Source organism: Capricornis sumatraensis, chromosome 8, assembly GCF_032405125.1.
Source record: "Capricornis sumatraensis isolate serow.1 chromosome 8, serow.2, whole genome shotgun sequence".
Lineage (NCBI taxonomy): Eukaryota > Metazoa > Chordata > Mammalia > Artiodactyla > Bovidae > Capricornis > Capricornis sumatraensis.
The window spans coordinates 93872624-93933571 of NC_091076.1; the positions used below are offsets into that span (position 1 = coordinate 93872624).

At 49.2% G+C, this 60948-nt stretch overlaps 2 protein-coding genes across 4 annotated transcripts; one reads left to right on the plus strand and one right to left on the minus strand.

The window, feature by feature from the left end:
* The first annotated feature begins 2533 nt into the window (after nucleotides 1–2533).
* CD300LG (CD300 molecule like family member g) lies at nucleotides 2534–14253 on the plus strand. 2 transcript variants are annotated; one of them, XM_068977722.1, is made up of 7 exons: nucleotides 2534–2636; nucleotides 3529–3855; nucleotides 4657–4741; nucleotides 5027–5179; nucleotides 6018–6130; nucleotides 8145–8197; nucleotides 11976–14253. In XM_068977722.1, exons 1-7 carry the CDS (start codon nucleotides 2594–2596, stop codon nucleotides 12087–12089), a joined length of 888 nt encoding a protein of 295 aa, XP_068833823.1. In that variant the 5' UTR covers nucleotides 2534–2593; the 3' UTR covers nucleotides 12090–14253. The 2 variants fall into 2 exon arrangements, with proteins under 2 accessions (XP_068833823.1, XP_068833825.1); XM_068977724.1 differs by lacking the exon at nucleotides 4657–4741 and having other exon boundaries at nucleotides 5098–5179.
* A 19011-nt stretch (nucleotides 14254–33264) lies between these two features.
* On the minus strand, nucleotides 33265–60181 carry MPP2 (MAGUK p55 scaffold protein 2). 2 transcript variants are annotated; one of them, XM_068977216.1, is made up of 13 exons: nucleotides 60054–60181; nucleotides 57536–57586; nucleotides 52746–52864; nucleotides 38451–38603; nucleotides 38187–38336; nucleotides 37647–37874; nucleotides 36749–36880; nucleotides 36550–36655; nucleotides 36400–36468; nucleotides 36019–36180; nucleotides 35168–35370; nucleotides 34695–34823; nucleotides 33265–33441 (listed from the first exon to the last, which is right to left on the minus strand). In XM_068977216.1, exons 2-13 carry the CDS (start codon nucleotides 57564–57566, stop codon nucleotides 33265–33267), a joined length of 1659 nt encoding a protein of 552 aa, XP_068833317.1. In that variant the 5' UTR covers nucleotides 57567–57586; nucleotides 60054–60181. The 2 variants fall into 2 exon arrangements, with proteins under 2 accessions (XP_068833317.1, XP_068833316.1); XM_068977215.1 differs by lacking the exons at nucleotides 57536–57586; nucleotides 60054–60181 and adding an exon at nucleotides 54424–54505.
* Nucleotides 60182–60948: the final 767 nt, after the last annotated feature.

A 60948-nucleotide genomic window follows, 5' to 3' on the forward strand; every position in this document is an offset into this window, starting at 1 on the left:
TTCAGTGGTTGCACCAGGCAGGCTCAGTACTTGCACCCTGCAGGCTTTAGACCCCGGGCTCAGTAGTTGTGGTACTCGGGCTTAGTTGCCCCATGGCATGTGGATCTTCCCAGACCATGGATCGAACCCATGTGCCCTGCATTGGTAGGCAGATTCTTAACCACTGGACCACCAGAGAAGTCCTGCAGGATCTATTTCTAACAGAGCTGTCAGACCTCCCTCTTTCCTGGCTAAGTGTGGAGACGGTAGGGTGGAGGGGAAGGACATCATAATACATATGAAGGGAATAGGGGGGCGCACAGTAGATGCCACTCCTCCATAAAAAAAAAAATTTTGGCACACTGCCTTTACTCTCCCAAAATATCATAAATAACATGCTTTCTCACACACCTAATTTTAAAAAATGACAGTATAATGCCTGGGCTGTAATAGAAGGGGGAAAAAATCAAAGGAAAACAATTTGTAGCCAAGTAACACATATTTCAAAGTACTGAGTTCCCTGGTGGCTCAGATGGTAAAGCGTCTGTCTATAATGCAGGAGACTCGGGTTCAATCCCTGGGTCAGGAAGATCTCCTGGAGAAGGAAATGGCAACCTACTCCAGTATTCTTGCCTGGAAAACCCCATGGACAGAGGAGTTTGGTAGGCTACAGTCCATGGGGTTGCAAAGAGTTGGACACGAATGAGCGACTTCACTTCACTTTTTTCAAAGTGTTGATGCTGAGGCCCCATGACACTGGAATAACACAATCAAGTGTCAGATGCTTGTCCCTGCTTATAACAAATGAGTTAGGATTTAAGGAAAACAAGATCAGAAATTATTCTGTATAAGGACGACCCCCAAAAAAGAGCTGATACACTATTAAACACTAGAATTAAAATTATTTTGATCTGTGTTTTTAAAACTGTGATTATCTTTCGTAGTCTGAGACCATAACAGAATTCTTACCCTTTTGAACTCCTGTCCCTGCCCATTAAATGTCAGCAGCTCCCCCCACAATGTTGTGAAATTAAAACATATCTCCTAATTGACACAACACTGTAATTCAACTATTTTGTTGTTGCTTAGTCAGTAAGTTGTGGTCCAACTCTCTTGAGAGCCCACGGACTATAGCCCCCCAGGTTCCTCTGTCCACAGAATTTCCCAGGCAAGGGTACTACAGTGAGTTGCCATTTCCTTTTTCAGGGGATCTTCCCAAACCCAAGAACCCATTGGCAGGCAGATTCTTTACCACTGAGCCACCAGGGAAGACCCCCAAATCAACTATACTTCAGTGAAAAATAAAAGAAAAGAAAATGTAACTCCCACATCACCAGAATCACATACACATACAATCTCCCTTCCCAGAATCACTGAGTTAATTGATGCTTCAAGTATTAGCCCAGCAAGTGGGTAAAAGTTCCACCTGTACATATGGAAATACATATGCTAAAACATTAACAGTGGTTTTCTAAGAAAAGAGGGGAATAACAAACACTCCCATTCTTCTCTCTCTCTCTCTCTCTCTTTTTCTTTTTAACATTTCTGCATTATGTAAAATTTTGCTTAGAACGTGTATGACTTTGGAGTCAGAAGAAACAACCGACAGAGCTATTTGGGGAAAACGATATGCCAGGACACCCTCCAGCGTGTGTGTTTGTTTTGTTCCCTTTCAAGGATTCGGTTCCACCGTGGGAAACCTCTTGCTCACTTTTTAAAAGGCCAAGAGAACCCAGTGCTCCTGGGGAGCCCAGCCTTTCTGCGTGGCCTGCAGGTGGCTACAAGTACCCGGCTCCGCCCAGCCGGACAGCTTCCCTCACCTCCGTCTGCACCGCCGCCTAGTGGCCTAGGGCGATACTGCGCCCTTCGGGAAGTGACGGGGACAAGGGGCAGCTGGCTGAAGCTTATGCACCACGTCTGAGAATAATGGTCTTTTAAACGTATAAGACAAAATATACGTTTAAAAGAAAACCAATAATATTGAAGAGGTTATTAAAATATTTATAATTATGTAACGCTATAATAAATATGCTTTTTCATTAGCACTTTAAATAACTTACTGTAGTGGCAGATCTAATAACTAAGTGGGGAGGTGCACACACAGTATTTCACGCTATCGGTGACAAGTTGAAGTGCTAGTGTCACGATTTTTAATTGGCGACAGAATCCCCATGGACAGAGGAGCCTGGCGGGCTACAGTCCGTGGAGTCGCAAAGAGTTGGACACGACTGAGCGACTAAGCGCAGCACAGCACGGCAAACACGACTCCTGAGAAAAAGATAAATGTTACTTCAAGGTTAGTGGAAGTAAGGATGTACTATTTTCCCACCCAGATTCACGGACTCCCTGAATTCTACACACAGGCCCTCTGGAGTTGGGATCTCCTGCGGGAGTTTGGGAGAAGCGCTCCGTGGGTTTTCAGGGTGGGGTCTGCGCGTGCTGAGGGGCCGTAGAGGGAACAGCGGAGGCGCCTCCTCCGCCTCCAGGACCCGCACGGCCCCTCCCCTCCCTTCCTGGTCTCCATCTGCTTCTGGAGGAAGTTAAAGCCCCGTGTAGCCAAAAGAGGAGCTCCCAGTCGCCCAGCTGTGCGGTCCCGAGTGGCCCGGCGCTCACCATGCGGCCCCTCCTCATGCTATGGGGCTGCCTCGTGCTCCCAGGTGAGATGGGGGCGAGGGTGGAGGGATGTGGGGCTCATCCCCAAGCTCGCCCCCTGTGTCTGCTAGAGGGACCTCCTGAATCTACATTCGCTGGGGCTGTGACGCAGCCCCGCCGCCTGATCCATCCAGGCTTCGCCCCACCCTACTCCTCGTCCTCAACCCTCAGAGGGGCCACTTGCTGTTCGTGGAACCGAGAGCCAGGTCTCCCCCCAGACCTGAGGGTCCTGGACCCCTCATGGCTGAGTGGCTGTGAGCGAAGCTTTGCCTCTTTTGTCTTCATTTCCTGACTCGGTGCCAGCCAGGGAGCTGAGAAGACACCCCTTACACTAAACTCAGCAAATATTTCTTGAACTTCTGCTGTAGTGCTCACAACAACCCTGAGAGATGAAGAATTATTACATTTCATCAATTCACAAGCCTGCTTTTTTTTTTTAATTTTTAAACACAAAATTTAGGATGTATCTTATAACTGATGTCAGTTCCATTGACTTTTTTTTAATGTTATGTGAAATCATGGTAGCTCTTACATATGATAACATCTTAATTCAGTGACAGAGGACATATTATCTATAGGTAATAGAAAACCTAGAGGGAAACTTACAGAAACTTAGAGAGGTCAAGCAGTTTTCCCAGGATCACACCGCTACTAAGCAGCTGTGCTGGGATTCAAACTCCCGGCTGTCTAAATCTAGAGTTTCCCCATCACTAGCCTTCAATACACCAGGTTTAGGGAAACAGTAACAGCCCTGCCCCAAGGTCCCTCGGTGGCAGAGTGGAATACCAACTCTTACCAGGGTTGCCCCAAGAAGGGAGTGACTGAGGAAAACCTTCTGGTCTTGACCTTGGAACTTAAATCAGGGAATTCCAGTCTTCCCATGTGCTGTGGTTTCAGGTTACGGATCGGTGGTGGACCCGAAGGAGATCAGTGGCTTCGAAGGTGACACTGTGTCCCTGCAATGCACCTACGGGGAGGAGCTAAAGAAGCACCAGAAATACTGGTGCCGAGAGGCCGGGCTCTTCATCTCCCGCTGCACTGGGACTGTCTTCTCTGGAGAATACGGCCAGGAAGGAAGGGTGTCGGTCCACGACAACCCGCAGGAGAACAGGTTCACGGTCATCCTGAGGAACCTCACCCTGAAGGACATGGGGAAGTACTGGTGTGGGGTCAAAAAACTGGGCTTCGATAAGACTATGTCAGTCTCTCTGCTTGTCTTTCCAGGTAACACACATCCCTCCTTCCCTGGGAGGGATTCAGGGGCATGGAGTTGGGGGCAGGGGAATTGCACCTCTCCACAACAGAGGACTTCCCTGGTGGCTCAGAGGTTAAAGCGTCTGCCTGCAATGCGGGAGACCTGGGTTCAATCCCTGGGTCGGGAAGTTCCCCTGGAGAAGGAAATAGCAACCCACTCCAGTATTCTTGCCTGGAGAATCCCAAGGACCGAGGAGCCTGGTGGGCTACAATCACGGGGTCTCAAAGAGTCGGACACGACTGAACGACTTCACTTCACAATAGAGGACAGACTGCAACACAAGAGGGGTGTTCCTGAGGTGTGACCTGCTTGTTCAATACAGTTTCTTTCTTTCTTTTTTTTTTTTTTTTGGCTGTGCTGGGTCTTTAGCGCTTTCTCTAGTTGCAGTGAGCAAGGGCTACATTTTGTTGCAGTGCACGGGCTTCTGACTACACTTACTGCTGTGGCTTCCCTTGTTGTGGAGCACAGGCGTGTGGGCCCAGTAGTTGTGGCTCAAGGGCTTAGCTGCTCCGGGGCATGTGGGATCTTTCTGGACCAGGGATCAAACCCATGTCCCCTGCACTGACAGGCAGATTCTTAACCACTGGACCACCAGGGAAGTCCTCAAAACAATTTCATTGAGACCTCTGTTTGGGGTGCCCTGTAGCTGGGGAGGTTCTGAGAAATTAGTCCTAGGGAGACTAGGGCCCAGGGGTCAAGGGCCAGAGGTCTGAGGATGCTGGGAATCAAGGATCAGGGAAGGTGCTGAGGCATTGCTTTTGGACTTGTACCTTCTCCTGGTCTCCTCCTGACAGTCACCACAGCCAAGCTGGGGAAGACAGAGGCTGAGGCCTCTCCGTTCGCAGGGACCTCCCTGTCCAAGCACACAGCAGCTTCTCTGTACACAGGGACCTCTCCTCACCCGGCAACCTCTCCGTTTGCAAGGATCTCTCCTCACCCAGCAGCTTCTCCGTATGCAGGGACCTCTCTCCACCCAGCAGCTTCTCCATTTGCAAGGATCTCTCCTCACCCAGCAACCTCTTCGTATGCAGGGACCTCTCTCCACCCAGCAGCTTCTCCATTTGCAAGGATCTCTTCTCACCCAGCAACCTCTTCGTATGCAGGGACCTCTCTCCACCCAGCAGCTTCTCCATTTGCAAGGATCTCTTCTCACCCAGCAACCTCTCCGTATGCAGGGACCTCTCTTCACCCAGCAACCTCTCCTCCTGCAGGGATCTCCCAGCCAGCCACACAATTGGACTCTACCTCAACAGAGGACACCAGTTTTGTCCCCAGCAGCAGCTCCAAGTCCAGGTGAGCCCCAGGTGACCAAAGCCAACTTTCAGGTCAGCACTAAACTCTGAGCCAATAAGAACCCAGTACTCCTTTCTCTGGGTCGCAGCTGCTCACGAAGGGCAGATTCTGCACCATCCCACCCCCTACCCGGCACTGCAGGTGCCAGCAGCCTTGTTGCCTTGGACATGCAGGCCCCCATAGCCCCCAGTCCCCACCTCACTCCCTGCCCAGTTTTAGGGAAAGCCACCCTAGTCCAGCAGCTTTTGCCTGAGCACTTTGCACTGGGCCCTATGCCAAGCATGAAAACATGGAACCAAACAAAATGATTTTTTCTTACCCACCTGGATTCCCAGCTGGAAGGACTGGCTCTTGTGGGGTTGTATACAAACTACACTTCTCAGGTGGCGTTAGTGGTAAAGGACCTGCCTGCCAATGCAGGAGACATAAGAGATGTGGGTTCGATCCCTGGGTCGGGAAGTTCCCCTAGAGGAGGAGGGCATGGCAACCCACTCCAGTATTCTTGCCTGGAGAATCTCATGGACAGAGGGTCCTTGCAGGCTACAGTCCAGGGGGTCACAGAGAGTTGGACACAACTGAGTGACTGATCATGCATGCATACTCCATTACTGGTAGCCAGGCAACTGCTCACTGGTTCAGACCCTGCTGAAAGTGTCTCCTGGGGTTGGCGATCGGGTCTGAGGCCCCTTCCATTGGGACTAATGAGATGTTCTGGTCCCTGGTGCTCTCTGATCTCTTTGGGAGAGATGAGGGATGTGACCAGGACTCAGAATAAGAACGCCCAGTGTGTCACTGACATCTGGTGACAGCCACCAGGCTCCTTCCATCTCGCCCACAGGGTATCCATCCCTTTGATCAGAATCTTGGCCCCAGTCCTGGTACTGCTAGCCCTTCTGCTGGCCACAGGCCTGGCCGCCCTCGGCAGCTGCATGTTTCAATGGAGAGAAAAAGGTGAGCCATGTGGACGGGAGGGGTGAAGGGTTCTCAGCCAGGGGTCTCCCTGAGACCCACAATCCCCCCATGACCCCAGAGAGACCTAATGGGGCTCAGTGTGTGCATCTCAGACATAGGTGTCAGGAGCCCTGCTTCTCTTTTCTGAGGGACCCACAGGACAGTCCACAAGCAATTCAAGTGGGGTAGCAAGAGACTGGGGGGCTCTCATCTTGCTTTGATCTGTCCGGTCAAGCTCATCAGCCATGTCGCTCCGTGTTGATCCCATGAACCCATCCATATCCAGTCTCTGCAGGTTCTGACCTTGTGTGAGGACTGACTACAGGGTGGAGTGCTGGCCGGAGCACTTGAACAGGATGTTCCTTGAGGCCCTACACCTGCTGCTGCGTCTCTAGAGATGCTCAGCCCCTTTCAAGGCTTGGCTTCAAATTCCCAGCTCTGCCATTTTTTAGCTGTGTGGCCTTGGGCAAGTCACCTAACTTCCTTGAGCCTCAGCTTCCCCAGATATATGGCCTACAGAAATATAATACAAGCCACATGTGTGATTTAAAATTCCCTGACTGAGTAGCGTGGAAACATACACACTACCATATGTAAAATAGATAGCCAGTGGGAATTCGCTGTATGACTCAGGGAATTCAAACCAGGGCTCTGTGACAACCTAGAGGAGTGGGATGGAGTGGGAGGTGGGAGCAAGATTCAAGAGGGAGGGGACATATGTGTACCTGATTCATGTTGATGTATGGCAGTAACCAGCACAATATTGTATAGCAATTATCCTACAATTAGAAATAAATAAATTTTTAAAAGAGTTCCCTAATAGTCACACACAATAAAGAAGAAACTAGTGACATTAATTCTAATAATAAACTTTATTTAACATGATACATCCAAAACTATCATTTGAACATGGAATCAATATAAAATACTAATTATATATATTCTACATTCAGTTTTTCATATAGAGTCTTTGAAACCCAGTATAATTCAAAGTAGTCACATTTCCAGTGTGCAGTGGCCACGTGTAGCTCCTGAGGTGGATGGCACAGATAAAGAAGGTTTAACTAAAATAACAGTACTGGGAGATGCCTTGTGCCAGGCACCATGGTGTGGCTTATGTTGTTTTTATCTCCTTTAATCTCAATACTGTGGAGTTCGGAACTGCTTATTACAAGCAGCCTTCCCTGGTGGCTCAGCGGTAAAGAATCCGAAGATGAGAGTTTGATCCCTGGGTCGAGAATATCACCTGGAGGAGGGCTTGGCAACCCACTCCAATATTCTTGCCCGGAGAATCCCATGGACAGAGGAGCCTGGTAGACTACAGTCCATAGGGTCGCAAAGAGTCAAGATATGACTGAAGCAACTTAGCATGCATGCCTGCATGACAATACCTGCAAATACCCCATTTTATAGGGCAAGAAACTGAGGCACAGAGTGGTTAAGCAATTTGCCCTTGGTATAGCAGGGAAGCAGTACAGCCAGGAAGCCAAATTTGCCAACTGGGAAACGACGGGCCTGCCACCCACCTCCTCCTCGTGTGGCCCCCAGGAAGACATGTCAACTCTGCCCATGTCCCTAGATCCCCTCAGAGGAGTCGGGAGGATCCCACGGGGTGAAAACATTCCAGTCACAACCTCAGAGCCTCGTAGCCCCTTGCCTCTCAAATTGCAGTCCCCAGCTGGCAGCAGCGACATCCCCTGGTAGCCTGTTAGAAATTCAGACTTTAGGGCCCCAACCTCAACCTACTGAATTAGAATCTGCATTTTAATAAAATTTCCTATACACACACTGAAATTTAAGAAATAATGACCTGAGCACACAGAATCACTTCCCTAGCCAGTTGCTGGCCCCCACACAGGGATTGCTGTGTAATGATCTCAAAAGTCAGGGTCACTGCCAAGGGGTTGGGCTTCTCTGCCAAATCTTCTTGCCTGGGAAGCCCCAGGTGCAAGGGGCCATCCATCTCTGTGGGAGCAGCTCCCAGCTTCAAGGTGCTCCTTCCTGTCTCTTTCAGCTCAGCTGGCCTCGGAGACACAGAAGAAGGACAATGTCCATCTCTCCCACTTGGTAAGGAAGGAGGCAGGTCCAAGCTCAGATGCCCCTGAGGCCAGAATTTAAGACTCACCCTGACTTCCCATCAGGTGCCAGCAGGTCTCTGCTTCTGGCCTGGGGCCCCGTTCTCATTCCTCTCCTTGTAGCATCAGAGAACATTGGAGCTGGATCCACAGCGGGTCTTTGAGATCATCTAACCCAGCCTTTCTCTAAGTTTGGTACAAACTCCCTTTCAAAACACCTGGGGGTGGGGTTGGGGTTGGAGGCTCTTAGAAACATTCTTTTCTACACCAGTCCCAACCAAATCCTCTAGGGGTGGGGCTGCTGCTAAGTCGCTTCAGTCATGTCCGACTCTGTGTGACCCCATAGACGGCAGCCCACCAGGCTCCCCCGTCCCTGGGATTCTCCAGGCAGGAACACTGGAGTGGGTTGCCATTTCCTTCTCCAATGCATGAAAGTGAAAAGTGAAAGTGAAGTCGCTCAGTCGTGTCTGACTCTTCGCGACCCCATGGACTGCAGCCTACCAGGCTCCTCCATCCATGGGATTTTCCAGGCAAGGGTACTGGAGTGGGGTGCCATCGCCTTCTCTGAGGGATGGGGCTAGGAACCTGAATTTTAAACACAGCCTTGGGGGATTCCGACAGCACACTGGAATATGACTACCAATAGATGCTAGTCTGCTTTTGCAGAAGAGAGCACAGGCCCAGAGAGGGAAAACGTCTTGCCCAGGGTCACACGGCAGGCAGTGGGTGGCTTCAGAGCTCTCAACCCCCATTTCTCCTCTTTCCAGAGCACCCTTCTCTGAGCTTTCCTTGGTTCTGAGACCAAGGCGGAGTGCTACCCTGATGTTCAGACTGAGGGGCCAGGGGGCAGGAAGAATGGGGGAGGGTCCCTGTGCCCATTTTCCTGGAGAGAGGCTACCTGGTGCCAGGCCCCTCCCTTATCCCTGCAAGGAGAGACCCCTGCTTTCCATATCAGCACCCTACAGAGAAGGCCACCCCTTAGAAGATAGCAGCCCCACCTGCCTCACCCCCCACCCCACCTGATCTCTCCTTCCTCAGCTGTTTACTGAGATGCCTCCACTCTGATTCCCTTAAACACTAGAGCAGGAAAGGAGGACTGCCATTGCCTTCTTTCCTGGCGCCAGCAAGGACAAAAGACTCAGGCTGGATCCCCCCAGGGAGGGCCTGCGGTGGAATGGGGTACTTGGCCGTCCTTCGCTTAGGAAGCAGCTGTTGTTGTCTCAGGAAGCTCAATGGGAGTGAGGCAGAGGTCGTGGAGACAGATACAGGGGCAGACAAGGTCACCGCCAGGACTCTCCTCCTGGCTCTACATCCTGGGGCTCGCCCCTCCCCAACTCAGAAAGAGAGGCTGGGCTGGAGGGAGAATCTCCATGCTGCCTCACTACTTGTTCTTCTAGAATCTTCCCAGGTGGCGCTAGTGGTAAAGAATCTGCCTGCCAGTATAGGAGACACAAGAGATGTGAGTTCAATCCCTGGGTCAGGAAGATCCCCTGGAGGAGGACGCAGCAGCCCACTCCAGTATTCTTGCCTGGAGAATTCCATGAACAGAGGAGACTGACAGGCTATAGTCCATAGGGTTGCATAGAGTTGGACACAACTGAAGCGACTTAGCACACATGCAGAAACAGAGGCTCATATAGATCTTGTATAATGCAATCCAGAAAATGCCTCCACACTTGCTGGAACAGCCCAGAGTCCACCGCCTGGGCAGAGGGACCATTGAGAGATGAAGATGCTCCTGAGGCAGAGGGCAGTGGTCCTGGCCACAGGCTACATATGTGGTTTGGTCTCGGCCCCCCGAAGCTCTTTCCTCAAATTCGGTCACCCCTGAGTAGGTGACATTTCTGCAGCTGTTGATGGTCAGTGGTCAGCAATGGCTGGGTTTTGACCAAATCCCAAAACTGTCGGTATGGGATTCATGGGAAATGGAAGTGACCTCGGGAACTCTCTGGTCCAGCCCAGCTCTGCCATGTCCTCACCACAGGCAGGGCTGGGGTTGACAAGCGCCACGAGTGACAGCATTTGTGACATCTCTCTCCCCCTCCCATGCCTTCAGGCCCTCATTCTCCCACTCACATCTCACCTGAGAAACTCTGTTCTGACTCTTTCCTTGTCCCCAGCAGCCTGCAGGTGTCACCAGAGGTGGCTCACACGTCCACCTCTGCCCCCACCCCCCACAGCTAGGGTATTGCTCAAAGCTGGGGCCAGTTAGTAGACAAGAGACACTGTCACTAAGAGAAGTGTGCGTGAGGCCCTGCCAGGATGGCAGCATAGCATAGGAAAGAGCTTGGATCTGAGGTCAGATAGTCACAGGTTCAAGGCCCGGCTCAGCCCCGCCTGCTGTGTGACGCCTGGCGAGTGACATCACCTCTCTGAGCCTCGGTTTTCCCATCTCTCAGGACTGTGGTTAGAACAAGTGAGATAAGCCATCTCGTAGTTATCCAGGAAGTGGGAGCTTCTTTCCTTGGCTTCAGTGCCCATCAGACTGTGGGATCTGCTGGCTGGTCCCACTCAGGGCAGCTGTACCCTTAGGAGAAGTGGCTGGGGGCCTCGGCCAGCTCCAGCATCTGCTCCAGCTGGGCAAGAAAGTGAGAGGTGGAGGGGCCCAGCACTCAGACCTGAGTACCCATGGGAGCAGCTGAGTGTCAGGAGATGGGCTGCCTCACTCGTTCCAGACTACCCATCTTTCCTCCCTGGGCCTCGGTTTTCTCATCTGATCAAGGAGGGGTTGCTCAGATGACGATTCCTAAGGAATCTTTCCTGTGCTGTTTGTTATTCAGTGAGTCTTTGAAGTGTCCAACTTTGCTGTCTCCGGCCTATGACAAAAAGCCTGCAGCCTGCACAGTCTTCCTGCTTCAAAGAGAGAAATAACAATCATGGAAACAAATTAATCACTGCAGGAGTTCCAGTTGTTGAGTGTGATAAAACATTATCAGAAATGTTTATTATTTTCCTAAGGGGAATATTTCACTCCTCATTTTACAGCTTGGGAAATTGGGCTCCAGAGAAGTTAGGTGGCTCACCCAAGGTCACACTGAGACGGAGTAAATTGGCCGTTAAGGACTCTTGACTCCACAGCCCACCCGCTGCTTGTCCCTCCTGCTGCTCCGGCTTGCAGCCCATCCCTGTGGCCCCCGAGAACAGGCTGTTCTGACTGAATCTGTGTTTCAGGCGCTGGGGAACAGCTGTGTCCCGGAGTCCACTGTGATCAAGCTTGCAGAGCCCACTGGGCCTCCCGCCAGCCCCGAGCCCTCCGCCAGCTCCAACATGGAGATCTGGTGCCTGAGCCAGGTGTGGACAGAGGGCTCTGGGGGCCTGGAGCCGCCTAGCCTGGCTCCACTCTGACAATGCAGGGAAGTGGGGGAGGGCCCTGCTCTCAGCAACCACCCACCACCCCCACCATAACCAGAGTCTTGGCCATTTCACCCGGGAAGCCAGGGCTCCTGACTTCACATCCTCTTTTTTTCTGACCCAGAAAAATTCTTGAGTAGCATGGTAGGAGTGACAGCTTAAAGAGTTCTGGGCTGGCAGGTTCCCACATCTGCAGTCAGAACCGGGCCTGAGGCCATAAGGATGCTCCCCCAGGGAATGGGGAAATGGAGGGTGTGAAACAAAGCCTGGGGGATCCTGGGGAGAAGGAGTGGTTAGTCCTACGTCTCTTAGATGGACAGAGGCCCAGAGCTTGTGGGAAAGGCCAGAGGGGACCCAGTAGCTGCCTGGAGATCCCCCAGCTGGGCTCCGATTTTCACCCCATACTGTTGTCTTTACAGACTTCAAAGGATGACGAAGCCTCTTGGCGGGACCATAAGGGAGACGTGACCCCAGCCTCTACCCTCCCCATGTCTGGGGACGAGCCGGGCTTTTCAAAGTTCAGCTCAGTCTAGCCATCGAAAGCTCTCCTTGAATCTCTGGAAGGGCTGAACTTGCACTAACTTGGACAAGCTTTCTGCTATGACTTCAGAATCCTCCTGCCTGAGTCCAGGTCTCTCCCCTACCCTTCCCAAGCTTTCCTCTTGCCCATCTCAGCTGACCCTGAAGGCTTCGTCAGCCCTGAGGCCTGATGCGGTGGCCTCATATTTCCAGCTGGAAACTGGGACCTCTCCAAGATGGTCACATCCTTGGGCAAAGCATACAACCGCTGGACCTTCGAGGGGTCAGGCAGGGCTCAGAGGGTCTGGTCGAAGTTTGTGTCTGCTATGGGGGGTCCCCTGGGCCTCAGTGCCCAGTCACAGGTCCCTTCTAATTCCCCTTCCAGATGCCACCTTCTCCTCCCTTCCTTCCATCCTCAGACTCAGGGCTAAGTTCTCCCACATAAGCTGGTGAGGAGGAGGGAGCCTGTGGGGTTAGCCTGGATCCTGATTTCTCAGAGCCAATTGTGAACCACCTGCATCCCTTTTTAACCAGGAAGCTGGTTAAAAAGATGATTCTGGGGCCCCATCAAGAGCTGCCCAAACCAGGATTTGGCTGGTGGTCCAGTAATTAGGACTCCATGCTTCCACTGCAAGGGGCACTGGCATGGTACTGCCGAAAAAGAGAAGAAAATAAACTACCAAAACCATCTCTGAGGCTGGGCCTGGAACTATGTATTTCTTCCAAGTGCACCAGTGATTCTAACACTGGTGTTTGAGTACCAGTGGGCTGGTTGAGCTCTCAGGTCCCTCCAGCTTAGAGAGTCAACATTTGGTGTGTGGAGTCTCCCACTTCCCCCGATAGGGCCTGCTCTTCCCACCACACCATGGCCCAGCTGGAGGCTTTCCTGGACCTGCCTGAGTCCAGGCTCAGGTCAAGTGCACATCGGAAATGCCAAGCCCAAGACTGGCCAGGAGTGGTTGTCTATCCGATCTTGAGGTAGGAGGAAGATGGGCTCCAGGCTAGGCATTTACAACTGGCCTCCTCCTACTTAGATTTCTTGGGGACGAGAAAAAGATGGGCTTCAGGCCGGACACTTTCAACTAGCTTCCTGTTTGCATTTCCTGAGACAGGAGAGAAGTGGGCTCCAGGTTAGGCATTTATAATCAGACTCCTGTTTGTGCTCTGAAATGGAAGTAACAACAGAAACAGGGTAAATAGCCAGGATTTGTCTCATGTGGACACTTGCCAAGATAGCAGTCTTGGCAAGAACAAAGAGGGACTAAACCTTGTTGGAGCAAAAGATCAAGAGATCCCATATTCCCCCTCCTTTAACCTCAGATACGCAGATGACACCACCCTTATGACAGAAAGCTAAGAACTAAGGAGCCTCTTGATGAAAGAGGAGAGTGAAACAGTTGGCTTAAAACTCAACATTCAGAAAACTAAGATCATGGCATCCGGTCCCATCACTTCCTGGAAAATAGATGGGGAAACAGTAACAGACTTTATTTTGGGGGGCTCCAAAATCACTGCAGATGGTAACTGCAGCCATGAAATTAAAAGACGCTTGCTCCTTGGAATAAAAGCTATGACCAACCTAGACAGCATATTGCCAACAAAAGTCTGTCTAGTCAAAGCTATCGTTTTTCCAGTAGTCACGTATGGATGTGAGAGTTGGACTATAAAGAAAGCTGAGTGCCGAAGAATTGATGTTTTTGAACTGTGGTGTTGGAGAAGACTCTTGAGAGTCCCTTGAACTGCAAGGAAATCCAACCAGTCCATCCTAAAGGAAATCAGTCCTGAATATTCATTGGAAGGACTGATACTGAAGCTGAAACTCCAATGCTTTGGCCACCTGATGCAAAGAACTAACTCATTGGAAAAGACCCTGATGCTGGGCAAGATTGAAGGCAGGGGGAGAAGGGGACAGACAGAGGATGAGATGGTTGGATGGCGTCACCGACTTGATGGACATGAGTTTGAGCAAGCTCCAGGAGTTGGTGATGGACAGGGAAGCCTAGCGTGCTGTAGTCCATGGGGTCGCGAAGAGTCACTCACAACTGAGCAACTGAACTGAATCTGAATCTGAATGGGGCAAGGGAGGCAAAAGGAAGGGAGATCACCCCATAGGCCTCTGGGCTGGAATCCATCTTGGCTGAGGGGTGTGTGCTCACCTAGGGGAGAGTCCTGAGACAAATTAGCCAGGGGGACAAACAAGACAGTTGGCCAGAGGGAAGACAATGACCTGTATAACTGCCTCTTTATAAAGGATTTAAACTTCCCAAAGGCGTGGCTCTCAAGACTCTCGGAGTTCATCCATGCTTCTTTCTGCATGTACTCTGCTTTTCCAATAAATGTTTACTTTTCTCTTTACCTTCTGCCTCCTCTTCAGATTTCTTTCTTGTCAAGGACTGGGGATTTAGGCCCAGTGGTCTAGCAGTTAGGACTCCTGGTCAGGGAACTGAGCCAGCTGCTGCTGGCTGCTGCTTACTGCAAGCTACTGTTCACTGCTGCATGAGTCCAGAATCAGTCTTCGTACTCAGCGAACATTCCAGGCTCTGGAAGGAGGATGGGAAAAATCTCAACTCCTTCCTTGTCAAGAAAGGATTCATTGCCTGTGGGTTTTGGCAGCTGGGAGGTGGGTAGGAAGACACAGAGTGCAGATGGAGCTGGATATCTAACAGGGAGGAGGGGGACTTCCCTGGTGGTCCAGTGACTAAGGGTCTGTGCTCCTAATGCTGGGGGCCCAGGTTCAATCCCCAGTCAGGGAACTAGATACCAAATGTCCCAACTAAGATCCAGCGCAGCCTAATTAATTAATTAAAATATCTAAAATAAACAAGTAAATAAAGGCAAAGGAGGGGACAGGACAGGACCCTAAGGGGAACCTGAAAGTGACCCTGAATTTGGTCCCCTGGAATGAAGAGAGGGGAGGTAAAGTATCAGAACCACTACTTTTTTTCCTTTTTCTATTTTCTCTGAAAAATGAACCAGGAGCTGCTCAGTATACAAAACCTAGAAATATGGAGGGATAAAAAGGGAAAAACATATCACTCATTGTCTCACCGCTACCCAGAGACCATTGTTACTGCATTTTGTTGTTTCTGTCCAGTTTTTTTTCTCCACATCACTTGCCCGATGTGTTTTTAACAAATTATTTTGTCATACAATTTTATATCCTGTTTTTCATACTTAACTATTATATCATTAAGCATTCATGTTTTTGCATAAGGTTTTTACAAACATTTTCTAAATTAAAGTTTATTGGCTGCATAATATTTGATGTCAACTTATTTTAATTCCCTCTCATTAGATACTTGTTTCTCTTTTTGCTATTATAAATAACATTGTGGTGAATCTTCACACACTGCTCTGTCTGCATTTGGAGATTTCTTTCAGAAGGATTTGCTTATATGGACGTGCCAGGTCAGAGGGCATAAATATTTTTTAAATTACTGATATTCATCGCTGAACAGCTTTCAGAAATAGTAGAACCCATTTCAATCCCACCAGGGCCTGTCAGTCAGCATTTCTCAAAGTCCTCAATAGCTTCCACCCCTGCCCCTGTGGCTTTAGGAGGAGAAACCACTTATAATGCCCCAGAAGTGAGGGCCAAGGGGGCTGGGCAAGGTGGAGCTGATCTTATGATTCTAAGGAAACTCACCAGAAAGTGGCAGCCAGTGCAGAGTGGGAGTGGTGGGTGTCACATGGGGAGCACATCTTACCTTTTCCAAGTGGAAAGGGAGCCCCAGGTCTGAGCTCTGGGGACTCTGCCCAGGATCCTGGCACAGTGTGTGCCCAAATATTGGGGGAGATAGGAAGCAGTAAGTTACAGATGGTCTCAGAGAGACCTCAAAAGTTCCTCCAAAGCAGGCTCCCCCCATGATAAATCCCTCAGCTAGAGGCTGGTGAGAACGGGGGCTTCTCAGGAGGGAAAGAACCTTCCTGCCTTCTCAATCTGTCACCTACAGCAGCCAGAGCGTTGGTGGGGACTCAGCCAAGTCATCACAGGCCCACCCCTTGCCTACTTTCAGACAGTGTTTCCACTAAAGAGATTTTATGTTTTTTAAAAATTACTTATTTATTTGGCTGCACTGGGTTTTAGTTGTGGCATGCAAACTCTCAGTTGAGGCATGTGGGATCTAGTTGCCTGACCAAGAAACAAACCTGGGCTTCCTGCATTGGGAGCTCAGAGTCTTAGCCACTGGACTGCCAGGGAAGTCCCAGACTTTATGTCTTCCAGAGGTAAAACTCTCTCCAAGGTAGCCTAGGATTGACATCCTCAAGATTCCAAGTTTCTATGGATTTATTAGAAACCTGAGCATCCTTCACAGACGCTGCCACACTGACCTAGCTCCCAGCACTGTCACAGAGCCAGCCTGGGCAGGGGAGGAAGTCCAGCTCCTCACCAGCTGTCACTCTGCAGTCCCTCAGCTTGATATAGCTTGGTTCTATATTTGTACACCCAAATCTTCAGCTCTGTGAGCTACGAGAGGCCCTTGAACAAAAGAATTGCAACAAGCCACTGTTCACCTATCCTGAGGGGAAGAGTTTCCAGCCTGGGAACCTGCTGAGAGGTAAAAATTAGGGGAATGTCAACATGGCTCATGTTCTGTTTTGTCAAATTGGGACATTAACTATAATAATCAACTATCCTTTATCGTCTCATTTGTTTCTTTCAGAGAAATATTTTAACACCAAAAAGAGTATTGATGGTGAAAATAAATGATTTAAGATTTAGGTCCTTCCCTGAACTACCCCTCTACAAAGACTGAGATGCTGTGATCCTAATCCACTGAAGCTTACTGAAGAGATTTTCTATAATCTTTCTGTTACAAAAGGGGAAGGGTGAGGAGAGATAAATTAAGAATTTGGGATTAACAAATACACACTACTATATAGAAAAGAGATAACAAGGATTCACAGTATAACACGGGGAACTATGCAGCATTCAATATCTTGTAATAATCTAGAATGGAAAAGAATCTGAAAAGAACATATATAATATATACGAAATTGATGTTATACAGGGAATCCAAACACCTTCTTCCAACAACACAAGAGAAGACTCTACACACGGACATCACCAGATGGTTGACACCGAAATCAGATTGATTATATTCTTTAATACAGTCAGCAAAAACAAGACTGGGAGCTGACTGTGGCTCGGATCATGACCTCCTTATTGCCAAATTCAGACTGAAATTGAAGAAAGTGGAGAAAATCACTAGACCATTCAGGTATGACCTTAATCAAATCCCTTATGACTTCACAGTGGAAGTAAGAAATAGATTTAAGGGACTAGATCTGATAGACAGAGTGCCTGATGAACTATGGATGGAGGTTCGTGACACTGTACAGGAGACAGGAATCAAGACCATCCCCAAGAAAAAGAAATGCAAAACAGCAAAATGGCTGTCTGAGGAGGCCTTACAAATAGCTGTGAAAAGAAGAGACAAGAAAAGCAAAGGAGAAAAGGAAAGATATACTCATTTAAATGCAGAGTTCCAAAGAATAGCAAGGAGAGATAAAGTCTTCCTCAGCGATCAGTGCAAAGAAATAGAGGAAAACAATAGAATGAAAAAGACTAGAGATCTCTTCAAGAAAATTAGAGACACCGAGGGAACATTTCATGCAAAGATGGGCTCGATAAAGGACAGAAATGGTAGGGATCTAACAGAAGCAGATAGATATGAAGAGCCAGCCTGGGCAGGGGAAGAAGTCCAGCTCCTCACCAGCTGTCACTCTGTTAATAGATATTAACAGAAGATATTAAGAAGAGGTGGCAAGAATACACAGAAGAACTGTACAAAAAGGATCTTCACAACCCAGATAATCACAATGGTGTGATCACTCACCTAGAGCCAGACATCCTGGAATGTGAAGTCAAGTGGGCCTTAGGAAGCATCACTATCAATAAAGCTAGTGGAGGTGATGGAATTCCAGTTGAGCTATTTCAAATCCTGAAAGACGATGCTGTGAAAGTGCTGCACTCAATATGCCAGCAAATTTGGAAAACTCAGCAGTGGCCACAGGACTGGAAAAGGTCAGTTTTCATTCCAATCCCAAAGAAAGGCAATGCCAAAGAATGCTCAAACTACCACACAATTGTACTCATCTCACATGCTGGTAAAGTAATGCTTAAAATTCTCCAAGCCAGGCTTCAGCAATACGTGAACCATGAACTTCCTGATGTTCAAGCTGGTTTTAGAAAAGGCAGAGGAACCAGAGATCAAATTGCCAACATCTGATGGATCATGGAGAAAGCAAGAGAGTTCCAGAAAAACATCTATTTCTGCTTTATTGACTATGCCAAAGCCTTTAACTCTGTGGATCACAATAAACTGTGGAAAATTCTGAAAGAGATGAGAATACCAGACCGCCTGACCTGCCTCTTGAGAAACCTGTATGCAGGTCAGGAAGCAACAGTTAGAGCTGGACATGGAACAACAGACTGGTTCCAAATAGGAAAAGGAGTACGTCAAGGCTGTATATTGTCACCCTGCTTATTTAACTTATATGTAGTGTACATCATGAGAAACGCTGGGCTGGAAGAAGCACAAGCTGGAATCAAGATTGCCGGGAGAAATATCAGTAACCTCAGATATGCAGATGACACCACCCTTATGGCAGAAAGTGAAGAAGAACTAAAGAGCCTCTTGATGAAAATGAAAGAGGAGAGTAAACAAGTTGGCTTAAAGCTCAACATTCAGAAAACTAAGATCATGGCATCCGGTCCCATTACTTCATGGAAAATAGATGGGGAAACAGTGGCTGACTTGATTTTTCTGCGCTCCAAAATCACTGCAGATGGTGATTGCTGCCATGAAATTAAAAGACGCTTACTCCTTGGAAGGAAAGTTATGACCAACCTAGATAGTGTATTAAAAAGCAGAGACGTTACTTTGCCAACAAAGGTCTGTCTAGTCAAGGCTGTGGTTTTTCCAGTGGTCATGTTTGGATGTGAGAGTTGGACTATAAAGAAAGCTGAGCGCCGAAGAATTGATGCTTTTGAACTGTGGTGTTGGAGAAGACTCTTGAGAGTCCCTTGGACTGCAAAGAGATCCGACCAGTCCATCCTAAAGGAAATCAGTCCTGGGTGTTCATTAGAAGGACTGATGTTGAAGCTGAAACTCCAGTACTCTGGCCACCTGATGTGAAGAGCTGACTCATTTGAAAACACCCTCATGCTGGGAAAGATTGAGGGCAGGAAGAGAAGGGGACGACAGAGGATGAGATGGTTGGATAGCATCACTGACTTGATGGACATGGGTTTGGGTGGACATGGGTTTGAGTTGGTGATGGACAGGGAGGCCTGGCATGGTGCGGTTCACGGGGTCACAAAGAGTCAGACACAACTGAGTGACTGAACTGAACTAATGCTGAGAAGTGGTCCTTCATCTTCAATTTTCTGGAAGAGTTTATGTATAATTGGTACATGTTTTATATGTTTGGTAGAAATCATCAGTGAAGACATCTGGGCCTAGAATTTTCTTTGTGGAAAGGTACAAACTAGACATTATTGCTCATTGCTATTTTACATAAACAACATTAACTTGGATTCTTACATATTAGCTTTTCTTTTTAAAACAACATGTAAATGGTAAAGTCTGTCAGTTTTTATCTGAAAAACTCTATCAAAATTCTTGGAAGGATTTTGTTGGGTATACAATCCTAGGTTTACAGCCATTTTCTCTCGGCATTCTGGAAATACTATTTGGTTTTCTAGCTGTAAGTGTTGCTGGTGTCAGACTGAGTAATGTGCTCTTTTTTTTCTCAGACTGCTTTTCTATTTCTTTTGGTGTCCTGAAGTTTTACTCCTGGCTGCAAACTTCAAATTTTAAAAATATGTATATTTACTTATTTGTTTGGCTAAGCTGGGTCTTAGTTGCAGCACCAGGGATCTTTCCTGTGGTATGTGGGATCTTTTTAGTTGTGGCATGTGGGATCTAGTTCCCTGACCAGGGATTGAACCCAGGCCCCCTGGACTGGGAGCTCAGAGCCTAAGCCAGGGACCACCAGGGAAGTCCCCAAATTCTTCTTGTTTGGTACAAATCCTTATATCTGTGGGTTCATGCATTTCATCTGTTCTTGAAAAATATTTATCTTCAAATATTTTCTGTACTTCATTCTTTTTAAAAATGTCTCCATTGATCAGGATAAAAAATTTTTAGACCTTACCTTTATACCTGCTTTTACCTTCTCATATTTCCCTTCTTATCTCTCTGTTATTCATTCTATTTTTTCAGCTCTATCTTCTAGTTTAGTACTTCTTAAACTTGAAAATGCCTATTAATTGCCAAAGAATCTTGTTAAACTACAAAATCCTTAAAAATATATATTTGTTTGGCTACACTGGGTCTCAGCTGCAGCACTCAGGACCTTCGATCTTCATTGGGGCACACAGAATTTTAAGCTGCGGCATGTTAGCTCCTACCTGCGGCACGTGGAACCTAGTTCCCTGACCAGGGATCGAATCTGGGACCCTTGCATTGGGAGTGTGGAGTCTTAGCTACTGGACCACTAGGGAAGTGTCTAAAATTCAAATTTGATTCAGTAGTTTTGGATAGGGCCTGAGAGTCTGCATTTCTAACAAGTCCCCAGGGTGATGCTGCTGCTAATCCAAGGACCATACTTCAGGGAGCAGCTTTTTTATTCATTCATCTCTTTTCAGCTGTGTTTGATTTGCTGTTAGCTCCCTCCAATTAGTTTTTGTTTTAATCATTGTATTTTTTTTTATTTCTATAATTTCTGGATGGTTCTCTTTCAAAACTGACCATTCTAGTGTCTTGTTGCTTGTTAATTTTTATAATGCCATCTTTTATTTCATTAAACATTTACACACATGTGGTTAGTTTGCATTTTGTGGCTAATATCAGAAGTCCTTGGACCTATAAATATATTGTTTATGTTGACTGTTGCTCATGGTGGTCTGTTTCTCTGTGTTTTGTGATCTCACGTTGTGAGCTTGTGTTTGGATGAACCTATGGAAAATCTGGAGGCTGAAATTGAGGATACTTTCTTCCAGAAACAATTTGCATTTGCTTCTGTCCAGAGAGGTCCAGAATAGGATAGCAACTTGGGACCAGGTCCCTAACATACCAGAATCTTAGGTTGCCTTACCTTGACCCTGGGTTAATATCTAACTTACCAAATGTGATGCTAATATTGGCATTTGCCTTTAGCACAACTCCACCTTTCCTGTCCATTCCCCATGCCCAAGAGGATTGTTTTGTTTTGTGGCCTCTTTGAGATTTCCCTTCCCACAAGTCCCAGCAATGCAATGAAAATTGTTTCACGTTGGATCTCATTGTTTAAAAGCATAAGGCTCCCCTGAGTTTTGATGTCTTAGTGATTTAGTGCATAGAAGCTTAATTCATATTTTGAAGCAGATCCCTAAAACCTTGTCTGTATTTTCCAAACAACTGAGGATTTGTAGATATGAAGATACATGCAGAAGTGTACATGATCAGTCGTGTCTGACTCTTTGTGACCCCTTGGACTGTAGCTCTTCTGTCAATGGGATTTCCCAGGCAAGAATAGTGGAATGAGTTGCCATTTCCTCCTCCAGGGGATCTTGCGAACCCAGAAATCAAACCTGCCTCTCCTGCATTGCCGGCAGGTTCTTGACCACTGAGCCACTCGGAAACCCATGAAGATAGGTAGGGACCGGTCTGTAGCAGCAAGTACAAAGGGAAGGAAGAGCAGCTGGAGAGTGAGAGAAGGTTGTTTTTTGTTTGCTGTGCTGGGTCTTCATTGTAGCATGTGGGCTTTGTTGCCCCGAGGCATGTGGGATCTTAGTTCTCAGTTCCCGTACCAGGGATTGAACCCATGTCCAGTGCATTAGAAGGGGGCTTATTTACCACTGGACCACCAGGGAAGTCCCAAGAGAATTTGTTTTGCACATAACTTCTAACAAATGCTTGTGAACGTGCCTTAGCCATGCCCTGTAAGTGTCAAAATAAAGAGCATTCTAAAATTTAAAAATTAAATAAATAAATAAAAGCACTAGGTACCTTGTTCACTCCACCTGAACTAAAACCCTGACTCTCATTTTCCAGGCACCACATAAGGTCCTTTAATTTTTGCGCAACTCTAGGAAAGTGAAGAAACTCTCCAAAATAGGGTTGAGATCTCATTTCTTTCCACTCCGATGAGCAGGGATTCAGGGAAAGATTTTATTCAGGTTAGAAAAATAATGCGGTGTTTCTTAACATCAGTGTGTGATGAAATAAAATTCATAATCACCACATCACAGTAAAGGATAATCCTTAAAAGTAGATATATTCAGCTTAATGATAAACTTTCCTTTTGTTCTTAATTTTCTCATCTTGTTGCCAGTGAAATGGTCCACAAACCAACACTTGAGTACTAATACTACACAGCATGAGGGTAGGTTTATGGGAAACAGCAGAGAGAAAGGAAGATCTCTTTCTGGAAGGGAAACCAAGCCCCGATAAAAATAAAAATGGGTGGGAGCAGGCTGAAACACTCAGATTATTTGTGAAATTGTCAGGCACTGTGCCAAGACTTGCACACATGAAATAAGAGAGGAGACAAATATGAACACCCAGATACTGCCTACTCCTTGGTTGGGGACGGCGGTCAGAGGTGTACACTCATGCCTCACACCTGGCATATTTGGTTCCCACAGTGCACTGCGGCTCCAGGATGGCATTTTTCAAGGACATTCTGCTGCTCCCACGAGCTAGACTCCTGCCAACTGAAAGATGTCCTTGGTTAAGTGGGTTCAATGAACCCTCTTAATCGTCAGCTCCATCTTCAGGCAACTGTCCATACACCTCCTCCCAGGGCTCACTTCCTGATGGCTTTTCTGCTTGATTCCTTAGCCTAGAATAATTTTGCTAATTCACTCATGGCTGAAGTGCTGAAAATGGCTATTGTTATTCATAACTATTACAGTCATTATTGAAATGAACAAGTAGATTGAAACATCTCTCTAGTTGACTGGACCTCTCGCAGGTGTGGGGATGTAGCTGGGAGTGTTTGTATGTGCCTTTAAAGTTTACCTAACTTGGGCCAAATGTAACTTTATCCTTTTGTGTTGTCCCAGAAAGGTCATACTTCAAGGTGTTTCTAAGTCCTTCTTCATGAATTTATGCTGAAGTTTTATTAAGTTATATGGTAATAAAAATAATGAAGTCTCTGTTCCTAACCAGTTTCAGAATTCAGAACTTACACACCCCGGGTCTACTTCCTCCCTGTAAACGAGAGACATCACACTGCATGTTATAAAACCCTTTCCTGTTCAAAAGGACAGAGATCATTGCCCAACTCATAAATATTTAAGGGAAGAAAATGTCTACAGATGTCAGCCGATTGTTTTTATTTGTTCAAAGAAATGGTTTTCGCTTGATTATAATTGTATATATTAAGGCTTTGTGCCAAAGGACAAGAAAGCCTGGCCTCTGCCCTCTAGGAACTCTTAGTTATGGGGAAGCCAGGAACCATATAAACAATGACCACAGAGTCCAGATGGAGTTGATGGGGTTCTTGGAGGGTCACAGAGAAAGTGAACAGTAGGCACTTGAAACTGTGGCTTTGGGTCTTGGAAATTTTCTAAGGGACTTAGAAATTCTAAAGTTCTTCCAGGGACTTTCCTGGAGGTCCGGTGGTCAAGACTCCACACTCTCAATGAAGGGGGCATGAGTACAATCCCTGGTCGGGGAAGTAAGATTTCACATGCCACGCGGCACAGCCAACAACAACAAAAAAGAAGTTCATGTACGTGGAGATATGTCTCATGAGCAGCTGCAGATAGGGTTTGGGAGTCTTACAGCATAACTGAAGCACGCAAGGTAACTGCGGCTGTGGAACCACTGGCCCAGCAGCCCATGTAGCAGAGAGGAAACGAGAGCTGAAGGCAGTATAACATGTCGGGGGCTGGTTTATGGGTAGTCTCATTTCTTCCCACTGTCTCTCTTAGAAGAACACAGCTTCATCTTCTGCATTAGGTAAGTATATGGAGACACATCTTAACCCCGACAGGCAATAAGAGGGGCTGTATCTTAATCCAGGAAGTCTGGGTGTCTTAAGTCTGGCCCCAAACCAGGGTGGGCTGACAAACGGGGAGGGACACTCCCTAACTGGGACGTTTGTGACTGGAAGGTAGAGGGGAATCAGTTCAGTGACCTGTGCCTTAAGCAAAAACTCCACGACCACCACCCTCCCCTCACATATGTGCATACACACTCGGAGCCAGGATTCTGGAGTAGAAGAAATTCATTACCAAAAATACCAAAATACTTATCCTTTTCCAGGGTACAACAAGCATTCATTCATTCACTTAGTAAACATCCCCGTATGTTTAAGAGTTCACTCCAGCATCAGCACCTCTTGGAAATGCCTTTTGATGCCCCCATGGGTTGATTGAGTAGCCATTTCTTGGTGCTCCCATAACAGCTATTACAGAGTGCTAATCAGGACCTTCTTCCTATCCACTGCCTTAGACTCTGGGCCTCTGGATGTAGGGACCCTGCCTTGATCAATGGTGCTCATTAGATGGTTGTTGAATGAATACATCCACCCCAACCTTATCCATGGTTTTGATTACCTGTGGTCAACCATGGTCCAAAAATATTAAACGGGAAGCTCCAGAAATAAACAATCTTCAAGTTTTCAATTGCATGCCATTTTGAGAAGAGTGATGATGCCTGTCCCAGAGTATCTTAGCTGATAGTCACTAAGTAGCCTTCTAAATTAGATCGACTGTCTTGCTACCACGTTGCTTGTGTTTATTTTTCTCAAAATCACCCCAAAGCATCAGAGAAGTGATGCTGGTTATTCAGGTTTGCCACAGAGAAGCTGTAAAACATTAATACTTCCTTTAAGTGAAAAGGTGAATGTGCTCAACTTTAAAAGGAAAGAAAAAAAGTCAAACGCTGTGGTTGCTAAGATGAACCTTCTATCCCAGAGGCTGTGAAGAAGGAAAAAGAAATATATTCCAGCTTTGCTTTTGCACCTCAAAGTTCAAAAGTTATGGCTACACTGCGTGATAAGTGCTCAGTTAAGATGGAAAAGGCATTAAATTAATACAATAAGATATTTTATGTATATGAGAGATCACATTCACATAACTTTTATTACAGTTGTTGTTTAGTCACTAAGTTGTATCTGACTCTTTCGCAACTCCATGGACTATAGCCCTCTGTCCATGGGATTTCCCAGGCAAGAATACTGGAGTGGGCTGCCATTTCCTTCTCTGGGGGATCTTCCCAAACCAGGAATCAAATCTGTGTCTCCTGCATTGCCAGGCAGGTTCTTTACCACTGAGCCACTTGGGAGGCCCATTAGGATGAGTATAACTTCCCAGAGTGGTTTTTAACATGCTGAGTTTGAGACCCTCTGCTTTGAACACTTGCTAATTCACATGTGTTCCATGAAGAGTAGCACACGGGCGTGACCAGGAACTGTTTAGATATGCAAAATCTCTGGTCCCACGCAAGATCTACAGAATCAGAATGGACATTTATTACAGTACACTGATAAAATCATTTTATTATTATTGTTGTGGATCTCTTACTGTGCCTAATTTATAACTTAAACTTTACCATAGGTAAGTATATATAGGAAAAAATAGTATATATAGGGTTCAATACTATCACAGTTGCAGGCATCCACTGGGGGTCTTGGAATGTATCCCCCACAGATAATGGGTGACCACTGGACTTAAAGTTCATGCTATAATTTTTAAAGGAACTGGATAATTTATTAGAAGGTATAATAGGGGGGAAAGTCTTGCACGATAGCAACCCCAGTGCAAAATACTCAGCAAAACGCAGGACACCTATATAACTAAACCTAGCAAGGAATCTAATTCAAACTTTGAGATTTCACAGATCAGCAAAACTTCCAAAATATACATTATCAACTTAAGCATTCAGAAATAAGAAAATAATTCTAGGGACTTTCCTGGTGGAGGAACTTCTAAAAAAAATTCTAATGTCAGAGCCCTTTTATAAAAGGAAGACCATTTTAACCCCAAAGAGTAGGGAGAGGAGAGAGAATCTTGAGACAAAGGGCAGTTTGTGGTGTTGTTGTTTCTCTGGACACACAGTGAGGCTGGTGGGACCTTAATTCTTCCACCAGCAGTTGAGCCCAGACCCGTGGCAGTGAGGCCACCGAGTCCTAATCACTGGACAACCAGTGAAGTGTTCGTCGCTAAGTCATGCTCAACTCTTTGCGACCCCATGGACTGCAGCCCACCAGGCTCCTCTGTCCATGGGGTTTTCCAGGCAAGGATACTAGGATGGGTTGCCATTTCCTTCTCCAAGGGATCTTCACGACCCAGTGATTGAACTTGGGTCTCCTGCACTGCAGGCAGATTCTCTGGACAACCAGAGAATTCCCAAAATGGCAGTTCTTTGAGAGGAATGAATTTTCTTTAATAAGAAAGTCACCATGTTGTCCTTTTTATCACATTGTCACTGCCTGGAAACACGCCAATCTAAACAGCATTGCCTAGCAGACAGGCCGCTGGGGACCCTGGGCTGGAGGGAGGCCTGAATATGTGGAGAGGCAGAACACAGTCCTGGATGGCAAGATTAAAGAGCCCTAATTCCTCCTAGATTGTTGTTCAGTCACTAAGTTATGTCTGGCTCTTTGAGACCCCGTCGGCTGCAGCATGCCAGGTCCCTCTGTCCTCCACCATCTCCCGGAGTTTGCTCAAATTCATGTCCTTTGAGTCAGTGATGCTATCTAACCATCTCTTCCTCTGCCACCCCCTTCTCCTTTTGCCTTCAGTCTTTCCCAGCACCAAGGTCTTTTCCAATCGATCAGCTCTTCACATCAGGTGGCCAAAGTATTGAAGCTTCAGCTTCAGCACCAGTCCTTCCAATGAGTATTCAGAGTTGATTTATTTAGGATTGACTGGTTTGATCTCCTTGTTGTTCAAGGGACCCTCAAGAGTCTTCTCCAGCACCACAATTTGAAAGCATCAATTCTTTGGCTCTCAGCCTTCTTTATGGTCCACCTCTCACATCCGTACATGACTATTGGAAAAACCATAGCTTTGACTACAAGGGCGTTTGTCAGTAAAGTCACATCTCTGCTTTTTAATACACTGTCTAGGTTTGTCATTGTGGATTATTTTAATGCAATTCCAGTTAAGATCGGAGAAGGCAATGGCACCCCACTCCAGTATTCTTGCCTGAAAAATCCATGGATGGAGGAGCCTGGTAGGCTGCAGTCCACGGGGTCATGAAGTCGGACACGACTGAGCAACTTCACTTTCACTTTTCACTTTCATGCATTGGAGAAGGAAATGGCAACCCACTCCAGTGTTCTTGCCTGGAGAATCCCAGGGATGGGGAAGCCTGGTGGGCTGCTGTCTATGGGGTCGCACAGAGTCGGACATGACTGAAGCGACTTAGCAGCAGCAGCAGTTAAGATCCCACGTGGAAGAAGGAATATTCTGACCAAATGAACCTGGAGCTCCCCCTTCTAGAATAAACAAGCAAGACTAAGAAAAAAAAAATAAGAGACTAACTTGAAACTTTCCTTACGATTAGGTTGGTGCAAAAATAATTGTGGATTTGCATTGCTGAACTTTGCTGTTTGACATTGAAATGCATTCTTGAATAAATGTGGTTATGTTACACATCATTTTAATGTGCATTTCCCATTTTGTGGGTTTTTTTTTTTCTAATGACATTACTTGCTGTTTATTTTACATTTGTTTTAGGCTAGGGGAATGATGTGAGACAAAAAACAAATTCAGGAAATCTTATCTGAGTTCAAACTGGGTCACAGAGCCTCAGAGACAACAAGCAACATCAACAAAGCACTTGAGCCAGGAACTGCTAATGAATGTACAATGCAGTGATGGCTCAAGAAGTTTAGCAAAGGAGGCAAGAGCCTTGAAGATGAAGATCGCAGTGCCCAGTCATCAGAAGTTGACAACGGCCAATTGAGAAGATCATCGAAGCTGATCCTCTTACAACTACACGAGAAGTTGTCAAAGAATTCAGCGTCGACTGTTCTTTGGTCGTTTGGCATTTGAAGAAAATTGAAAAGGTGGGAAAGCTCCATAAGTGGATGCCTCATGAGGTGACTAAAAATCAAAAAAATGGTCATTTTGAAGTGTCGTCTTCTCTTATTCTTTGCAACAAACCATTTCTCAATTGGGTTGTGATGTGCAATGAAAAGTGGATTTTATATGATAACTACTGATGACCAGCTCACTGGCTGGACTGAGAAGAAGCTCCAAAGCACTTCCCAAAGCCAAACTTGCATCAAAAAAGTCATAGTCACTGTTTCGTGGTCTGCTGCCTATCTGATCCACTACAGCTTCTGAATCTCGGTGAAACCACTACATCTGAGAAGTATGCTCAGCAAATCAATGAGATGCGCTGAAAACTTCAATGCCTGCAGCTGGCCTTGGTCAACAGAATGGGCCCAATTCTCCACAACAACACCTGACCACACATTGCATAATGAACACGTCAAAAGTTGAACTAATTGGCCTATGAAATTTTGCCTCATTCACCATACTCACCTGACTTCTCGCCAACCGACTACCACTTCTTCAAGCATTTTGACAACTTTTTGCAGGGAAAACATTTCCACAACCAGCAGGAGGCAGGAAATACTTTCCAAGAGTTCACTGAATCCTGAAGTAGGGAGTTTTATGCAACAGGAATAAATAAACTTATTTCTCATTGGCAAAAATGTGTTGGATGTAATGGTTCCTTTTCTGATTAATGAAGATGTGTTTGAGCCTAGTTATAATGATTATGAATTTCCCAGGTGGTGCTGGTGGTAAGGAATCCACCTGCAAATGCAGGAGACACAAGAGATACCAGTTCGATCCCTAGGTCAGGAAGATCCCCTGTAGTAGGAAATGGCAATCCGCTCCAGTATTTTCCCCTAGAAAATCCCATGGAGAGAGGAGCCTGGAAGGTTACAGTCTGTGGGGTTGCAAAGAGTTGAACACAACTGAACAACTGAGCATAGCACATGATATGATAAGAATCCTTTCTTCCCTTCGAAGCACAGGCTACTGTGCCAAGAGGGGAAAAGGATTAAAAAAAAAAAACTGGCAGCAGAATTCCTTTTAGAAATTCAACTGTCAGGCTTCCCTTGTGGTTCAGCTGGTAAAGAATCTGGCTGCAATGTGGAAGACCTGGGTTCGATCTCTGGGTTGGGAAGTTCCCCTGGAGAAGGAAAAGGCTACCCACTCCAGTATTCTGGCCTAGAGAATTCCATGGACTATACAGTCCATGCGGTCACAAACAGTTGACATGACTGAGCGACTTAAAAAAAAAAAGAAAGAAATTCAACTGTCTTTATTAGGAAAATACTTTGGTGCCAATTTGGAGCTAAAAGGAAATTCCCTCCACCTGAAGGGTATGGGCAAAATAGACGGGCAGCAGCTGGCAGATTTGGCTACACATTAGAATCACTAAATGGCAACCCACTCTAGTATTCTTGGCTGGAAAATCCCATGGACAGAGAGGAGCCTGATGGACTACAGTCCACGGGGTTGCAAAGAGTTGGATACATCTGGGCAGCTAACACTTTCACTTAGAATCACTTGGGGCACTTTAAAACATACTGCATCCCAGGTTCCACTCTCAGCCTCAGAGAAGCTGGTTAGACCCTGTTTCCTCTTCTGGAGCACTGAGAAAGACTACATTTCCCAGCTTCCCTTGTAATAACCCAGGAGACTAGATCCCTGAATCATTGTTAGGAGTGCCACCCCATTTCCATCAGATGTGATGTGGACAAGAAAGGAATAATAAAGTTGTTAAACTATTAAGCTGTGATGTTCTGATTGTTAGTTACAGCTGATAGCCTTTCTTGAATTTCTGATTTAATTGCTCTGGACTGGCATCCAAACAATTGTGTTTTTTTTGTTGTTTTTTTTAACTCTCCAGGCAATTTTTATGGGTAGCCAGTGCTGAGAACCACTGAGGTGGACAGAAATACAAGTGCAGAGTTGCTGGTATAGTAACGAAGGACTGAGTTTCCAGGGTGCCCCAGGAGATGGCAAGAAGTTTGTCCACAGTGAGAGAAAGAAGCAGGAGAGGGACCAGCGACATGAAGGGAGGACCCAAGGAGGAAAAGCTGGCTAAGAAAACATTCCCTGAGCTGGGAATGGTCAAGGGACATTTTGGAATTGGCGTGTTTACTATTCGGGTCTCAGTTCTCATCAGAGCTGTCAGGTGGGTGACGTGAGGCCCCATGGCTGCCTCCAAATCACCAGTCAAGCTGTCCCCACACTAGTCCCTGTGTGAGTGGATGCTTTGGAGATATCAAGGGAAGGGAGCCAGTTCAACATTTGGTTGTCATAGAAGGGAACAGCCAAAGCCCTTCTTGAAAATGTTCAGTGAGCATCCTGGGATCCCCTGAGGAACTCAGGTGGGAAGGAAGCTGACCCCTCAACCACACACCCATGGAGACACTGGGATGATATTTCAACCAGTCTCTATGGCCCCTGCTGCTGAGCACCTAGAACCAATCCTAGCATTACCCCAGGAGAAGCCATGACACCTTACAGAGGATGAACCTGAGGTCCAGAGAAGGAGAAGAACCTGCCTAAGACCACACAGCTAGTCCTGGGTAAAGCTGAGTGGATTAGCTATGGGTTCCCTGAGTTCCCCAGCCCTCATGGATGCTCACAGACTCCTGGATACAAGCTTTTAACACGAGCATCTTCTGGAGCTGGGGAGTGTGGAACAGTGGGACATCACAGAACACAAGACATGTCACTCCAGCTTCCATTTCAGAATCATCTATGCTGTGCTCCCCCAACTCTAAACCTTTCCCGAAGCCATCCACTCGATCCCAACAAAAGACAGACAGAGCCTCGAACCTTTGCTTTCACATTTAATCAAAGGAAAGAAAACCAGTCAGAGAGAAAGCTCGGGAATTAGACGGCTGAGGGATGGGACGGGGAAGGATAGCTGGGCTGGGACTGGGTATGGACAGGCGGACGGGGTCCTCATTATCCTGAGGTTGCTCAGTACAAGCGTCCACAGTGCGGGGGGGAGGAGGAGCACACACACCTGTTCCAACCCAGCCCTGGTCCCTCAAGCGGGGCTGAGGCAGGGGAGGAAGGAGGCTGTTCAGAGAGGGATGGAGACAGGAAAGGAGGGGCCCAGCCCTGACCCTCGGGCATCACCAGAGGTGAAGATGGAGATTCACCCTGAAGAACCAGGTACCAGCTCCTGAGCATGATGTCCAGTGCCCATTCCCATCCAAGAGGATGGTCTTCTAATCAGGGCGCTCTGGAGCGTTACCAAAGGGAGGGGGGTGGCTGCCTCTATTCCCAAGTCTTCTGGGTGAGGTGGGGAGGGATGGACAAAGGGCACCATGGCCCCGGGCCAGCAGGAGGACACCCATTTTCCTCCCACTCCCAGTCTCCTTGGGCTAAGGGTGAGGGGGAAGCAAGGGAGAGCTAATAGAGGAGAAATTAAAAGAACCGCTGACTAAAGGGAAAAGAGGAAAGTAGAGGTGCATAGTGGGTGCAGAGCTATGCAAATGAGATGGGAGCAGGCTTGACCGGCACATCTCACTTGTATACCTAGGCAAATGCAAATGAGATCCCTAATATAATAAATATATTTCTAACTTTGTAATAAATATTCTGTTTCTTCTCCCTCCCCTTCCCTAAGAAATGGGCACACAGTGGTTCAGGGGCCAGCTTGGGCTGACACTGCAGCGAAGACGGACTAGACACTCAGAAGAACTGGGGAGCACAAAGGCTGGGGGTAGGGACAGTGGGGGAGGTCCCCTACAAGGACAGGTTCACCCCAGGAAAGGTCACAGAGAAGGATGAGGGATGAGATGCCGGGGGAAGTCGAGGACAGCATTCTTTTCTTAAAAGGGATTCTCCTATTTTACACAATCGCCCTCCCAAGGACTGGAGGGCAGGCATTTAGGATCAGGAGACAAAGCAGAGTTGGAGGAAGATATCCCCGGAGGGCCAAGCCTCTGGAATCCGGGATAAGCGTCTCATAAGAAATGCGGGCTGATGGTGAGCCCCAAAAAGGGGGGCCCCCAAAGAGTAACCTCCAAAGCAAAACTACCTTTTGCTTCTCCCTTTCCCAAAACGAAGCATGAAACACACACACACACACACACACACACACACACCAGTGGCAGAAACAGACTAGACACCGCCGCAAGGCGAAACAGAAACTGCAGACTACAGGGGTAATGGCGCCCCCTGGAGTCACAGAGGGAGCCTGCTGGGGCACAAATGTCCTCCGAGCCCACACCGCATGGCCCGGCCCTCACCCTGCCTCAGCCCTCAGGCAGCCCTCATGCCACCTGGACCCGGCCAGAGAGACCAAAATGGACAGCAACGACGGACAGGGGGCCCAGACATACCCCCGCCACGGGCCACGGAGGGCTGCGAGTTCTCCCGTCACAAGTTGCAGGCTCCTCTCCTCACGGGGCTTGGCTTCCAACCCACCCCAGGGGCCCATGGCCCCTGCCAGCCTTGCCCTGCAGGGAGCAAGAGCTGCCCTGTCAGGGTCACCTTGGAGAAGTCCGTGGAGAGACTTCGGCAGTGAAAAGCTGTGGATGAGGGAAGGACAGGGACCCAGCCCCGTTCTGAGGGGGCTGAGAGCTGCACGGGTCCCTGGCTGTGGCAACTAGCTGGTGCTTTGGCTCCTTCAACCTTTGGGATGGCACCAGGATGGCATCCCCACCCGGGCCTGCCTGGTTGCCAGGGAGTCATGTACTCCCCTTGGTCACAGGGAACCAGCCTAAGACCGGCTCCTAGGCTGCAGGGGTGAGAAGTAGGAGGAGCCTAGGAATGGGGAGGGGTGGGGCCAGTCCGGAGGAGGAAAAGTGATTGGAGAGGGGACTGGTGGGAGGGGGGCGGGCAGTGTACCTACGACCACGTGTGGTCCCAAAGTAGCTTTTCTCTCCTCTGGACTGAGCATTACGGAGGTGACTCTGACACCCTCCTGGGCACGGTCTGGCCCCCAGAGAGGGACATCTGGTGGCCAATGGATGAAGGGAGTGGGCAGCACCTGGGCACAGGGGTACCCCATGAACACCCACCTCCCTGGCAGTACACGCCTCTGCGCTGAAGCCAGATGAAGGGCCGAGACCCAGGAAGAGCCAGAGAGCCAGGGACGGGAGCTGAGGATGGGGGCTGGGGGTCACAGGTGGGAAGGGGACGGATTCAGGGTTTGGTTATGACCCAGAGAGCCGAGGTCCAGGTGAACAGGCTCAGTACACCCAGCTGACAGGCACCCACTGGGGCTCCGTGCGCAGCTTCTCCATGGCGGCCTGGAGCTCACGGAAGGTCCTCTCCAGGTTGCTGTTGACCAGGCAGAGGTCGAAGTAGTGCCCGTAGCCCCTCTGGATGCGGCTGCTCTCCTCCACTGTCCGCCTCAGGTCCGCCTCCTGCCAGCACAAGCGGGCCTACCACCCGTCAGTGTCTCCCAGACACCCCCCCCACGTAGGGGACCCACAGCCTGTATCATCTAGGCCCTTCCCCAGAGCCCAAAGTACCAACCACTGCGGCTCAGAGCCCCTGGCTTGGGAGGCAGCAGCCCCTCCCTGCATGCCCCATGGCAGCTCTCCTGTAACCATGGACAGACAGGTAGGTAGAAGGAAGGAAGGAAATAACCTTCAGGAAGTGACAAGCGCAACACTGAATACTTGTAACCTGCATAATCTTCACTACAGCTCTGCAAGTAGAACTAATTATTCCCATTTAAACAGAGAAAACTCAGACACACAGAGGCCACACAGACAGCCAGTGGCCGCACAGGGTCTGCCTGACTCCAAAACCAGTCCTCCCTTCAGTCTGACTAGGCCCCCTTACCTAGGCAGCCTGAAGGGCACATCCCTGTGTGGCCCAGGACAAACCTGGTCCCAGACCCAATCCAAGTTGGTGGGGCAGAGGTGGGAGGAGAACTTGAATACTGACTTAAATAACCCCAGGCAGGAGCTCAAGGACTGGCCCAGCTTTGTCTGAGGGGCTCCAGTAGGCCTTGCTTGTGTCAGGCGGTGGAGGGGGGGCGGGGGCTTGGTGCTGCAGGCCTGGGGAGCCCAGCCCAGACCTTGCTGCTGGGCCTGCATAGTGCTCCAAACTGAGTCTGGGAGCTGCAGTACCAGATATGGCCAGCAGAGGGACCCCTGGGTTCAACTCTGCAAACCCTGCACCTGAAGAGGAAGACTATTCCCAGGGGTCCCTGGGAGCTGAGGGGTGCCCCGGAGTCGTGCAACGCCTGACTTGAAGCCTCTCCTCCATGCACAGCCTCCTCCCTGATGCTACCTGGTCCCTCCAGCCAGCCTTCCAGTCTCTAGCTTCCTCCCTCCCTTCAGCCTTTTCCCCAGCTGTCAACAGCCCACCTCTGCCCTCCGGCCCTCTGGGCTCCCTAGAGTCAGCCTTCTGTTCCCACAGAGTGGACTGGGCAGGGCCTGGCAGAAGCTCCCGTGCCCCGGACTAGCTGCGTCCCTTCATTTCCTTGCTCAGACCTCCATGTCCACACCTATAAAGTAAGAATTGTTAGTCCTACCTCACTGGGTGGGTGCCTTGGGTGGGCGCCTCTCCCCTTGCGGACACCATCTCCTTCTCTTCCTCAGCTCTGGCTGGCCCCTACTCCCAGGCAGCCACTAGGCCCCTCCCACCATACCTCAGAGGCCCTCACCGTGAGCTGCTTGGTGGACACCCCACTCTCCAGCGCCGCCCGGTTCATGGCCCGCAGGGTCTCAAAGTCAGGGGCCTCGATGAACACCACATAAGGGACAAACTCAGCTGTTCTCAGCACCTTTACTGCCTGTAGAAGAGGAGGGCCAGGAGTATATCCCCATGTACATCTGGGGTGATGGGGTGAGGACAGGTACCTAGGAACAGAGGAGAATGAGGTACCTGGGCTTCTAGAACATGAAACCTGGGAGTGAATGGAAGAACAGCTGGCTGGTGGCTGGGATGGGGTGAACTGGAGGAAACTAGAAGAGTGGGGGTGCAGGAGGCTGAGAAAGGGGTTCTGGGTGGGCTGTGGCCCTAGCAGTAATTGAGGGGTTATACTAGGATGTGTGGAAATATATGGGGAAATACTGGGGGCAAGCAGAGTACCCAGAGAGGTACTGAGCAGGCTGGGAAGGAGCGGGCCAGCAGTACCTGGGGGTTGACATCCAGCACGCACACCCGGCCAGCAGCCACCACACCCCGGATGGAGTCGATACGTGTGCCGTACAGGTTGCCCTCGTATTCACCATGTTCCAGGTATCGCCCAGCACGGATGTCGGCCTCCATCTCCGCACGGGACACAAAGCTGTAACCCTGGCCTTCCCGTTCTGAGTCCTTGGGCCTCCGGGACGTGTCTAGGGGGAAGGAGGGGCCGATGGGCACAGGCAGGACGCATCATCTCAGACATAAGGGCTCGTGTTCCCTGAGAGCCAAGAACCCCTGTGCCCTCCTGCACACCTGCCCCTCGCCCTCAGCACTGGCACCTACAGACTCAAGATGTCCATATTGATAGGACCTGCAGAGATCACTGCTCTAACCCACTGTTCATAGATGCAGAGCTGAAGCCCAGAGAGGGCAATATGCAGCCCAAAGCCACACAGCAAGGCCAAGCACACCTGGGGTCAGCACTCAGGTTCCTGCCTCTAGGAACCAGGAGCTTTCATACCCCAGCTGCCTCTGTCACCAAGAAGCCCTGTCTTATACAAGCCCATGCACAGCTCATAGCTCTGTTTCACTATGGGCTTTCAGCAAGTGAAACGTGAGGGAAGAAGAGGCAAGGCTAGCAACGCCCACCTGGCCAATGGGTCCTGAGACAGCTCTCTGCGCCCTCAAAGCATGCAGTTCCCATACTCACCCATAGAGGGCGCACACCCTACACCTCGCCCAAAGGTATCACTTCACCTGGGGCAGATGCCCATTTAGAGGACCAGCCCTGGCCCCCAGGGCAGCCCCTGCTCCCTCGCCCCCAACCCCCCACCAAGCAGGACCCGGTTCCCACTCACAGGGCACTGTGGTGCCGTAGCGATCTGGATCCCACATGATGAGTTTGTTCTTCAGGCTGCGGCGGCCCACGCCCTGAGCCCCAATCAGCACCAGGGTTTTCCGGCGGAAGGGGGGCATGCGGGCCACCTCCTCATAAATGAGCAGCTCATGACGGTCAAACTCTGGACACAGGGAGATGGCACTGCTCATCAGATGGAGGGGGTGCGGTTGGGCTCTCAGGGAGGCTGAGAGTAAGAGGGCTGGGGCCAACGCAGCAGGGAGAAACCAGGCAGAGCTTAGGGACAGGACTGGCAGTCTCAGAACCAAGAGATGCACCAGTTATTGGTGGGGAAAAGAGGGCATTAGAAGCGGACAGGGAGAAAGGGGCGCCCAACACCCACCTGCATTCTTGGTGGTCAAATACATCATTCGCTTCTTTTTCTTTCCTGAAAGGCTGCCACATAGGGTCCCTGGCCATAAGGAGACGGACCAGTGAGGCCAGGCAGGGCCACGTCAGATCTCAGATTTGCGGTCTTGGGGAAAGACTGTACCTGAGGTGGGTGTCAGTTCCAGGTCTCGCTTGACAAAGGCTTTCCGCTTCTCCTCCAGCAGCTGGCTGGGAATGAGCCCTGCACTGCCCCCTTCCACATGGCATGCCTAAAATGACCACAGACAGAGATCTGCCTAAGTGAACCCTCACCTCCCTGACACGCTATGCCTGGGGAGACTACATGGGCGACCAGCACTCACCTGCCACCAGTTGGCATCGTCCTGGTTTACAATCTGAAGCAGGTCCCCAGCACTGAAGCGCAGGCCTGCCTCCTTGCAGGGGATCAGGCTGTCTCGGGTCGGGTCATAGTCAAAATGGCATTTCACAAATACCTGGCCAGGGATTTGCCGAGAAGAGTTAAGGGCAGAAGCAGGGGAAAGCTGGAGGGGTCGGAGCCCTGTCCCGTTGCCATCCCCTATGCCCAGAGTGGGAGCTGGGAGTGTCACACAGTCGTCCTCTTTTCACAAAGATGAGAGCCTGGCACTGCCCATCTAAAGGCATGATGCCTGAAGGCCTGCCCAGCCCACCCCCCTAGTACCTCCCTTTGCATCCAGAACAAAAGGACTCAGAAGCACAGGGGATCTGCTCGAGCCTGGGGTATGCATGACCCTAATGCAGGATCCCTCTGTCCCCCCTACACCCTCCCCTCCCCCAGAGGAGAGGGCTTTGACAAAAAGCCAGACAACCAATAGAAGAGATGGGCAGAGCAGCGAGACCTCCACAATCCACCAGCCAGGAGGCAGCTGTATGGGACACGGGACCACCCGACGCTGAGCACCCTCGCATACACATAGGCACATAGTGGGCTGCGGGTGGTGCAGGAATTCACTTGTACACTTGGGTACCCCAGGCTTTAGATGTGCGCATGACCCTTGCACACGCGCATGAGTGCTCAAGACCAGGGCAAGTATGCAAGCGTGTTCACAAGGTGCACAGGCCTGTACGTGGCTGGATCTGCCAGGTCCCGCCCCCTCTTGCTCTGAGCACACTGATTGGAGACGAGCCGCTCCCACCCCAAGGCCGGTGACCCTTGCGGGTGGGAGGCTCAGCCACCCGCTGGGCCTTGTGCTGGGGGTAGAGCTTGGTGCAGGGGCCCACCTGGCGGGGCAGATGGGGCTCCTGGTAGCTGGGCAAGATCTTGAGGATGACGCTGCCGCTGGCGCTGCGCAGGAGCTCCTGCAGCGCGCGAGGGTCGCTGCCTACCGGCTGCCCGTTCACCTCCTTGATGATGTCGCCCACGTGTAGGAGTCCTTGCTGGGCCACCATGCCCCCATGCAGAATGCGGGCGATCACCAACTCGCCACCCTCCACGCGGAATGTCACGCCCTGGGAGACGGAGGGCAGGTATGTGAAGCCCCAACTGCTCCAGGTCAGAATCTTCAAATGCGTGTCCTAAGAGCCCCTCCATTCTACCCTTCCACCTCCACCCTCATGGCCACTTTCTCTGCCATACTCTCCCCAAACTCTTCACCTCCAGGAGCACTAAAGGGCCAAAAGTGGGCAGAACAGAGATGTGTGCGCCCTACCCTGGACAAAGCTGACCTTGTCTTCAGACCTCCCCTGACCCGACTTGATCCCGCTGCTTACTAGTAACACCCTCCCCCCGAAGATTCCCCCTCTGGCACCGGGCATCCTCACCAGATGCTCTCCAGCTGTCTTGCGGATGCCCACCATGCGCACGGCGTCGGGAGGCACAGGCTGGTTGCTGAATGTGGGGTCCAGGCCAGGGCTAGGGGGTGGTGTCTCATAGGTCTTTGAGGCCACAGAGTCGTGCGTCTCCAGGAGGGACTGGAGGGGTGGGAGGAAGGGGAGGAACCATGGGGAAGCGCCCTGAGGTCCCTTCCCATCCCAGTCCTAACTTCCCGCTGACCCCAGCCCGGGAACCTTGGGGGAGGGCCAAACCTGGAAGTGGGGCTCCTGGAGGATGCGGGCCAGCTCGGCTGCAGTGCTGCTCTGCTCTGCCAGCTGCGCCAGGTCCCGCAGGATTTCCTGCACCAGCTCCAGGTTGTTGTCCCGCACTGCCTCCAGCTTCGTCTCCTCCAGCCGCTCATGGGCCTGGGGGTGGGGGTGGAGCAGGTGAGGTCTGATGCCTCCCCAGGGGCCCCAGGGTACCAAACCGTGCCCCATCCTCCATTCCCAGGCATCTTCCCACCCCCAGATCTGGACTTTAGACCCTACCCACAGCGCTGCTCGTGGTATTAGCCTCAGAGCCTCACTCATTGAGATATAAGCACACTCACCAATACGCACATGTGCCCTGCTATCTCCTTTCTCCCCCAAAAGCGATTGGGACCCAGTTTAGGGAAGAGAGAATCCAAAAGATAAAATCTCATTTCCATCTCTTGCCACAGAGAGCCATTAAAGTCATCAAACTGTCCCCAGCCACCAGAACTCCATAAGCATCTGAGTTCAAGGACACCTTCTCCCACCCAACATCATGGTAGGGTGGGGTGTTGGACACCCCATGGCCCAGGATAAGGAAGCCAGGGAAGTGGAGTAGCTTGTCCAGGATCACAGGGACTCATACCTGGGTCTCCAAGCCTTGAGCTCAGTGTTCCCAGTGAGGAAAGGGACAAGATGTCAGGACACGGCACCAGGAGAGGGCTCTGAACCTACTTGTTGCTCTACTGACTCTGGGCTCCATGAGAAAAGGGAAAAGGAAGTCTCTGCCAGTGACCAGCCCAGCAGGGAGAATTATGTCAAGTGTGAAGAAAAGAGTCCCCTTTCAAGGATATATATGGAGACTTTCTTTGCCCTCTGAATTATTTGGAAGATAGTTGCAGAGACAAAGTACTTCACTCCAAAGTACTTCAACATGCATCTCCTAAGAACAAACAGGAGATCTGGTATATAAACTATAATAACATTATCACAGGCAAGAAGCTCAACATTTGCACACCAATATAATATTATCTAATAGATAGTCCATGTTCATGTCACTATTGCCTTAAACATATTCTATAGGGCTTTATTTTTCTGATCCACAGTCTAATCAATATCAGATGTTAACTTAGGTTGTCACATCCTCTTAATTTCCTTTAACCTAGAACAGACCCTTTAGTCTTTCATAACATTTTTAGAGTCCAGGTCAGTAGTTTGTGGAGTGCCCCACAGCTGGATTTATCTGTTGTTTCTACATGTTTAGACTCAAGTTAATCTTTGTGGCAAGAGTTCTACATAAGTGATCTTAAGGTTTCCCCACACTTTGAGACCATGTGACTATTCGGTTCCCCAATAATCATTCACTAATGGATTTAGTCTCCATTTATGGCTTTTGCCTGAATCAATTGCTATTATGTCGGGGTTGCAAAATAGTCATTATCTAACCCCATTATTCCTTCCACATGCATTAGCTGGCACTCTATTAGAAGAAAGAGCTTTTCCTTTCCCCTCCCACTCCTCCTCCTTCTCTCTCGTTCTGCATCACTATGAACTTTTTTATTCAGTGTGTTCTAATCCATCATCATTGGTATCTTCATTGTCTCAGTCTGCCCCAAATTTGTTCAGGGGAGTCCGCAGTGCGCCTTTTCACTTGTTCCCATTATGAGCGCCTTCTTCCTTCCATCACCAGCTCACCTTGTACTTTCCCTACTCCAGATGTGGAATCAGCAATTTCCCCAAGGAAACCTGATTCCTTTTGCTGGGGAATGGTATTCAGAAGCCAAGATCTGGGCACTCAGTGCTCGCTGATTCTGGGTGTCATTACTTCAGTAGACATTAGCTAATACTGACTGTTCTAATTAAAATCTAACTCTACCTGATTTTCCTTGCCTTCTCCTATTTCATATTTGTATCTCCCTTCTCCTTTGGTGAGAATTTTCTCCCAAGAACTTTAATATATTTACTTATTTATTCAGTCCTTCAATGTTCAGAAAGTTTCAGAACTGCTAAACTATTACTACCTATCACCTTAGGTATCACCTTCTGTATATTTTACCCAAGTAAAAATCAAGATTTATCTGCATTCTTTTTGTCCCCAGAATAGTTTTTAAAAACTTACAGTGTTAATGTAAATATTCTATATCTGAGCTGTCTACTGTGGTAGCAACTAGCCACATGTGGCTGTTGAGAAATATGACTAGTACAACTAAGAAACTGAATTTTTAATTTTATATCAGCATTTTAGCTTAAGTATTTTAATTTAAGTAAAGTATTTAAATAAGTACCCACATGGGGCTGGCTAGTGACTACTAATATTAAATAGTACAGGCTTAGTAAATATCCCACTTAAGGCATATAGTCAGAAATTTGTGAAGTTACTTAATTCCTTTTTCTGTTCTGCTAACAATTTGATGGGAAATAGATGGGGAAACAGTGGAAACAGTGTCAGACTTTATTTTCTTGGGCTCCAAAATCACTGCAGATGGTGACTGCAGCTATGAAATTAAAAGACGCTTACTCCTTGGAAGAAAAGTTATGACCAACCTAGATAGCATATCGAAAAGCAGAGACATTACTTTGCCAACAAAGTGTGAGAGTGTAGTCGCTCAGTCGTGTCCGACTCTTTGCGACCCCATGGACTGTAGCCTACGAGGCTCCTCCCTCCATGGGATTGTCCAGGCAAGAGTACTGGCGTGGGTTGCCATTTCTTTCTCCAGGGGATCTTCCCAACCAAGGGATCCAGCCCAGGTCTCCTGCATTCCAGGCAGACACTTTAACCTCTGAGCCACCAGCGAAGTCCAACAAAGGTCCGTCTAGTCAAGGCTATGGTTTTTCCTGTGGTCATGTATGGATGTGAGAGTTGGACTGTGAAGAAGTCTGAGCACCAAAGAATTGATGCTTTTGAACTGTGATGTTGGAGAAGACTCTTGAGAGTCCCTTGGACTGTAAGGAGATCTAACCAGTCCATTCTGAAGGAGATCAGCCCTGGGATTTCTTTGGAGGGAATGATGCTGAAGCTGAAACTCCAGTACTTTGGCCACCTCATGTGAAGAGTTGACTCATTGGAAAAGACTCTGATGCTGGGAGGGATTGGGGGCAGGAGGAGAAGGGGATGACAGAGGATGAGATGGCTGGATGGCATCACTGACTCGATGGATGCGAGTCTGAGTAAACTCTGGGAGTTGGTGATGGACAGGGAGGCCTGGCGTGCTGTGATTCATGGGGTCGCAAAGAGTCGGACACGACTGAGTGACTGAACTGAACTGAACAATTTGATATATGAATGGATTCACTTATCTGCACTTAATTTCAGGGTTAGATTTTTTCACTTTTTAAATATAATCTTATTTTTAATATGTACAACATTCACATGGCTGCAATCTTAAATCTATATAAAAAGTAAACTCGAAAAGTCTTATTTCCATCTTCATCCCTTCTACTACATTCATACCAACACTCTAAAAGGCATCATTTTCATTAGTTTCTGGTTTATTCAGTCTGCGTTTTTCCTAAAAAAAAAAAATAAATATTTCCCTTTCTCTCTTATATAAAAACTATGTATACTCTTTGATACTTTGGGGTTTTTGTTTAAGAAGTGGTTTGGTTTGCTGTTTGGGTTTCTTTTTGTTGTTTGTTCTTGGTTTTTGGCTGCACCACACAGCATGCAGGATTTTAGTTCCTCAACCAGGGATCAAACCCATGCAATGGAAACAAGGTTTCTTAACCACTAGACCACCAGGGAAGTCCCTGTTTTTTTGTTTAACAATATGTTCTGGAATCACTCTGTGCTGCTCCATGGAGATCTTCCTTTATTACTATCTTTTCATCACTGCATTTGCCTGATTTCATGACTGGAGTACCATAAGTTATTCAACGACTCTCCATAAATATGGAGGTTGTTTCTAATATCTTACTATTGCAAATAAAACTGCAGTGAATAGCCTTGGCATAGCCATTCCATATTCGTGGAGTAGATCTTTCATGTAAATTCCTAGAAGTCTTGCTGGGTCAAGCAGTAAATAAATATGTGGTTTTGTTAGATATTGACAAACTCCCCTCCATGGGGCTTGTGCCACTTTGTCTTCCCACCAGCATTAGAAGAGAAACTTTCCTGAAGCCTTGCCACCAGAGTGTGTGATCAAACCCTTGAATGTCTGCCAATCACATAGATGAGAAGCCATCTCTCAGTGGGGCTTAATTTGCATTTTGCTTATTATGAGCAAAGCTGAGCATCTCTTCATATGTTTAAAGGCCATCTGTATATCTTTTTCTGTGATCTGTCTGTTCACATCTCCTGCCAATTTTTCCATCAGATCTTGTTTTTTCTTTTTCTCACTTCTTAAAACATTCTCTATATTAAGAAGATATGCCCTTTATCTGTAATACCTCTTGCAAATATTTTCCCCCAGTTTGTCATTTATCTTTTGACTCAGCTTATGTTTTTTTGTCACTGCAAAAACTATGTATTTAATTTAGTTAAATTTATTAATATTTTATGCATCCAAATTTCAAGGCATAGTTTTAAAAAAAAGGCTTTCCTTTACACAGAGATCCATGTTTTCATCTAGGATGTATATAGTTTGTTTTTTCGATCTCTGACCTGCTTGGAAGTTTATTCTGATGAATGGTGTGAAGTATGGATCTGCTTTGATATCTTTCCAAATGACTGTCCAGGTATTATAACACCATTTAATAAAAATCTGTACGAAAATTATTGCTTAACTTTCTACGTGTAATAATGGTAGTGCAAATATTTTTTAAGAACTTTTAACTACAAATATTGAAATACAGATAAAATTATATCTGAAACTTGCTTCAAAATAATTCAAGAGAGAGAGAAGGAGGTGGAGGTATGGATGAAACAAGATTGTTCTTGAGTTGTTCAGTGTTGAAGTAGGGCAATGGATGATAGGGGTTCTGGAAACATTTTTGAAAATTTTCATAACAGAAAGTTTTTCAAGTGCATAAGATGAGGAAATTTTAACAACATCTCATAAGGATACTCCGAGGATTTGATGAGATGGACACAGTGCCTGGCGCACAGCAGTTGCTCAATTAGGTTGCCTTCTCTACCCTAAACAGCTTCCCATTTAGGGGGGCCCCCTAAATCATCCTCCCCAGGAGGGCAGCCTTTCAGACTGACTTCCACAGCCCGGCTGGACAGAGCGTTCCTGCTGGGGAAACAGACAACTGAAGGGGCAAAGAAGTAGTACTCGGAGACCTGTTATGCCTTGATGATCCTCAGAAGCCAGAGGGCAGAGAAATGCCCCAGCAGTTTCTACCAAACGCTGTGTGATCTTTAGTCGTTAACTCAGCACAGCCCACGGAGGACCTGGCTCTGTTACCAGTGTCTAGACAATGCTAAGAGCCCAGGACCCCAGGAACCATGTTTCAGGAATAAACGAAGGCACTCAGACCTGCAGCCCCCTCACCATGGCAACTCTGGCCAGACTCCTTCCAGTTAATGGGGGCTAGCTCAGGCCCAGGTGACATGAGCAGCCTAGAGATAGTCCATTTTAGCTTGAGCATCTTCTGCTCTATGGATGAGGGCATCAAGTTACCCAAGGAGCCCTGACCTAACCAAGCAGGAAACCAGTGTGTCTTCCAAGTCATTACCTCCCATCTTTTACTTAATGACCCCACCTTCTAGGCTGATCCATTCCTACCCCTGTGGCTGCCCCTGGAGATCTTCCCCACAGACAGAAGAACACAACTCTCCAAGCTCAACCTTCATGGGCCAGAGGAAACTTGAAACATTTAATCATTCCTATACAAAAGAAACACTACCAGCAGGCTGATTGACCAATACTGAGGACACCCAACATATATCACAATTTGCAACACTCTTTCTGGGACTTTGAGAACTCAGAATTGGATTAATCATATCCTTCGTTCATGATATGTTCTCATCCTTGGTTCCTGCATGACTTCTTTTTAGTCAGCTGCTATTAAACTGGGTTCCAGAAAAACATCTATTTCTGCTTTATTGACTATGCCAAAGCCTTTGACTCTGTGGATCACAATAAACTGTGGAAAATTCTGAAAGAGATGAGAATACCAGACCGCCTGACCTGCCTCTTGAGAAACCTGTATGCAGGTCAGGAAGCAACAGTTAGAACTGGACATGAAACAACAGACTGGTTCCAAATAGGAAAAGGAGTACGTCAAGGCTGTATATAGTCACCCTGCTTATTTAACTTCTATGCAGAGTACATCATGAGAAACGCTGGGCTGGAAGAAGCACAAGCTGGAATCAAGATTGCCAGGAGAAATATCAATAACCTCAGATATGCAGATGACACCACCCTAATGACAGAAAGTGAAGAGGAACTCAAAAGCCTCTTGATGAAAGTGAAAGAGGAGAGTGAAAAAGTTGGCTTAAAGCTCAACATTCAGAAAACGAAGATCATGGCATCTGGTCCCATCACTTCATGGGAAATAGATGGGGAAACAGTGGAAACAGTGTCAGACTTTATTTTTGGGGGCTCCAAAATCACTGCAGATGGTGACTGCAGCCATGAAATTAAAAGACGCTTACTCCTTGGAAGGAAAGTTATGACCAACCTAGATAGCATATTCAAAAGCAGAGACATTACTTTGCCAACAAAGGTCCATCTAGTCAAGGCTATGGTTTTTCCTGTGGTCATGTATGGATGTGAGAGTTGGACTGTGAAGAAAGCTGAGCGCCAAAGAACTGATGCTTTTGAACTGTGGTGTTGGAGAAGACTCTTGAGAGTCCCTTGGACTGCAAGGAGATCCAACCAGTCCATTCTAAAGGAGATCAGTCCTGGGTGTTTTTTGGAAGGAATGATGCTAAAGCTGAAACTCCAGTACTTTGGCCACCTCATGCGACGAGTTGACTCACTGGAAAAGACTCTGATGTTGGGAGGGATTGGGGACAAGAGGAGAAGAGGGCGACAGAGGATAAGATGGCTGGATAGCATCACTAACTCGATGGACGTGAGTTTGAGTGAACTCCGGGAGTTGGTGATGGACAAGGAGGCCTGGCGTGCTGCAGTTCATGGGGTCACAAAGAGTCGGACACAACTGAGCGAATGAACTGAACTGAACTGAACTGAAACTGCGTACTTTTGTAATAATATAACAAGGATCCAAGAATCCACCACTTAAACCATAAATAAGGATCTTGACACTATCCTACATCTAAGCACATGCCCCCCACACCCATCCACCCACCTCCCCCACTCAGAAACCACATCTTGATTCCCTGTGTTCATCATGCCCTGGCTTCTCATTTTATATAGTTTTATTGTATCTATAGATATTAAATATATTCCTAAAATAAGTACTGTTTTTAGTTATTTTTACCTTTTAAAAAAAGGGAATTGTGTATATATAATTCCCAAAGGCCTGATTTTTTTAACTTATTATTAAGTAAAAAACTATTTCACTTACTGTTTTTTTGCAAAAATTTGTTATTTTTCATATTAAGTGAAAACATATTCACTTAATATTATTTTCCATTTAATGTTATTTTGCTATGATCCATTCTTTTTTCCCATATCCCATTAGTTTGTTCATTTTAATGGCTATATTATATTCCGTCATGTGACTATGCCATATTTGATTCATCTCCTCTCTCTCTGAGAGGCCTCCGGGTCATTTCAGGTTTTTACCATTCCAAATGGCAATGAACAAAACTACTATGAATACTCTGGTCTGTGTCTCCTGTTGCACACGTGAGAGTTTCTCGCAGAAGCAGAATTGCTGGGCCATAGGAGGTACTGACTGAAGCAACTTAGCAGAAGCAGCAGGAAGTACCGAGGGCTCAGTCATGTCCGACTCTTTGCAACCCCATGGACTGTAGCCCGCCCAGCTCCTCTGTCCATGGAATTCTCCAGGCAAGAATACGGAGTGGGTAGCCCATTCCCTTCTCCAATGTATGAAAGTGAAAGTGAAGTCGCTCAGTCGTGTCTGACTCTTCGAGACCCCATGGACTGCACCCCACCAGGCTCCTCCATCTATGGGAGTTTCCAGGCAAGAGTACTGGAGTGGGTTGCCATTGCCTTCTCCGCACATGGAATAGTCCCCAAAACAGACAATGTTTGGGATCATAAAACAAATCTCAAATGATTCCATTTCTTAAACATTTAGTCATATCTAATATGTTCTCTGACACATGGAGTTAAATTAGTAACCAATGTTTACAATAGCCAAGACATGGAAGCAACTTAAGTGTCCATTAATAGATGAATGGATAAACATGTGGTACATATAAACAACAGAATATTACTCAGCCATAAAAAAAAAATCCCATTTGCAGCAACATGGATGAATCTAGAGATTATCACACTAAGTGAAGTTAAGTTAAACAAAGACAAATATTAGATGATGTCACTTATATGTGGAATCTTAAAAAATCCTACAAATGAACTGATTTACAAAACAGAAACAGACTCATAGACACAGAAAACAACCTTATGGTTACTGGAGGGGAAGGGGAGCAGACAGAAATTGGGAACTATGGGATTAATAGACACACACTACCATGCAAAAAACAGATAAAGAACAAGGATTTACTGCATAGCAAAGGGAACTATGTTCAATATCTTGTAATGAATAACTATAATGAAAAAGAATAAAAAAGAATTAGAGATATATATAGTGAGATAGATAAAACTGAATCACTTTGCTGTACACCTAGAACTATCACAATATTGCAAATCAATTATACTTCAATAGACATCTCATTTAAATGTCAAAATGATGGTAAGATTAACAGTATAAAGGCCATTTTCCCAATAAAGAATCTGAGGCTTTAGCAGGTAAAATGAATTCCTTTTCACAACTCCTGGGTGTAGAGCAGAGATGCAAGTCAAAGTTTCCTGAGCACCCCCACAGCTGTGGTGTCACTATCTGGGCGCCGGTTTTTAGAAAGTGTTCTCTCACACAGCACACACTATAATATTAGGAGCACGAGGGCCCACAACCAGGAAAGCAGTTTTGAATTTCTGTGGTAACCATTTGCTTAATTCTGCTCTGAAAAATCACCCTCAGCACAGCACACCCTCAAGCTCCTTACAGACCAGAAACTTGGGCCAGGTTCATACCCGGCTGACGGAAGAGCTGGTTCTTAATCCAAATCTGCCAGCTCCCCATGCAGAGCCAGATGTAAACTGCAAATGCAGAAACACGCCACAGCCTTTCCTTGGAAAACTTTTCCCTCCACCTTTCCACTCCAACTTCTCTGATCAGGAGACAGAATTGCCACTTGAAGCCCAGGCTCATAATTAAGTAATTCAAAATCTGAAAGTAATTCAAAATCTGAAAGCATGGTAAGCCAGAAGGTAAAGGGACTCTTCCACCTGAATTTGGCCACATGATTTGCTTTGGCCAATGAGATGTAAAAGCAGAGGCTTGAAAAGTGCCTAGGACTGGGGGCTGGTCTTTCATTACTGCTGAGACCACCATGTGAAGCAACCTGGGCCACCCTCCTAGAGGATGAGAGACCACACTGTCCCAGACAGTGCAGCCTTCCCGGCTGCGTCACCAGTCACATGACTGAGGCTGTCCTACCCCATCCCAACTGAGCAAGCCCAGACCAGAAAACCACCCAGTCAATCCACAAAATCACGAGACACAAGTCACGCCACTATGCTGTGGGGTCGTTTGTTACACAGCAAAAGCTAACTGATGCACTAGGCTCCCCACCATGTCTCCTGGTCAGAGTCTCCATCTTGGTGACCCTCCTGGCCCCCCATTCTTTTAAGACCCTGCCTTTCTTTGCCATCTATCTCACCTTCCAACCACCACCACAGGACTGGCTCTTCCCTCTGAATTCCAGTCCAATAGCCAAACACTTCCACATCCATGACCTCCCCTTCTCCTGACCACAACTCTGAGAGGTAAGTCTTGTCATCCCCATTTCTCAGAAGTAATGGCTGAAGCTCAGAGAGGTTGTCAGCCCTACTAAGGTCACACAGCTGGTCAATGAATCGGACTTCAAAGGCTGTTTATTTTCATCTTCATCTCATGTGGATTAGTTAACAGGCCTCCAAACTGGCAGCTGTCCCCACTGATAACAGTTTGCCTAAATTTCTGAATGTCATCTGCCTTTGATTCCTCACTGTGGCCCTGCCTGTTGTTGGAACACCTGCTACTGGGTCCACGTCAGTGCTCCCAGACGTCACCCACCTGCCAGGACTGCACCTGCTCTGTGTAGCCAACCCTCTGGATTTCCGAGCTGCCTGCCAGATTTGACTTTCTTCAGCGCCTGTAACTCTCTGGGCTTGTCCCCCTCAGGGCCTGCTCCTCCCTGGTTCCAGGTCTACCCAAGGCAGCCCCTCTCGCATTGTCTGGCACCTCCCTAGAGAGGAGAGTCCAGTCCGTGTCATCAGGGAAAGGGAAGGAGGTGAATAACTACCACATCGGTTTCTACTTGGGCTCTACTCCTGTGGGTTTCTGGGCTTCTAAAGCTTTTGCTGCTATATCTTTGATAAAATACTTTGTCTAATAGGTTAGAAATTGACCTGTGTATACGTAATCATTAAAATGGGTGAGAAGGAGTAAGATGTAGGTCTGGTAGTCCAAAGCAAGCCATGTGGTCAAGCCCAGATTGAAGAGTGGAGAAAGTTTACCTTTTGATGAGAGGACTGGCAAAGTTGTAATGCAAAGGGTCACATATATAGGGGTTGGAGGAATTTTTCCTGAGCTGACTCTTTGCAACCCCATGGACCATAGTCCGCCAGGCTCCTCTATCCATGGGGATTCTCCAGGCCAGAATACTGGAGTGGACTGCCATGCCTTCCTCTAGGGGATCTTCCCAAACCAGGGATCAAAACCAAGTCTCCCACATTACAGGCAGATTCTTTACTGTCTGAGCCACCAAGGAAGTCCTTACTGAGCTCAGATGCTCCCTTATGGAGATTCATTTCCTGTTTGTTTCACAGCTAGATGGAGAGAACATTCCTGGAGAAGGAAGTTTACTTATGTAAACTGACAGTGCATTGGTAACTTTTCCATCAGGCTGTGGTCCCAGGACTAGGACATTGCTGAGCTCAGTGAGAAAACGACAGGCTCGGGGCTCCCTCAGGAGAAGAATAAACTATCTGATGTTTCATTGCCACCGTCCTAGCACTGCGCCTGGCCTTGCTGAGCACGCAAGAGATATCTGTTGAATAGAGGACGGATGACAGAATGACCAAGTGAATGACAGAGCCATCCAGCCATCAGTCTCACCTTTGGAGAGCTGTCAGATGGGTTCTAAGAGGCCACTAGGGAGGAATGCTGTGGAGGTGGGGATGCGGGTGGGGGCACGTCCCACTCTGGAGGGTTCTGGCTAAAGAACCTTCTAACCCTGAGGTTCTGCATCCCAAGAGAGCCTCCTTATTTCACTGGCTGTCACACTATAGAAGCAATAGCTAGCGTGACTCAGAGATGGTGTGGTTAAATAAATCCAACTGTGAAGTCAGCTTTGGAAGGTTATAGATGTTGAGGTTCAAATGCAGGTCCTCAGCAATTCCACTGCCAAGTGTCCACCCTAGAGAAACTCTAACCCACGTGTAGAAGCAGATGGATGTAAGGATGTTCACTGCCGCACTGTGCTTAACAGCGATAAGTCAGCAACAGTGTACCTGTCTCTCAGTAGGGAGACCAGAAAATGAATACACTGGGCTCTGTTCACATATTGGAGTACTACACAACAGTCCAAATGAATCTATATCTCTATGCATGTCAGTAACTATATTACTTTTATGAACTAGAGATCTCAAAAACCATAGCTGCTTCCACTATCATTCCATTATGTAAAGTTTAAAAACACATATAACAGGGGCATGTGGTTTACATCTAAATACATATGTGTACTCAAGATGGGCAAATATTCAGGCGCATGGTATCATCAACTCCAGCCACCAGTCACCTGTGGGCAGGGATAGCAGTGGAAATGAAAAGGGGAGAGGCATTTACTGGACACGCTTTTTATTTCTTAAAAAGAAAGAGCAAGAACAAAAGCAAACATGATCAGCATTCACATCCTGCAGGAGGGTACTTTTTCTGCACACTTTCTTGTATTCATTCATTCAACAAACATTCAGTGAGGACCTATTATGTGCCAGGCACCGTTCTAGGCTCTGGGGACAGAGTAGTAAACAAAGCCGGCATTGCTGTCCTCAAGGAGCTCATATTCTCTCTGTTTGAAACATGCATAACTCCTCGTTTTGATTTTTATTACATAAGTCCAGTCCTTAACCACTGACTGAGAGGCAACCTGCCTTTTTCCAATCTCCTCCAATCTGCTCGGTTTTCTCTTCCCCAGAACCTCCCACTAGCATCTGGTCCCCTTCCAAGCCCCATGTCAGGAAAGGCCACAGCTGTCCTGTGACAGAGTCCCCACCTCACCCTGTGGAAGACCCACCTCCTAGCTGTACTGCCCCACCCCCAACCCTTGCCATCACTATCATCCAACTTCCTGGTCACACCCACCACCATTTACCAGAGACCCTGGGGCTGCCTCCAGTGTCTCCCCACTCTCATACCCATGTAGACACCCCATCCCACACTCGACTCATCCATTCCTAGAATTCTTTAACACTGATGGCCTCTTTGCCCCCCAGAGCCACATTCAAAATGTTATCCCTAGAACTGTCCTCCTTGGAAACCTTTCACTTCCCACCTCCCTCTCTGACCTCGGCCTTCTCCTCTTCCAGCTGTACACTCTCTCGCTACTGACCCCAGAGAGCCCCCAGGCCATGTTCTCCCTGCCCTTCTGTTTCTTCCTGGCCACTCTCCCCTCCCCTCCCAGCCTCGGCCCCAGAGGTGATGCTCTGAGCCATTCTCACCTCTTCCTGCACCTCAGCCTCCCACAGCCCCCATCCGGCACAAGCCCTGGACCAAAGCCACCCTCAGTGTCTCTGGACTGAATCATCTTCACCCTGGATTAATGATCTGGGGCCCTGTTGATCCTGCTCCCTGACTTTTGGTGGGTTCCCTCTCTCCTCTTTAGTAATTAATTATTAGTTGAACCTTCACTTCTAAATCCCACCCTCCACCCCCACTCCACTCAACCCCTGATCCTTAATTCTCAGCTGAAGACCGCCCACCCCCCTGAGAAACCTGAGCAATTAACACGATTCCCTGTGACTCCCAGCCTTGCCTCCAACACAGCTGTTGGCATCATTCTCACCTCCTCTCCTCCTCCTCAGCAAAGGGGTCGCCCCCTCCCCTGGTCCATCCTTGCTTGTTGCCTCAGTTGAAGGTGGCACCAGCCCTTCCCTAGTACAGAATCCCAGGTGCCTGGCTACCCCCACCCCTGACCGTCCACACCCGAGCATCAAGTACTGCTGATTTATTTCCTAAATATTTCTTTTATCATCCCCTCCCTCAAGAACTGTTACCACAAGTCTAATTCAGGACGATCGCTGACTCCAGTCTCTCCAACTCCAGTCATGACCCTCCAACCATCCTCCCTGTGGCTACCAGAGGGAGGCTCCCAAAACATCCATGTGCCATCATCACATGCCTGCTTAAAATCCACAAAAGGCTCCAAGTTGCTCACAGGGCATCACAGGACGATGCCTAAACCCCAGGCACAGCTCCTGGGGCCCTTCATCAGCTGCCAACAGCTGCCAACATCTCCACAGCTCACACTCCCTGTCTCACACCTAAAGCTCCAGCCTCACAGCACCACTTACAGCCCTCGTACATTTCTAGCTCTCAACACTTACAGCCCCTGTATGTTTCTAGCTCTCTCACCTCTGTTCCTGTTGAAGTTCTTCTCGTGGCCTGCAATGCACTGCCCCTCCTCCTCAATCTTCAAGACTCAACACAAGTGACCCTTCCTCCAGGGTATCTTCCCTGCCCACCCTGGGTTGGGTCAGGCGTCTGTCCTTTACCCTCCCCAAACACCTAGTGCATCTGCCTCTATCAAAGTCATTACCAAACTGGTTTATAACTTTCTCTTTCAGTGAGTCTCTCCCCTGCCTGGTATGTGGCAGGTGACCTTAGAAAGATGTCTGCACGAAATGTCCAGAGGCAGAAAGATAAGCAGGCTGAACTTCAGAGATTCTACAGCACAAGCATGCTCGTTCCCAACCAAGCATACCCTCCATAAGCTGGCAGTCACCAAACATCCATCCACATGGGCATGTCTCCACACTCGTCAGGAGTGGAGGTGGGCCCCCACCACCTGCAGTGGTTCAGACTGATCACCCGGGCATGGATGTCCATGCATATCCCCCTCCCAGGGTCTCGGATGCCACCTGTCCCATTCCCAGGGCTCCCTGTGGCTAACATCCCACCCCCGCTATGCCATCCCAGGCACACCACCCTTGTGTCCACCACCCTGGAGCACACTACCTTGGCCAGGGATCTCACTATAGGACTTTCCATAATGCCTCGAAGGAAGATCAGGTCCAGTTCGGCCGCTCCCGTGGCATTGGGGAGAGATCCCAGGTTGTCCAGGACTTGCTGCATGGCTGGAGGGAAGGAGCAGACAGTGAGACACACAGGTGCCAGCTGAGCACAGGGGACCCAAACACACCATAGAAACCCCACCCCTCTTACCCTCCATCCCACAGAAGACAGCCCCTCCCCACAGCACATCCTTCCCTGCCTGGCACTCCAGGCCCTAGAATGCCTGTGGCAGAGGTCCTAAGAGGGGAAGGGCAATTTCCTTGGTTCTCTAGGCCCTAGGTAATACTAGCCTGGGCAGGTGGAAGGCTCCCAGCACCAGGAAGTGGACTTTGAGGTGGGGGAGGGGAGAAATGGAAGCAGATGTCAGGTTCCAGTTTCTCCCCTAAACCAGAGAATCACATAATTCAATCTCTGGATGGGCTGAAGCCCCAGGACTCAGCCACCCGCACGTGGCAGGCTCAGGGATGAGAGAGATGGCGCTTGGAACATGTCCCTGGAGTGTGAGCCTGGAGTCAGCAGGCAGCCATGCAGGAGGTCAGGGCCTACCCGCCATCCACTACCAGCTGTGCCACTAATTCAGGGTGATTTTGCACAAGTCACCGTCCGTCACAGGCCTGTCTTTCTTTCCTGTAAAATGGGTGGATTAAACTGGATGGTATCTACAGGCCCTTCAGCTCTGAAAGACAATCACCTGGAAATTAATACAGATCATAGGAAGCCAAAGCTGAGGCCCAGGACACTGGTAGAAGCTGGGGGAAATAGGCACTCTGGGGCTCGGGATGGCTGTGGACACCCCGGGGTAGAGGTCAGACCAAGTCATCCTAGGGATCACCAAACCCTCAGCTGGGGATGGGACATCAGCAAGGGGAGAACACCTGAAGCTGGGCCACTGCTTAGGGGCTCAGCCTCGGGTAGGGGCTGTCTTCCCCACCAGCAGAGGTGGGAGCTACTGGCTGTGGCAGGTTCTGGGGGAAGGGAGGCAGAAGCAGAGTGTGCCCAGCTGGGGGCAGAGATGGGCAGGGGGTATCATTACTCTGCCACCCTGCCACCCACGCCTACATCTGTATAACAGCACCCAAGCTGGGAAGGAGGAGGGTGGGTACAGTCCCTGGCACCTCTCACTGTTCTCAGCCATGCCCCCTCCACCAGGAAGGAATGAGGGTGGGCTGCAGGAGGCTCTGAGATTGGAAGCTGGCATCCACTGGTCAGGGACCCTTGGCCTCCCACTCTCTTCCCTCTCATTCTCCCCACCTTTTCCACAAATGACATTCATGCCTGCCCTCCAGACCCCTCCTGCTCACGTCTGGGCTTGGCATCGGTCAGAAACCTGCAAGATCCTTAGTGGACTCAGAAAGAGGCCAGGGCAAGAACCCTTCAGACTCTGCCAGGATATCCTGGGACCCTTCCTCTCCTGTCGTCTTCATACACAGATTCCCCAGCCTGCCAGCTATGAGAGGGGATTGAGCCAAGGGAGTTGGTGCCCTCAGTACAGGTCAGCCCTCCTGGGGGACCGCTCCCCGAGACCCTTAGGCTCCGGAGAGCCCGCTTCTAGGGTACCCTCTCCAGATGCTCTAAACCCCTCAGGACCAGACCCCAGCCTCGCCACTCCACCTTTCCCTACCTTCCCTCCCGAGCTCAGCTTCCTCAGAGGAGCCCAGGGATATACCCTCCAAAGAGGCCCCGCTCCCTGGGCTGCCGGCCATGGCTGACCCCGTCCGGGACCTGGGCTGTGGAGTAGCCTCCACGCCGCCGCAGCCTTCCCAGCCAGAGGTGGGCAGCGCTGGAGGAGGTGGGACTCAGGGAGCGCCCTCTGCAGGATCAGCCAATTGTAAGGCTGAGCAGCCTGACCGCCTTGTTGATTGGCCAAAGCCCAGACTGGGAGCAGACAGGCGGGAGGGGGCTGTGAAAGAGCTGGGAGGGGGCCGTGGAAGGGTCCTCGTCCCACGGTGGCCAGATTCCCGTTTGAATACCTACCACTAAAAGGCAAGGAGGCGACTGAGGAAAGGTTTCCGGCCAGGGGGTGGGGGTAGGGGTGTTGTTAAGCTTGCCCCCCATTAAGACTGGAGCGGTGCTCAGAGACCCTCCCCTCCCAGAAACCCAAGGTGGGTGGGGACTTGGCCCCATCTTATTCCATTCCCTCTCTTCTAGAAGTCCCTCCTCAATTACACCGCCTGCCACTTCCTCCTCGAGACTTCCAACCGCTCCTCTCGGTCCCCTCACCAAGCCCAGTTTTCTTTACAGTGACCCCCTCAGGGTCAAAGGAAGCCCCCAAGAACGACTCTCATGAGGAGGCAGTTGGCACAGCCCTCAGACCCCACATCTCAGGAGTAGCTTCTCCATCCCCATCTCCAATTGCGCCCCTCCTCCAACTTGCTTCAGGGGCAATGCCTGTGGGCAAGTCAGGCATCTTGGGACTGGGGTACTGGGGACTTGGGAAAGGTGAGGGAGTATTCATGCAGGAGAGACTAGCGTGGGCAGGAAAGGAGGGGTTTTGAAAGTTATCCCAGCCCAGAGCCACCATTCCTTCCCCTGAGACCCTGCACCCTTGAGGCCACCACTAGGCACTGCTGCTGCCACCAGACTGCCATTCCCTGAGGAGTGGCACAGGGTCACAGCACACCATGGTTGCCATGGCAGCAAGCAGGATTACACACTAGAACATTAACCCAGAGATTTAAAGGGACAGCTCCACCTGAAAGCCCCACATCCCAGCCTTAATTCAAAGAAAGGAGGGAACCTGGTGCTGAGGCAGAGTCCAGGGGCAAGGCGTCCAAACTCGCAGCCCATGCCAACACCCACACATCTCCAACCCTCAGGGAAAGAGCTCCTCCTCCTTACTAAAAATGGAGTTAGGGTCTCTCTGCAAGAGGAAAACATCCACACCATCTCGCTCCCTTCACGATGATAGTGGCTATATTGATACGTGGATCAGGGTAGAAGGACCCTGCTAGCTTCAATCTCTGCAGAGGCCAGGCAAGGATCTCTGGGGGAAGGTAAAGGGGAAGGGGGGGGGGTGAACTTGACCTTAGAGGCAAGGGTACAGCTGTCTATCAGACCCATGGGAAGTGTAATGACCACCAAATGAGAAGGGGCAGAAGCCACCATTAGAGTTTTGAGGCCAGGAGCCAGTCCAACCCCGGGGCAGGCACAGAGGGCCACCTGAGGGAAAGACAAAGCTTCTGGCCTTTGAGTCGCCCATAACCTCTTTTCAGAGGAAGAAATGCAGCCTCCAAGAGGTTAAGCAACTTGCTTTGCTTAAGTTGCTTTAAGCAACTTTCTTCCTTTGGATACAGAAAGCCTGTTGGATACACAACACTCAGGGGAGCAGGTACCCCAGGAGTCCTCAGAGGAAGCAGACCCTCACATCTATCTCCTGAACTCCACTCCCTACCCTGTCCCCCACCCCACCAGGGCCCATCAAGCGGCCTGCAGCAGGGAAACCAAAGCGCTGGGCCTTCCCCTCCCTCTACACCCCTGCCAGGCACCATTAATGGGTTTACTGGACAGCCCCAGATTGACAGGCCTTTAATCACAGGCTCAGGGATGGGCTTAATTAACCCCTAAGCAGCTTACAGAGGGGCCCAGGCAGGCTGGAGCAGTGGGGAATGCACTGAACCCTCCAAGGCTGCAGCAGCTAGGGGACATTGGGACAGTCTGGCCACTGCATGGAGAAGAGGCCTTTCCTGGGGGGACAAGGGTGTCACAGTTTAGTTCTGGCCCCTCACAGCAGCCTTCACTTTCCTGCTTCAGCTGTTCAGAGGGGAGGGCACAGAGAAGTCACTCTAACTGAACTGGGAGGCCTGGAACATCTTGCAGAAGCAATAGCAGCGCCTAGAGAGACAGAAGGGGCTACACGGTCAGGAGGCACCCAAACGGGGATCAATGAGAGAAAAACAAGAACGGTTCACAATTGTTAGGGCCCTCTGAGAGCCTGAGTACAGGGCACTTCACCTGGTGGGTCTCTGCATACACTCAGGGTGTGATCCCTGAACCCCTGGAGCAGAATGCAGACTTCGTGCATAGAAGCCTTTGTCTATGATTAAGGCCCTCGGTTTGCATCAGATTCTCAATAGGATCCAGGACCAATACAAGTTAAAAAATGCTGATCCTGTCCTATCACCTCATTCTACAGGTGCGGAAACCTAGGTCCTCAAAGCAAGGTGACCCTGACTCAGGGTCACAGGTTAAAGAGGTAACAACAACTCAGTAGCACAGCAAAGCTGTGAATATCCCTAATGGTAACATGCTTTCCCTATTATAGCCTTTGAGTTTCACATCACCTCTTGACAGAAGAGACACAGCCTCCAAGAATCTAAGCAGATCGTTCCTGAGGTGTCCTAGCTTGTCTGGGTGGCCCACAACCTTGCCCTAAAACCTCCTACAGAACTAAGCCAAGGCTTCCTGACCTGGCATTCTCCACAGCCCAGCACACACACACTCCCATGTGTTGGTCCACGTTACCTATCTGGGGGGCACTGCACTGTGGACGTCTCCAGAGCATGCATCCCCCTCCATGGAGGTGAGTTGTGCTCTGTCTCCAGCCCCACCCTGGGGCAGGTGCAGCAGGGTGATAGAAGTTGCCCAGAGGAATGGCTGAGCAGCTGGATGGAACAGCTGCAGCAGGGTCAGTTTGCTCTTACAGGGAGCTGTGGCAGTGGCTGACTGTGCTCCCCAACCTGCCTGGAATCCCCTGAACCACTGATATAACTGACATCCCAACCCCTACTTCTTACCAGTCTCGGAGTTGGTGGCTGCGACCGGCATGGTGAAATCAGCAAGGGCTCCTGAAGAAAGGGAGAGAGGAGGTTGAGAAGGCAGAAGGGCAAAATAATGGGGAAGGAATTAGGAAGGACCTCCCCTTCAGGAGGAGCCAGTGGGGTAGGGGAGAGGGCACCACCCTGATACTAAACTATCCCATAGTTCTGGGAGGCAAGAAGGGCAGACATGACACATCCATCTCTCCAAGGAGGAGGAGACAGAGGATCAGAGAGGTTAGTTGATTTGTCCAAGGTCACAAAGCTAATAAAGAGAGCTACGGGGACTTCCCTGGTGGTCCAATGGCTAAAATTTTGGGTTCCCAATGCTAGGGGCCTGGGTTCGATCCCTGGCCAGGGAACTAAAACCCACATGTCAAAACTGAAAATCCCACATGTATAAGTAAGATTCGGTGCAGCCAAATAAGTGAATAAAAATATTTTTTTAAAGAAAAGGAGAGCTACAATGAAACTCCAGGTTTTATGACTCAAAAAATATTTATTTCTGCCTACCATCTGTCTTTTTTATTTTATTTATTTTGAGAGAGAGGATGGGGAAAAGTCCAATGTGAGTAAAAAGGTAAAAAGTAAGAAAATGGGTGTTCCCTGACTTTAAGCTCCATGGGTCAAGAATCACAGCTGTTTTATTTTGCCTCTGGATCTTAGACCCAGCACAGTGAAGATGCTCTACAAACATCTGTTCATCTGTCTGGCAGAAATGATGGCATACCTCACTAGGGCCTCTCTTGCTTTCTCTTTCTCCCTTTACCCCTTCTTAGCCCAGAGCTGGGACAAGGAGAGCAGGGGACTCTGGGCAAAACCCATCATGGAACTTATAGACCCAGTTTCCATCCCGGGTCCTCCTGGAATGGGGTTGGATCCCTTATTCTCCAAGGAAGGGTGCAGGTGGGTAACCCACCATCCTTCATCCCTTTGCCTTTCTGGGCCTGTGCCACTGGAGAAAACCCTAATTCCCGGTTGCCATGACAACAGGAGGCGCGGTGGCTCCCAGCAGGGGTGGGGGAGTGGAAGAAAGCATCTGGCAGTGCCCACTTTAGGACTGAATGCTACTGGGCCCTGGGGGTGGGGGAGCCACGATTTCACCTCCTCCCCCTGAAAAGGTCCCTAGAGGGACCACTACCTGATTTTAATGAAAACCCTCTCTCTTCCTATCACCTTCCCAGGCCTGAGCAGGTCATCTGTGCTCCCTGCTACTTGTAATTTCAAGTAGCAGAAATTACAAAAGTGGAAGGATGACTCCCCTTCCTCCTGGATCTGCCCCGAGGACAAGGAAGAAAGGAGCTTTAGGGGAAAGGGAGGACATCCCCTGTCAGGCTAGCACCCAGACTGGGAGCAATGCCCAGGATCCACTGTGCCAGCTAGTGCCCTGGGCACAACCCCTGCCACCCCTATTCCTAGAGAGCATCAGAGAGGGATCCCTTTCTCCCCACCCCCCAACCCCACCCCCGGCCCGCCCGAGTCCTGAGGACCTGGAGCCTGCAGCTCTCTCCAGCTGGCACTACTCTCCCAAGTCCTCCTTCCCCAGAGGGTGGAGGGTGGGAAGAGGCAGGGAGGATCCGGTCCCCAGAAGTCTTGTCCAGCCTGCCTGGGTTTTCTCCCTGAGAAGTCGATTCCCACGGGCATCGGCTAGCTCTGCCCTACCCCCACCCAAGCCTCTGGGAGGGCGGGGCCGGCTGTGCCCACAGGAGAACAGCAGTGCCAGGCAAACCAGCCTGGCTCCGAGTCAAGGTCCGGAGTCCAGTCATCTGAGAACTCGCATCTCAGCTTCCAAAACCCTGGGCCCACGTGCCCTCTCACCCCTATCTCCAGGCTACCCACACCACCCAGGGTCGGTAGCCGATGTGGGCCCACCGAGAAAGGGGGAGGTTTCCTCCGAGCTCTGTCAATACGCGTACAAAGAGATATAGAGGAGAAAGGTCTGACAAAAGAGCTTTGAAGATCTACAGGTCGTGGGGAGCGGTAGGCAGACTGCAGGATGGGGTCTAGTGGCCAGGAGGGCCTGCACGCACCGACGATCGGAGAGCCCCCGCCCCGAAAGCCCGGCTCTAAAAAGCTGGGCGCTAGGACCTGGGAGGAGGGGGGTGTGTTGCGAGCCATCAAAGAAGACTCTCTGCGTGCGCGCCCGGCGGAGACTAGGGGATGAGGTCACTGAATGGCTGCACACCCCGCACCCCCGCCCGCGTCCTCATGCTCCCCGCTCTGAGTTGACCTAACTTTCTGGCCCTGACTCCTCGCTCCTGTCACCGACCCATTCCCAGGTCTCCAGATCCTAGTCCTGGCCCCCGACCCAGACCCGCCCCCTCTACAACCTGGGAGGCGAAGCAGCAGCACACCCCCTTCGCAGGACCCTCTCCCAGGAGAGATTGAGGTGTTGGCCTCAATCTCAACCCCCCAAGGTGGCAGGGGAGCCAAGGGGACCCACACAACCTCCGTCTTGCGCCCCCACCCCCGGAAGAGCTAATAACGCGGTTCTTACGTAATGCCCGGCTCCGAAGTCCCCAGAATCCGCACAGTCCCCGGAGAAGCCGCACGGACACTCGGGCCCCGGCACAGCTCACCAGGCTCTGTGCCTGACGTCACTTAGGAGCCCTCACCGCAGGGGCGGGGGTCCAGTGTCCACGGGCAGCGAGGTCTGATCTCTCTCTAGGAGCCCCGAGAAAAGGGGAGTGGGGGCGGGAGGGTGAGAGGGAGAGAAGGGGCGGGAGGGTGAGAGGGAGGGGAGGGGCCAGAGGGAAGAGGCCAGGAGAGGTGTAACGCAGAGAAAGGGCCCCAAGTGCCGTTCCAGCACCAAGAGGGCCCTCGGGTGGGTGCTGGCCAGGGGGCCGGGGGGCGCCTACCTGCGCCCGGAGAGGCCCCTAGCTCCGGGTGGCTCCCGCGCAGCCGGGCGCTCCGCGTTTATTGCTTGTCAATCGCTACTCCGGCTCTTAAAGCGGCGAGGCCTCCTCTGCGCGAAGGGGCGGAGACCGAGAGAGGAGAGGGAGAGAGTAAAGACGCCGCGGGACCACCCGCGGGAAAGTACCCTTTCCCAGCAGCTAGTGGGTAGGCAGGGAGGTGGTGACTTAGGAGACACTACACAGCCCACGATTCCCCGACCCGCAGCTGGCTTCCTACCCGGGGAAGCAAGGACTGGGACCTGTACCCACTAGTCTCTCGGCGCCCAGTGATTCCCTTAAAAGGGCGATGGTAAGAGACCCGACCCCTTCTCTCAGCTTTAGACCCGCGTTCCAGTTCAAGGTTTGCCTCACCTTTCCTCATTATCCTGCTTCCCAATTGGGTAAGGGAGCAGAAGTTTAGGGAGACCCCTCAAGGAGCAGGAGACCCACCCCCATAGGACCTCAAACTCAGGAGCAGCTTTTAAGAATTCTTTGGTG

Bases quoted from the DNA above. Each gene is read 5' to 3' on its own strand.
- CD300LG (XM_068977722.1), top strand. From the start codon at position 2,594: ATGCGGCCCCTCCTCATGCTATGGGGCTGCCTCGTGCTCCCAG. The intron at 3,856-4,656 runs GTAACACACATC...TTGGACTTGTAC, and splicing joins CTCTCTGCTTGTCTTTCCAG to CTTCTCCTGGTCTCCTCCTG. The intron at 6,131-8,144 runs GTGAGCCATGTG...TGTCTCTTTCAG, and splicing joins GTTTCAATGGAGAGAAAAAG to CTCAGCTGGCCTCGGAGACA.
- MPP2 (XM_068977215.1), bottom strand. From the start codon at position 54,505: ATGGCCGGCAGCCCAGGGAGCGGGGCCTCTTTGGAGGGTATATCCCTG. The intron at 38,604-52,745 runs GTAGTGTGCTCC...CCCCACCCCCAG, and splicing joins TAGTGAGATCCCTGGCCAAG to GCCCATGAGCGGCTGGAGGA. The intron at 36,656-36,748 runs GTGAGTGCTGGT...TGGTCATTTTAG, and splicing joins ACGATGCCAACTGGTGGCAG to GCATGCCATGTGGAAGGGGG.